Raw genomic sequence first — 60,948 nt, 5'->3', positions numbered from 1 at the left:
ATTTAAGAAACTGCTTTTTTTTTAAAAAAAACCTATTTATTTATTAGGCTGCTCCAGGTCTTAGTTGCAACACGTGGGATCTTTATTGCAGCATGCAGGATCTTTAGTTGTGGCATGTGGGATCTTTAGTTGTGGCATGAGGGATCTTTAGATGCAGCATATGGACTTAGTTGCAGCATGCATGCAGGATCTAGTTCCCTGACCAGGGATCAAACCCGGGTCCCCTGCACTGGGAGCATGGAGTCTTACCCACTGGGCCACCAGGGAAGTCCAAGAAACTGCCATTTACATATATATAGTATCACTGAATCACTGTGCTGTACACCTGAAACTTACACAACATTGTAAATCAACGATACTACAATAAACAAAAAGAAACCACTATTTCAATATCTGCTATTTAAAAAAAAATAGAAAAAATCTGCTATTTTAAAAAAACACTAAATTGGCAACACTGTCTCAATATGGGGCTACAAATTTGTAGGCATTGCACGAAACCCTTATTGACTATGATTTTGCCATTTCTCTTCACATGTGGAGATCCCTACACCTTGGGGGAAGCTGGTGTCCACCCACGTTTGTTCCAGGTTGAAGGGTCTTCTGACCTGGGGACATTGGGGGTGGGATTCTTGAGCTTTCCTCTTATTTCTAGTTCTTTTCTCACTCAGAGCGTGGTGGTGCCTTTTCAAAGCAGAAATCATGACTCTGGAGTCTTTGAAGGGATTTGATATCATTTATTTAGTGCCACTAACATTTATATGAGCCACAGGCAGGGCTGGATATGGGAGGGAGAGAGAGTGAAGGGGCAGTGCCCTCTCGGGCTCTGGGGCGGTCTCTTGGACCAGATGGTTCCTCTCACGGGGGCCTGGAAACTCTCAGGGGAGGACAGAGGTGAACGTCTTTCTGCTCTCACTTCCCCAGACCTGCAGCGCTAAGATGCTCCGGATGAGAGGGTGCTGTGGGTGCCTTGGCCCGCATGCACAAAGGGGTGTGACTTGGGCAAGGGCTGGGCAGAAAGTGTGTGTGTGATGTTGCTGTGTATCTCTGCGATGTCATTACCTTGTCTCTATGTGACATCACCACCACGTCTGTGCGATGTCACTGCATCTGTGATGTCGTCATGGCATCTAGGGGTGAGGGATTTTGTGGTGTGGGTGTGGGTCTGTGAGAGAGCATTAGGGAGTGTGGGTGGGGTGTCGGGGAGGGTGAGCAGAGGATGCAGGCCAAGGGCGCCCACTTTGGTGTGTGTGCGGGAGGTCATCTGACTCCACCCTGGCTGCATCCCTCGCCGTGGGCGTCTCGCTGCACCTAGTCTCCAGACAGGTGAGTCGGGGCCACCCCTCGGTCCTCAGAGCCTAGAGCTTCCTCAGCCACTGGGGCGGGAAGGAGATGGGAATACAACAGTTGGTCAGACGGATGGCAGGACAAACCTCACCTGGGCCTGCCTTTTACCCTGGGCCCCTTCTTGCTCCCAGGAACCCTAGGGCTCCTTCTGGCTCCAACCTCCTGTTAGATTTTCTCTTGTTGAAACGCGGTGGGACAGTGGGACTGAGATGTGTGCCTGTCCGTTATATAGATGAAGATACTGAGGTTCAGAGAGCCCACCTCCTGTGATCCAGGCCTCTGTTGCAGTCTGTCTGACTCTCCCCTTTGCTCCCTAAAGCCCTGGGGATCCTGGGTGTGTTTGCCCAAAGCCCCTGGCCCCCCTGCCCCCCAGGCCAGGGCCTCAGTTTCCCTCTTTTGCTTACACAGAACTGACCTAGAGCTGGGCCCTCACTCATTCCCAGGAGGGTTTTTCTAATGAGCCTGCCCCTACTCACATGCTTCCATGGCCCCCCAGCGCCCCCAGCACAAAGCCAGATCGTCTATCTCTGGCATTCAAGGCTCCACCCAGTCTGCCCCCACCCGGCGCCCCCATCGGGGAATCAAAACCTGCCAAAGTACCCCCCAAACTCTCAGAAGCATCCCTTCACTTCCGCCCCTCCCCCTTGCCTTTGCAGGAGCCATCCCGCTGTCTGGGATGCCCTTCCCCCTCCTTGGCCTGGCAGAGGTTCTCGTGAGGGGTCAGAGGTTGGCGCAGAGGCTGTTTCCTGATGGGGGAGGCGGGGGCCTCCGCCAAGTCCTGCTTCCGCTGGCCCCCTCCCTTCCTTCCCTGGCTCTTCCCTGGGGCCCCCGCAGCCTCACGTTCCTTGGCTGGCTCTGGTCCCTCCTTCCCAGCTCCAGCCTCTGTCCTCTACCAGGAGTCACGGGCTCCGAGCCAGCTCTGACAGACATTCTTTAACCACTCCTGCCTGCCAGTCTGCAAAGGAGGGTCATCCCTGCCCATTTTCAGAGACTGGGGCTCCTACGCTCCATCGGCTCATCTGGACCAGGGCAGTCACTTTCATCCTGGTCCCAGGTTCCCGCCTTCACCCCCCACAACAGGGACCAGAATGAGCCTGTGAACACTTGAGTTGGGTCACATCCTCTGCTGTTCACAGCCCTCCTAGGGCACCCAAAGCCGACCTGTCCGGTCATCACCCTGACGTCACCTCCTCCCACTCTCCCCTTGATCACTTGCTCCGGCCACACCAGCCTCCTCACTCACACTCACCAGTCACAGATGGTCCTGCCTCAGGGCCTTTGCACAGGCTGTGCTCACCACCTGGTGCACCCTTCTGGGAATCCCCTCATGGCTCCTCCCTTACCCTCTTTAGTTCTCTACTCAAATGTCACCTCCTCAGTGAAGCCTGCCCTGGACCCCCTTGTGGAAAATTCCACCCTCCTCAAGCTCCCTCATCCATTTTTCTGTCTCACTCTTCACCAAGGGGCCGTATCACGGCTCACTCATCTGGTCTGTCATCTGTCTCCTTGTCACCCGCACAAGGGTGGGGATTTGGATTTCTGTGCCTTATTCCTCCCTGTGTCCTTAGCACCCGGCAGCTGCTCAAGAAACATGGGTTGAATGAAAAAACAAATGGTCATAGTGATGGCAGTGAACTTGAATCGACGCCCCCTGCATGTCCGGCTCAGAGCCAGGACTGAACTCCCATCTTCAACCTTCAACACTGTAACTTTGGTTATCTCCAGCCAGGTAGCCCCTCAACCAATATTTACTTAATATTTGTCTTCACGTCCATTGTCGGGTTTTTAATTTAGATAAACGGAGTTCCAAAGGATACTCAGTCTTATCAAGTAAAGGAAAGCCAGCCGGTGCCTTTGCCATTAATAGAAAACCACTTAAAAATGTTCAATCAAAAAGCAAGACCTTCTCCTCAAGTCCAGCTGACACCGGAGCCTTGGTTTGCCCTCCTCTGTGAACTCAGGAGAGACGCAAGGGTCTGGGAGGCATTAGGGTAAGTTAGCAACAGCGCAGACTTTCTTAAGGCCCGGAAGGAATAAGAGTGGAAAAGGAATCAACAATCCCCATCATGGGATGGGGGGGGGGTTTGATGCCAGGCCTTGACTCTGTTTAGAGACACCTGTTGGGATGTTACGATTCAGTCATTCACTGGCTGTCTAGTGAGTGACTGGCCGAGCTGAGGCTCCAACCCAGAGCTGAAGACCCCAGCCTGCTCATCCACAGCCCCTCTCTCAGAGGAAGGCAAATTAAGGCGGGAGACCACGGGCCAGAGGCCCTTCCTGTGATCCAGCAGAGAGAGGCAGGAGGGGCCCAGGCTTAAGCACACATTGTTTCCTCCGCGGGGGGTGGGGTACATTATTTGGGGTAAACAACGTCAAGAGCTTCCCCATTCTCAGCTGGGACGGGACCGGGGACAGGCTTGGACTGCGAGCCTGGCTCCAACCCTGGTTTGCTGACGCATGACCCCGGGCTGATCACTTCCCTGGGGCCTCAGTTCCCTCCTCTGAGAAATGGGGATAATAATAGAACCTCCTTCCTTGCCATGATGGCTTCACGCCAAGATGGAGAGAGGAAAAGTCTGTTTGCTCAGAGCAGTGTCTTCTCCCTACCCTCTTGCCTCCCTCTCTATGGGCTGCCCTAGGCGAAGGGATTTCTCCCAGGCAGAGCCATCCAGAGCTGGGGGACCCAGTTCTGCAAGGGGGTGAGCGCTCTGTCAGAGGGAATATGTAAGAAGAGGCATAGTGAAGACGGAGCTGGGTGTGGAGGACCCTGGGGAGTTAGTGACAGACCTTGGGAAGTCTTTTTGGCCCCAAGGGCTTTGTTGAGCCCCCTGGGGCTGAAATAGACTTATTGACAATAGCCTGGTAGCAAAACTGTTGCCGGCACAGGCTTTGGGGCTGGAAGGATCTGAAAAAAATCCCACACACTTCCTTGAACCTCAAGTCCTAAACTGCAAATGGGACGCTGTTCCTAGGTCAGCAGTGTGGTCCTGAAAGGGGGTGGGTGTAGCAGCTCCTAGAGGGAGCACAGGGTGTTCTTGGGGCCGTGTGGCCTGAGTCACTTTCCCCGTGACGCACAGGGTGTCGTCCAACGGATGACTGGACCCTGGGAGGCGGGGAGGCGGGCAAAGGCATGGAGCCGTGACCTGATCGTGTGCCAGGCACCCTTGATACTTCCCACTGAGGCCCCGGGCTCCTTGCTCCAGCCACGTGTGGACAGCACTTTACAGTTGGCAAAGCCTTTCCATACCCTTGATTTCAGAGACCCCCATTTTTGTAGAAGTAGACAGTGCAGCTCAGAAGGGTGGAGTGAGAGGCCCAGGGTCACACTCAGACACTGCTTTCCCTGTTCCCCTTTCTCGGCTCCAGTCACTTCCGCCACCCTAGTCTGGCCACAGGGCCTTTGCCGCCTGGAGCACTGTTCCCCTTGCCTTCCCCGAGGCCAGCTCCTGTCCAGCCCCGAGCTCAAAGCTCTCTTCCTCACCCAGGCCCTCCCTTGCCTGTTTGGAGTCTGATCGCCTGCATTCATGTCCCAGGTCTGGCTGTGTTACCTGGGACACAATGCATACCCTCTCTGTGCCTCATTTGCTTCATCCAGAAAATGGGGATAACAGTAGCTCACCCACGGATTAGGATTCTAAGGATTAAATGAGTTAATTGGGCAGAGCGCTTAGGGCTGCGCCAAGATCACAGTAAGCGCCCAATTATGGTAGGCTGTTGGTCATTCTTCTTACCCTGCCTCCTTCATTGCCTCTCTAGCCCATTACTCAAGGAGTTTCACGAATGGAACTGTGTGTATCTTGGTCATGGCTGTGTCCCCTGGGCCCAGCCTAGGGCCTGGTATACAGCAAGTGCTCAATTAAGGAAACAACAGGTGTGATTTGAGCCTCCCTCCACCCCTAGTCCTGTACCCAGCCTAGTCCAAAACCTGAGACTGAACTGTCTCAGCCTGTCCAGAGCCTCACCTGGAGGCTGAGGCGAAAACACTGCTCGCAGGGGGCCGCTGGGACTCCAGGATCCTCCTCTTGAATTCCTCCAGGCTAGCTGGGTCTGCCAAGAGAGAGGGATAGAGAGAGAGAGGTCAGCCCTGATCCAATGCCTTCGTAACGTCCCCACCCCCCGCCCCCAGACCAGGGAATGAGCTGGCAAACCGGGGTACAAGGTGGAATCCACCCCCCTTTCCTGGCTCTGCCCTCTGTCACTCACCGATGGGCGGGGGGTTCGGGGCAGGGCCTGCAGGTCTTGGCACAGTCATTGGCTGCGACTGTGGGAAGAAGAGTGAAGGGAGGTTGGTGGAGGCCAGGGCCCCCAAACATGAGTCCCAGGGAGTTTCCTGCCTCCCCACGCCCTTGGAGACCTGAGTTCCTTCCAGGGCAGAGAAACAGACAGATACCTATGGAGAAGTCACATCTGATGACAGATATATAATCACCTGCAGCCACCTGCCCTCAAACGACAGGGGGCAGCAGGGACTGGCTTCCCTTGGCAGCCCCCCCACCGCCGAGACTCTGCAGGGGTCCTGCCTCGGTCTCCATTACAGCCTCAGTGCCAACCTGACTCCAATCCAAGACCCCCGTTGAGTCCATCGACCCAACCCAGCTCCGCTCCAGACTGAAGCTGACCCGCTCTATAAACCAACTGGACCTTGATTCTCAACGCCATCCCTCCAACAACCCTGAGCGAATCTCTCCAAACCTGAAATCCAAAACCAGTTCTGAACTCAATCACCTAAAATCGGATTCCTACCTGAAAACAAAACCTCCCTTAGAATCAAACTCGGACCTTAACTCGATCCCAATGACAAACCTGATCTTACCATAACTTGACATCTAACTCTGACCACAACCCATACCCTAGACCTGGCGGCTATGAAAAACCTACAACACCCCCTCCCCCAACACCATTCCCTCAGCTCCAGCCCTGTACTCCACTACAACCGTCCATAAATACCCTCCCAATACCACACTCAACCCCAACTCAACCTTAGACCTCAGCCTCTACCTGAGCTAAAACCCCAACCCAGCCTCAGCCCAAGATCAACATCCACCCAGTTTCTACTGTAGACCCAGTCTTAACGCTCACTCGAACCCTGCTCTCACTCAGGGTCATCTAATCCTTCACTTCAGATATATCCCAATGCCAGCCCAACTCAACCTCAACCAGCCACCCTAAACACAGCCCAGTCTCAACTCCTAACCCATGGTCAATGCCAATTCTTAATGCCCACAAAGTTCTGAATCCGCCCTTGGCCCCAAACTTCTAATCATCTCTAGACCCACCAACGACCTATACCCACCTGAGTCTCAACTCCAGCCTCAACTCAATGAATCCCAAAGCCACTGAAACTCAAGGTTAATTATTCGCCGGAACCTGGACCCAATGGCCACCCCGCATGGGACCCCAGACCCAATTTTTAACCTTTTCTCAAAATCCAAACTCCAATCTCAACCTAATTTTAAGACTAACGAAATCGTACATGGAACCCTAACCTTAACCAAATCAATTCTAGACACAGGAGTCACCAAGAACTCACCTTGACCCAACTCTAAATGCAAGTTTAACATCCACATGGAGCCTTTCTCTAGACCTGCCTTAACCCTCACCCTAACCCCAATATCACACCCAATCGTTTACCCAGCACCCCGATACTTTAACTCAACTTAAATCCACCCCAACCCTGACACCAACGCTGGATGAGTCCCTCATCTTAACCCTAAGGCAATTTTGAGATCCACTCACCTCCTTAAACTCCACCCCAATCCTTAACCCTTTCTTAATGTCATTCCCAATTCCAAACTCCACCCCAATCCTAATGCCAATAAAATCCTATGTAATACACAACCCATAATCCTAAAGCCAGTTCTAGACCCACAGTCACCCATGTTTGATCCCAGCCTCCAGCCTAAATCCACCCTCAATGCCTCAACTCACCCCGATCCCAAAGCAACCACAATTTTAGATTTGCCCCTCACTCAATACTGGACTGGACAGCCACACTACTTCCGCCTCCAGTCATAACCCCTTCTCAATGCTGATCCCCCTTCCAAGCTCTGCCTCAATCCTAACATCAGTGAAACCAGTGAAACTCTCTAGTGAGCCCTAACTAACCCAACCTAGACTAGGAAGCCAACCTCAAAACCAAGTTCAAAAAAACCAAACCCAACCCAAGTTCAACATCTCCATCAACTTGGTCTCCAGACCCACCCCCAACGCAACCTGAATCCAGGGCCCTCTGACCCACCTTCGCCTTGATGCAGGTGTCCAGGGCCGAGTTGCTGACAGCGAGCTGCATCTTGAGCTGCTCAGCCTCCCGCTTCTTCTCCTCCAGCTCCTTGGCCAGGTTGTCTCGCTCCTTCCGCAGCACCGCCTTCTCCTCCAGGGCCAGCTGGGTCTGCCGGGCACATTCAGACTGGAGCTTGGCCTCCCGGGCCTGAGCCTCTTTCTCCATCTTCTCCTTGGCCTCCTGACTGGCGCGCAGGCCCTGTTCGGCCTCCAGCTTCTGGCGCTGGAGGTCCGAGTTCTCACGGGTCACGCGCTCAATGCCAGCCCGCAAGCTCCGGGCCAGCTCCTCCACCTTGGTACTCATGAGGGAGGGCATGTGGTCGCAGGTTCTCCGGATGGAGGCCAGTTCTGAGCCAATGGGATGGTACATGTTGTAGCCCAGGCTGTCTAAAGAGCGTGGGATGATGGAGTCCCTCCAGAGGCTACGCAGCTCCATCTCAAACTTGTCCTTGTCCAGCGGGAGGCAGAGGGTCTGCACCTTCTGCAGCCGGTCCTCGGCCAGCTGTCTCTCCTGCCTCTGCTGCTCCCGGGCTTTGCTGCACTCGACCAGCTGATCCTCCGTCACTCGCTTGCCCAGGCCCAGGCCGTCCTTGTCTTTGGTACATACCACCTTCTCCTTTGCCAGCTCCATCTCCAGGGTCTTGGCTTTCTGGTTCAGTGTGAGGGCCAAAGCTAGGGGTATAGGACCGTAAGAGTCAGGAAGGTTGGGGGTTGCCACGAGACTGGGCGGGGAGCCGGCTACCCTGCTCTCCACTGCCCAAAACCCTAACCCTAACCCACTCACCATCGCAGCTCTTGTTACTTTCCTTGAGTTGTTCTTGGCATTGTTTGTCACTCAAGATGATGGCAGCCATGTATCGCTGGTTGTTCACGTAGATCGTCTGCCCGGATGAGACACAAGACAGAGCTCAGTGTCCGGCTCCTGTGGGACTCCCTGCCCGCAGGGCTGCCCAGACCCTCAGGGCTGGGGCCCCAGATCCAGCCCCCAGGTGGTCTGTGTTGGCGTAGTTCACAAGGACATGGCTTCTTTATAGGGGATGCTGGTCTGATCTTCAAAAGTTGTTATGGTTACAGACGATGGAATACTACCCAGCCCGTAAAAAAGAATGAAATTTTGCCATTTGCAGCAACATGGATGGACTTGGAGGGCATTATGCTAAGTGAGCTAAGTCAGACAGAGAACAACAAATATTGCATGATATCACTTATATGTGGAATCTGAAAAGTACAGCAAATTAGTGAATATAACAAAACAGAAGCAGACACAGATACAGAGAACAAACTAGTGGTTACCAGTGGGGAGAGGGAGAGGGGGAGGGGCAATATAGGGGAGGAGATTGAAAAAAAGGATTATTATGGGATTATATGAAATCGTGAGTGTGAAACTTGAAAATTGTAAAGCACTATAGAATCTAAAGGATCTTTCATTCAGTTAAAAAAAAAAGTTAAAAAACCTCTACCTCTTTCCCTAGGCATTCTAGTCAACTAATAATACCCAGTATTATGATTAATACTATTTGCCAATAAAAAGGAACAAAGCATTGATACATTCTACAACCTGGATGAACCTTGAAAACATTTATGGCCAATCAAAAATGGATTTTAGTCACGCTGTGTGGCTTGGGGGATCTTACTTCTCCAACCAGGGATTGAACCTGTGCCCTTGGCAATGAAAGCTCGGAGTCCCAATCACCAGACCATCAGGGAATTCCCTCAAAAATGGATTTTTGACAAGGATGCTGTTATGGGCTGGATTGTGGCCCCTGCCCCAAATTTCTATGTTGAAAGCTTGAATTCTCAGGACCTCAGAATGTAAATGTAGTTGGAGACACAGTCTTTGAAGGGGTGGTTAAGTTAAGATGAGGTCCTTAGGGTGGTCCCTAATCCAATATGACTGGGGTCCTTATACGAGGAAATCTGGACACCCAGACATGCACAGAAGGAAAAGGATGTGAAGACACAGGGAGAAGACAGCCATCAATGAGCCAAGGAGGAACTTCCATGGTGGCACAGTGGTTAAGAATCTGCCTTCCTGTGAAGGGGACATGGGTTTGATTCCCTGGTCTGGGAAGATCCCACATACTGTGGAGCAACTAAGCCCAAGGGCCACAACTACTGAGCCCATGCACTGCAACCAGTGAAGTCTGCGTGCCTAGAGCCCGTGCTCTGCAACAAGAGAAGCCACTGCACTGAGAAGCCCACACACCACAATGAATAGCCCCCACTCACCACAACTAGAGAAAGTCCGTGTGTGCAGCAATGAAGAACCAATGCAGCCATAAAAATAAATTAAGAAACAACAACAACAAAACCCCCCAAGAAACCAAGGAGAGAGGCATGGAACAGATCCTTCCCTGATGGCCCTGGAAAGGAAACAATTCCACCAACATCTTGACCCTGTGCTTCTGTGAAAATAAATCTCTTGTTATTTAAGCCACCTGACTTGTGGTATTCTGTTAAGACAGCCCTAGCAAACTAATACAGGTGCCAAGATTATTTCATGGAAAAGAAGATTCTTTTCAACAAATGGTGCTGGTACAACTGGACAAACACTTACTAAGGAATGAATTCGACCCCTACCTCACACCATATACAAAAATTAGCTCAAGATGGGTCTAAAACCTAAACGTAAGCGCTTAAACTATTAAACTCCTTAGAAGAAAACATAGGTGCTCACTCTGCATGACTTTGGGTTTGGCAATGGTTTCTTAGCTATGACACCAAAAGCACAAGCAACAATAGAACAAACAGATAAATTGGACTTCATCAAAATTAAAAACTTTTGTACTTTAAAGGACAACATTCAGAAAGGGAAAAAACAACCCAAAGATGGGGAAAATATTAGCAAATCACGTCTCTGATGATGAGACTAGTAACCAGAATATATAAAAGTAAACTCTTAGAAATTTATAATAAAAAGCAACCCGATTGAGAAATAAGCAAAGCAACAGACATTTCTGCAGAGAAGACATACCAAAGGTCGACCAGCACATCAAAAGATGTTCACCATCTGTAGTCACAGGAAATACAAATGAAAACCACAACGAGATATCACCTCACAACCACTAGGATGGCTATAAATAAAACAAAACCCAAGAACAGACAAGCGTGGGTAAGGATGTGGAGAAACAGAATTCTCAGGCAATACTGATGGGGCTGCAAAAATGCTGGGGCTGCAAAAATGGTGGAGCCACAGCGGAAAACAGTCTGGGGGTTTTTCAAAAAGTTAAACATGGACTTACACTGTGACCCAGCAATTCCACTCCTAGGTATAGATCCCCAAGAGCAATGGAAGCATATGTTCACACAAAAACTTGCACACAAATATTCACAGCAGCACTAATCACAGTAGCCGAAAGGTAAAAACAACCTTAGTGTTTCATCAACAGATGAATGGATAAAACGTGATCCATCCATACAGTGGAATATTATTTGACCATGAAAAGAAATGGAGGGACTTCCCTGGTGGCGCAGTGGTTAAGAATCTGCCTACTTGTGCAGGGAACACGGGTTTGATTCCCTGGTCAGGGAAGATCCCACATGCTGTGGAGCAACTAAGCCCATGCGCCACAACTACAGAGTCCATGTGCCACAGCTACTGAGACCTGCACGCCTAGAGCCCATGCCCTGCACCAAGAGAAGCCACAGCAATGAGAAGCCCACGCACTGCAATGAAGAGAAGCCCCAGTGCACCTCAACTAGAGAAAGCCAGCGTGCAGCAACAAAGACCCAACACAGCTATAAATAAATAAATAAATAAATAAATAAAGTCAAGGTGTATTTACCAAAAAAAAAAAAAAAAAAGGAATGAAGCACTGACACACGCTACAATGTGGATGAACCTTGAAAACATCGTGCTGAGTGTGAGAAGCCAGTCACAAAAGGTCATATAGTGCATGCTTCTGTTTAAATGAAATACCTAGGGTAAGCAAATCCATAGAAACAGAAAGCAGATTTGTGGTTGTCAGGGGCTGGGGGAGGGCAAATGGGAAGTGACTGCTGATGGGGTTTATTTTGGGGGTGATAAAAATGTTCTCAACTGAATTGTGCTGATGGTTGCCCAATTGTGAATGGACTAAAAGTCATTGTTATGTACACTTTTTTCCTTTTTTCCTTCATCTACACTTTTTAAGTGTACACTGTTATGTACACTTAATTATTATTATTATTTTGGGGCCACACCACATGGCATGCAGGATCTTAGTTCCCCCACCAGGGATCGAACCTGTGCCCCCTGTAGTGGAAGTGCAAGTCATAACCACTGGACCACCAGGGAAGTCCCTATTATGTACACTTTAAATGGGCCAATTGTATGGCATGTGGATTTATTTTAACTTTATAAAATTTTTTGTATAAGTTTCTTTTCTTTTTTTTTTTACACTTTAAATATATGCAGTTTATTGCATGTCAACTGTATCTCAATAAAAGTTCTCAAAAAAAAAAAGGGGGGGAGAAAATAAGAAATGTGAGTTCGGGGCAAAAATGAAACAGAGACCAGAAAACAATAGGAAAGATCAATGAAACTAAGAGCTGGGTTTTTGAAAAGATTAAAATAATTGTCAAAAAATCTAAGATGAAGAAAAAATAGAGAGGATTCAAATTTGTGTAAGTTTCTATGAACAAATGGTGTGACTTTCAAACTTTGGAACAGAACCCTCTGCAGAAATATAACAAGCAAAGGTATGAAGGGTGAAGAGGGTCTGCCTTTCTGTCATGCTTTGTCCTTACTCCTTGGGAAGCTGGCCCTGTGCAAATGACCTGGGGATGGCAGAGGACAGAAATAGCTCTGGAAGTTCCAGTGACTTCTGCCTTCAGAACCCTTAACTACAGAAAGGGAAGATCTGAGGGTGTGAGTTGGATCAAAGATGCAGTGAGAAAGAGGTTTTCTACAGTTGGAGGAAGTGGCTCCCTCATACACAGAAGTATTTTTCTGTACAGATTTCCAGATGTCCAGGTGATGAGAAGAGTAATATTTACTTAGAACTAATACAATCTGACAATACAAAAAACGTATCTTCTCTGGTTAGGGAGTGTTCAGGTACATCTTTATGAGGTAATTCAGGAGTCTCTCCCTTACTTTCATAAGGGAGTTTCATAAGCCACAGTTGCCCTGGATTCAGAGGAAGAGAACTAACTGATTAGTAAACAAGTATAAACAATCTGAAGGGTTTTCTGGAATATTTGTTAGGACATAAAAGTAAGGCAGCTCTCAAAGACTAATGAGGTTCTGTCAAAAGACACAGGAGCCAGATTGTGGGTGTTCCTACTGGCTTAATTCAGGATAATTTGATCAACAAAAAGATTATTACAAATTCTGAATAAAGAAAAATCCATGAAAAAAAAAAAAAAAACCTCTCCTGCATGCCTCCTGGGTGGGGGTGCTGCCTTAACCCAGGCAAGCAGTGGGGCATACCCTAAAAATACGCCACTGAGTTAATCTTGCCTTTCTCTTCTGGTCTCAGGGCCAGAAATGCCGTTGCCTTTGCAGAGAATTTAAGAAAAATTCTTTCTCATAACACCACCAGGATCGGAGAAAGATCAAGATTCGTACTTGCTACCATTATACACCCGGGGCTGCGGTGGCAGAGGGGAGGCTATTCCCCAACACCAGCGCTCGCTTAGCTTCCTGGGGGTCCTTGGAGAAAACCCTGAGGGGTTCCAGGCCAGAGGAAATCTGTCAACTGGAAGGGGAAAAAAAGCTATGATTTTCACATTTAAAGTTGTAAAGATCCAGATTCTTAGATTTCTAATATTCTATGATGAGGGCGTCCAGGATTTGGAGATGTGTGTGAGTGTCTAAAACTTTATGATAAAAACAAAAAACAAACAAAAACAACAAAAAAAGGGACTTCCCTAGGGGTCCAGTAGTTAAGGCTCTGCGCTTCCACTGCAGGGCGCACGGGTTCAATCCCTTGGGGGGAGACCAAGATCCCGGTGTAGCATGGCCAAAAACAAAGAACAAAAAGATAAAACTTTATAATCCCGCGACTCCGAATGGCTCCTGGACCGGAAGGCCATGCGTGTCCTGAAAGATCCAAATGGGCCCATTACCAGGAACTGAGACGTCTGAGGGGGCCGCCCTGGCCTGGGGTGGGGGGGGGGGATTTGAGGGGGTACATGGTCCTGCCCTGTGGTCTGAGGGGAGACGTGCCTCCTTTGGGGGTCTGAGGGGGGCTCGCCTCATTCTGAGGCTCTAATGGGGACCCTCCCTGCCCTGGGAGGATGAGCGGGGGGAATCCCCGCCCTTGCCTGGGCAGTTCTGAGGGGCTGTACCCATCCTTCCTTGCCCAGGGGCTGCGTGGTCTGAAGCCCCAGAAAAGGCCTTTTCTTCCCACTGTCCCCTGCCCCAAACAGCCCAGACACCTCCTGTGGGAGAGAGCGAGGCTGCCCTCCTCCTCCACCCTTCCCTTCCCCTACCCACCTCTTTCACCCGGTTCCAGCCAAGACGTGAGGAGGCACCCTCTCCTCCGTGTCGCCCAAGAGCAGGACCTCCTCAGAGGAATTGTGTGCGTGTGTGAGCACACAGGGGACCTTGTCGAGTGAGAAACTGGCGGTGCGAGGGGGTGACAGTCTCCACGAGATCCAGGGTTGCCTATTTCTGCTCCCATCCCCACCTCAGCCCCGAAGCCACCACCTCTCCCGTTCCCCCTCTGCAAAAGGGTTTTGAAGCTTCTCCCTACCGCCTGGGATTCAATGAAGAGAGAACAACTCCAAAGCGGACACCCAGCCTCAGGCAGACCTGAACTATGCATGCCAATTACAAAGAAGCCAATGTTCTGAGCGTCTATTAAACCAGCTCTCATATTTGCAGCTAATACGTAGCGGTACATTCTGGGAGCTTTATGTATATTAAGTCGCGGTCTAGGTCTGATAACAGACCACATGCCCACTTCAACTTGAATTTCAGATCGACCACAAATCATTGTTTAGTCTAAGTATGTCCCAAATATTGCATGAGATATAGAAAATACGTCTTGCTTCTCTACATGGGCTCATCGTGCAAAATGTAGGGGCCGTGACTGTCCCCATCTCATGACAGAGGAAAGTGAAGCTCCGAGAGGTGAGGTGACCAGCCCCGGGGTCCCCGGGGTGAGTGTCCAGCTGGTGGCCTTACCCGGTCCGCCTGGCACTGGCGGAAGCTGGCATTGATTCGGTCCAGGTCACGGCGGGCGTTTAGTAGCATCTGCATGATGACATCCTTGGCGCGGGCGGTGAGGTTGAGCTCCTTGGACAGGTTGGCCTGGGAAGCTGTGAGCCCCACCACCTGGCCGTACAGGCCGTCGGCCCGGCGCTCGGTGGCCTGCAGGTTGGATTCGGTACTCACGTGCGTGTTGCCGTAGACCATGAAGAGGACGAGGCCCAGGATGATGAGGAATTGGATGAGCGAGACAAAGAGGAAAAAATAGCGCAGGTAGTACCAGCAGCCCCTCGCGCTGCTCCCTGCCCGTGAATAGGGCCCCCCGTGCTCCATCGCCAAGCCCATCTCCTCCCGGTGTCTGCCCGGTGCACCAGCGCTGTTCCTCTGGCTGGCCTGCTCTGGGTGGTGGCCGCTGCCCCTTCTAGACCTCGCCGTGGCGGGGGGGAGGGGGAGAGTGTTTATATTACTCCTCTTAATACTTCCTTTGCCTGGCTCCTTCCTGGCCAGGAGGAAACAGGGGCTGTGGGTTATCACAACACTCCCACCAGGGCTGTGAAGGGAAGGGGGAGGGCACCAAGGCACGTCTGGGCCTCTCTGATTAACACTGGGTGGTGCATCGGCTAGGTGACCGGGCGTCCTTGGCCTTGCTGGGCCTCAGTTTCCCCACTTGCCCCTGGTCTGTGCCCAGAGCTGATCTCAGCTGCATATGACCTCATGTCAACATCCCCATCGTGCAGAGGAGGATACCGAGACCAAGGGAGGAGAAAAGACCGCCTAGGGGCAGGGGGGTCTCACTCTGGGTGTTCACAGAGCTGGACTTACCTCCCCTCAGGGAGGGCTGGCTACAGATGTGCGCCCATCGCACGGGGCAGTGCTGATTACAGAAGCTAAATTGTGTAGAGCGCTTAGCCCAGGGCACACAGTAGGTGCTCAATAATTGGCACATGAAGGCCTCACGGAGGGCAGATCTGTGGATGGCGGTGGCTCCCCTAGCTGTCATCCCACCCAGTGCCCGGCTCACGTGGGCACTTAGCACAAACAGCAGTGAACTTGGGACCGGTGTGAGGTTGAGCGAGGGGCTTCTCCTGCCTGGGTCTCAGTGTCGGCCCCTGTGAGATGAGGTGCGCGCGGTACCAGGTCCCAGGGCCGGGGAGAGGGCTGGAAGAAAAGATTTGCCGTTGCTCTTATTTCTACTATTTTCTGCTGGAAACCTCATCTTGGGGCTCCGTGACATGGTGAGCGGGAAGCGCCAGAGAGTGGGGGTCTAGCATCACTGTGGGGCACCCCCAGGTGAGCAAGGAAGGGATTTCGGGACCAAGGAGAAAAGAAGGATTCTGGGTGTGCCCCCCTGCATGTCCGCCCAGAACCAGGAGCTCCGGGGAAACCTCCTACGCTGGGTGATGCCAGAGGTCCCCACCAAGAGCCCCAGGTCTGGCGGTGAGGGGTCCTCATTCTTGGGGAGACAGAGTGGGACAGCCTCTAGCCCCATGGGGTCAAGGTGGACAGGAGGGAGGGACAGAGGCCGAGGGGAATGGGGCAAGGAGATGGAAAGGAGGCTGGACCATGGGTAGGGGAGAATAACACAGTTGCTGTCCACTGCCTGTGGCGGGGGGGGGGGGTACAGCAGGGGGAAGGCAGGGGCATGGGGACCCATCCCCCTATTACCCAGGGTAGTGGAGTGGGGGGTAGTTGAGCGGGGAGGGGTCCTCCAGGGTGGTGTTCATCAAGGAGGCGGAAGCTGGGTCGGGAAGGAGGAAGTTCCCAGGGGTGGGCAGGAAACCCCTGTCTGACCTTTGGCCTTTGCAGCTACCCATTGATTCCTGATTCCGGACCCTTCCCAGCCACTACTGGGAGGGAGGAGGGTTGGGGGCTGCAAGTGGTGCCCAACCAGCTATTTCTCTAGGTTGGACAGGCCCACCCAGAGTCCCCTGGAGCGGGGTGGGAGGAGGTCCATCTCCCATCTTCATAAATGGGGGGCCTTGCAGGCAGAGTGAATACATGGTTTCCATGTACGCCTCTGGAGTTAAGTTCTGGCTGTGCCACCTACCACTGTGTGACCCGGGATAAGTGACTTCTCCTTGAGCCTCAGTTTTTTCCTGTCTAAAGTGGAGGCAATAGGGACTTCCCTGGTGGTGCAGTGGTTAAGACTCTGTGTTCCCAAAGCAGGGCGCCCAGGTTTGATCCCTGGTTGGGGAATGAGATCTCACATGCATGCCACAACTAAGGAGCCCCCGAGTTGTAACTAAGGAGCCCCTGAGTCGTAACTAAGGAGCCCACGTGCTGCAACTAAGGAGCCTGCCTGCCACAACGAAGACCCCAGGCAACTAAATAATAAATAAATATTGTAAAAATTAAAAATAGAAGAAGATTTAAAAAAAAAACCAAAGTGGAGGCAACATAGCCAGTGGTGAAACACCCGTCACAGTGCCTGGCACACAGTCAGCCTTAATCAACAGTGGTAGTTTTTTAAGGTGGGGCTGGACCATGCGCAGCCTCTGATGTTAGGCTGAGAAACTGAGACACAGGGGAGGGACACTGCCCCAGATGCTGTTGCCCTGGGCCTGTGGGATCACCAGGGGAAAGGGGACATGACAGGGGTAGAGCCTGGGTGACAAGGGTCCAGTTGAGAGCTCAGGCATGGAGGCAGTGCCTGGGCCAGTGCCAGGAGGTGTGACAGTCTTGGTGTGTACTTAAGATCCTGGCTATTCAGAAAAATCATTGCACAATCGATTGTAACTTGTTCTTACCAGTGCTGACAGTTAATCCTCGACCCAAGATCCAATGTAGAATATTCCAATATTACTTGGTTTCATTAAAGACATTCATCATACACATACCTTTTAATGGACCAACACTCCCAATCAACATTATAAATAATCTGGGCCAACTGCAGAGTAATGTCTGTGAACAATTATCACAGAACTAAAACAGGGATGGCTGTCAGTCGGTGGCAGAGTTCTTGCTTTCATAATAAATATAAAATCAATTTCCTGTTCTAATTCCTATTCCATGTTGAAAGTGATATATCTGACTATGAATTCCAACCAGCTTCATCCTTAGGGTTTAAAAAGAAAAAAACAAAGATCCTGGCTATGTTTCATGATATATTGAAGATGTTGCATTATATGAATGTATGAACATGACATCTGTTGTCAAAGGAAAAGAAAGGCAACCACAAACTCCCAGAAAACAAAAAAGCCCCTCTAGACCTGATAGTGCTGATGTGCTACACTTTTGAGCAATTGTCACAGTGTAAGAACAAGCGTTTTAAATATACACTATAATGTCTTTTGTATCAAGCTCAAAAATAACACATAACGTTCTTTCAGCAATTTGATCTCACAACTTTGATTTGTAATGTTTTTTTCCAATAACTTGTTTTAAAAGCTAGATTTTTTTTTTTAAGTAGAAAAGGTAATGATGAAACTTCCTCTTTTTGTTCAACATTATGACTTTGAGATTGTTGATTCCTTTTTACTGCTGTTTAGGTTTTCAGCACATACATTAGCATAATAATTATCAATGGGCACTTAGACTGTTTCTAAATTTTTTGTTTCAATGAACAAAATAAGACTTTATATCAAATCTCCACAAGTGAAATTGCTGGGTCCTAAAGCAATAACATTTTACACGTTGACAGCTGTCACCAATTTGTCCTTCAGAGAGGTTGTTTCCATTGACACCCCTGCCAGCAGCATCTAAAATTTCTAAAAACAGGGTCCTTGAACACGTTCTGCCTGCATTCCTGGCCAGAAAATTCCAGAGGGAGGAGGTAAGCAACTGGTCCTTGAATTCACACGAGGTCAAATGCATCAAATGATGTGAGCATTTGGTTTTTTCCTGAAAACCATTTGTCATAGTCACAGGAAATTTTGTGCATGAATCTCTCTGAATTCCCTAGGAGAGTCATCATAAAACCCGACTTTGGTTTTAATTTTTTTTTTTTCTAAGTTGAAAACAATTCATTTGGTTTCACTGGATTGTTTGGGCAGAGACGGGAAAACTGTCATGAGGAAGTCAACTCCGTGTCACTCTGAAGACGGACACTGAAGTTCTCAAGGAGACACGAGATTTTTAAAAACTCTCACAGAACTTCACGAAGGTTCTGGAGGAAGTGATATTTCTGGCGAAGAAAAACTTTAGCAAAGTTCAGAAAACCCTCCACTTTTATGCCATTGTGTTTGGGTTTTGGTTAAATGCAAAGGAAATTAAGTTTGGGGCTTTTTGAGTTGACAGAGGAGACAAAGACAGCCCTTTGGTGGGGAAGAACCTGTCCTCTCGGGGCCTCTGTATTCCTTGCTGAATAAAAGGTGACTCGCTTTCTTACCTGGGACTGGGGGCCAACAAGGTCAGGCTGCTGCTGTCCCCAGCGTCCTCCACCCAGTTTGTGCCAGACTGCCCCTTTCCATCCCCCCTACTCCTGCTTCTGCAGCCACAGAGGGAGTCCAGGGTGACCATGAATAGGGGAGGCCAGGCAGGGACTTGGGAGAGTGTGCTGGGGACAAGGTGGAGACGCAGAGATAAAGACTCAGAGACAGAGAGAGACTGTGAGCGGTACCTGGACAGGTGGAGACAGGGAGGCAGAACAGAGCAAGGGCAGGCTGGGGGCGGGCCCTGTGGGGTGGGAAACTGGTGGGGTCTGGGAGGCTGGGCAGTTGGGGGACTCTCAGTTCTGGCCCGGGATTGGGACCTATACTCTCCAAGTTGTCCCCAGTTCTCACCCACTCCCTGTCCTATGGCTTCCCCCAGAGATCCACAACCCCCAGCCTCTGCCCTCCCTCTTTTCTCCCAACCCTCTCTGATACCAGATCTGATGGTTCCCTTTCTGCTCACACACCTTCCATGGCTCCCCACTTCCCCGGAGCTGATTTTCAGGGATCTGGCAGGTATGGCCAAGGTACAGCCAGCAGAATAAGTGAATAATAATGATCATATTTTATGTCCCATTCATAGCCCTGAGCCCAGCCCCTGCCTGGATCAGCCCTGGACCCCACAGTGGGGGGTCTTAAGTCCCTGGGGCCCCAGACAAGGCGAGGCCAGTCTCAAGCCCTAGCTGACTCCAGAAGGAGAAGCTGTTTCCTGCTCACTTCTGGATTTTTGCCAGAGTTGCCGCGCGGGTGGGGGAGGGTGTCTCAGATTCATCTTCCCAGCCTCTCAAGCTCTGGGCCCGCAGTCAGGAGACCCAGGTCTGCACACTGGGGCGACCCCTAGTGGCAGGCAGCGGAACGAAGCAGACTCTCATCCCTCCCCTCAGCCTCACCTCCTTCTTTAGGGGGGCGCCCCTCCAATTCCCCCTTCCCCCGCCCCGCCCCCAACCTCAAGCTGGTCCTCTCCCAGTAAAGGCCCCAATCAGGCACCTCCAAGCCACCTCCAAGGTGGGTGGGGGGATAATGAGCAGGACTGGCTGAGGGAGGATCAGAGCTTCAAGGGCAGCTGTTCCCCTTCTTACATCGGCCTCTTCAGAAATTTTTCAAAACAAATTTTAATTATTTTAAAGGTAATACATGCACATGATTTTTAACATGCAAACTTTACAGAAAGGTATGCCTGCCTCCCCCCGACCCTCCATCCCCAGATCCCTGATTCCTTTTCCAGAGTTCCACAGCTGTGACCAGTGTTTCCTTCAGAGATATTTGGATAAAAGTTTCCCCCAGTCTTGAAATTTAAAAGATGTACACAAATTCTTGCTCTCCTGCTTTTTACATTAATGTGTCTCAGAGAAGGTCAGCTTTGGCCTTTTTAATAGTTATACAGTGGGAATTCCCTGGTGGTCCAGTGCTTAGGACTCTATACTTTCACTGCTGAGGGCGCAGGTTCAGTCCCTGGTCAAGGAACTAAGACCTGCAAACCAGGCAGCTTGACCAAAACAACAACAACAACAACAACAAACAAAAAACCCAACACAAACCAGTTGTATAGCATTCCATGGTGTGGATGGACGGACACTCATTTAAATAGTCCCCGATTGGTGAACACTGAGGTTGTTTCCAATTTTTTGCAATTATCAAGAACGCAATAATAATGTCTTCATTTCTCCTCTCCCCCACCCCCATCTTTTTAAAAGTAAATTTTACTTTGGAGTAAGTTTAGATTTATAGAAAATTTGCAGAGATAATACAGAGAATCTCTGAATAGCCCTCATGCAGCTTCTTCCATCATTAACATGTTGTATACCATAGTTCATTTGTCAAAACTAAGAAAATTAATCAGTACATTACTATTAACTAAACTCTAGACTTTATCTGATTTCCCAAGTGTTTTTCTGTTCCAGGATCCCACCCAGGATTCTCCACTGTGTTTAGTCCATCATTTTGTATGCATTTAAATATGGTTGTAGATTTAAAAAAATTTTTTTTAATTAAAAAATATGGTTGCAGAAAAACTGCCTGAAAAGGAAATGATGGGTCAAACAATATGTGCACTTTTAATTTTGAGAGAGTCTAGAAAACTGCCCTCCCAAGTGGTTGTACCAATGAGCAGTCCCACCAGCACTGTGTGGAAGTGCTTGTTTCCCCACAGCTGTGCCAACACAGCATATTCACAAACTTTTGTTTTTGTTTTTGTCTTTGACAAACTAAAGGGTAGAAAACGGCATCACAGCATTTTTTTTTCCGTTTGAATTTCTTCTCTAGGAACGAGATTGGACACCTTTTTTGTACGTTTCTATGAACCATCTGCCCATGTTTGTTGCCCATTTTCTACCGTTATGTTTTGAAAAATTAATTTAGACGAGATCCTTACATCAAAAGGAAAGTAGTTTATTCCTGGTTATAAAAAATTATCTGAAATGGATCTTTTTTTTTTTTTTTTTTAAAGATTTGCTACCTAGTTGTTTAGATACAGGAAAGTTTCCGTTAATTCTCTTGGGTTTTCTATATATAGTCATACCAACAGCAGATAACATTATTAGGTTGAATGGTTTCTGAGGCATTCCTGCCCAAAATGCCAATCTGAAATTAATTATGAGGAAACATCACAAAACCCATACTCAGACACCACAAAATAAATGGCTTGGGCTTTTTAAAAAACGCCAATGTTATGAAAGGCAAAGACAGATTGAGGAATGTTCCAGATTAATACAATGTGTAAACCAGGATATTCTTTTGTTACAAAGGAAATTATCAGAACAGTTTGCACAATCTGATTAAGGTTTGGAGATTAGAACCTAAGTGTCCATGGATAGATGAATGGATAAAGATGTAATATACACACACACAATGAAATATTACTCATAATATTCTCCTAAAAGAGAAATCTTGCCATTTGCAGCAACACGGATGGATCTAGAGGATATTATGTTAACTGAAATGTCAGACAGAGAAAAACAAATACTGTATAATCTCACTTATATGAAATTGTTGCTGTTTTGATGAACTTTTCATAATTTTCTCATTTGATCTATTAGTGTGGTGAATTTTATTAACAGACTTACCATCTCTGCATCTCAGGCATAAGTAAGTCCCTTCGTTGCAGTGTATCTTAAAAATGTGTTACTTGATTCTCTGCTAAAATTCCACTTGGGAGTTTTGTACCCTCCTCATAGGGAGAGGGGTCTGTAGTTTTCCTATTGTGCCATTTTTGTCAGCTTTTGATGTCAAGGATACACTGGCTCTTGCCATTCCAATCACTCATTTTACAGACAAGATAAACTGAGGACCAGAGAGGAGAAGTAGCTCCTTCAGGCCGCTCCCAGGTCAGGGCTGGACCCTAAGGCCTCACATCTGTAGGATGAGGGCAACAGTGTCCTTGTCCTTAGAGGGAACAAGTCCCAGCTCTGCGCTTTCTCACCTTGTGAAAATGGACCTCGGTTTCCCCGTCTGTAAAATAAGCACTAGATGGTCAGGGAGAGAGGGTCGAGTCTCCTTTCTGCACAGTTTCTGTTCAGGGCGGCTGCTGGGTCAAAAGCTGAGCGTTGAAGGGTGTCCGACTGAGCATCTCATCCAGCGTGGGCACCTCTCTAAGTGTCCCTGCAGGGACCCCCGTGTCTGTCTCCTGGCCTCGGGCCCCCATCCAGCTGGGGGCTGACTCACCCTCGTGCGCGCCGCGCTGGTCGCCTGCAGCCCGCGGAGGTTCCCGGGCGAGAGCGCGAGCGGGGGCTGGGCCGGGGTCGGGACCCGGAGCGGGTCCGGGGGTGTGGCACTCTGCGCTGGGGGCCCGTCTGGGCTTCCAGGGCGTTCCTGCCGGGAAGGGGGGAGTGGCCCGTCAAGCACCTGGACCCCCGGTCCCCAGAGACCCTCCAGCATTCTTCCTTCTTTCCTGGGAACCCTCCTTCCCAGAGATCCCATGCTCCAGGATCCCTCATCCCTTCTCCAGCCTCGGCCATTTCCAGGACCCCTCCCCTTTTTCCGCAGAAGCACTCCCACCCTTTTTCCACAGAAGCACCGCCTCCAGGGACTCCCACCCTTTTTCCTCAGAAGCACCGCCTCCAGGCCCCCCGCCCCTCCCTCGATGCTCGATTTTTCTTGCATCCTCCACTTCCACTCCCCGCCCTCCCCGGAGCCCCCAGGATGCGCCCGACCCCAGGGACCCATGCCTCCGGAGTGCCGGCGCTAACATGGGGATTCGGGTCCCCAAAGAGCCCGCCTCCACCCGCTGTTCTAACTCCAGACTTTCGCTTTGACCCCCCACAAGGCCCCGCCCCCATGGGCAGGGCACGCCCCCCGCCCCCTCCCGCCCACCCCTCACTCACACGCGCTCGCGCAGCGCCACCTCCCGGACTGCGCAGGCTTCACCCTCGGCCTTGGCCGCGCTCGCGCGCCGCTGCACCTCGTCCAGCCGCTGCGCAGACTCCGCGGCCGCCGCCTCCCAGCGCGCCAGGGCTTCTGCGGGCGCAGGGGGCAGGGTCAGGCTGGAGATCCGACTCCTGCCCCTCGCACGCCACCTCCGAATTTATAGTCTGCATACTCTTTGCGTGGCTTGTTTCATTTGAATTGTTTGCGTGCTGTTTGCATGACCTTTACGCATAGCTTTTCATAGGTTTACATTGCTTTTGGGAGTCCCTACACGCCGTGTGCACATATTTTGTTGCATTTGCATTGTTTTGTACCATTCGCCTGACCTTTGCCTATTACGTGCATTTCTTGCATAACTTTTCTTGCTTTACGTTTGCACCTGTACGTGTCATTTGCGTAGCTAGGAACCTTCTAGGCTCCTCCCACCTCTAGCCCTGCCCACCACATTGCACCCAAACACACCTGTCAGCGCCCCGTTCTCAGCCCCCATCTGGGTCCCCTGTGCCTTGGCCTCGTCCATCTCAGTCTTCAGTGTCATCAGTTGGGTCTGAAGCCGATTCTGCGGAGTAGAGGGGAAGTGAAGGGGAGACCCGGGCGGCGGGGTGGTGGTGGGGAGAATGAGTGAATTGTCCCCGCCCTTTCTAGGAGCGACTGAGACTACACCAGTGTTCCTTGAGCCTTATTTGGAATGTCCTTTGGGGTCCTGTAGTTGTAAAACACAGAAGTGGCCTCTGAGGTCTGGGGTACTTACTGAGTGATGACAGGTGCCTGCCTGGAAGGAGGGCTCTGCCCAGGTCAACCGGCCCCTACGCCAGGCCAACTAGATGTAGAAAAGGTTTGGCTCTGCCAACAGGTTCCGATTCCAATCCTAGCTACATCTAGATTCAAGGACTGGGGTTTCAGACCAGCACAAGCCAGTTTGGTGGTTGATGATTGGGTTTCTAGGGTATACATATGCACCTCTATGAGACTTACAGCAGAAATGGAAAATGGGCTTTTTCTTTCCTACTAAGAGGCAGGGAAAACAAAGGAACGAGTGAAAGGCTATAGATACAGCAAAAACAGGCCTATGAAAGTTAAGCAATCCTAGTTTCACTTTAACTGCTGCTAGTCTGTAGTACCTGCAGCTAGACTTGTCCTTCACAGAGGTAATTCCTCAATCACTCTCTGACTCTGTGTGAATTATATCCTGCACCTGGCATTATTTTTCCCCACACTCCCTTGTAGCATTCTTCATTTCAGAGAGAAGGTCACGGGCCCATAATCTCAGAGATGACCAGACACAGTTACCCAGCTGCCTGACATCAACTGTGGCCATTTTGAAATTTTGCAGATGAAAGAAGAATGCAATTCCACCACTGCCTTGACCCTTGTTACCTACCCCAGACTATGAGCCCTGACTATAAGACCCCTCCCTATTCCCCCAGAGAGGGGGGCACAGTTTTTGAGGTGCTAGCCTGCTGTGTTCCCTCTTTGCCTGGCAAAGAAATAAAGCTACTCTTCCTTTTTCCTCCAAACTCGGTCTCCGCATTTCCATTTGGTACAGGTGTACAAAGGCTGAGATTTCAGCAACGAGACATTCTGCAAAGCAACGGGCCTTGCTTCCTCAGAGAATCCTCCTTCGAGGGGCAGAGATGGAATTTGAACCCAGTGCGGGCTGCTCTTAGCCTTGGTGGCCCCAGGCATTTCCCTTAGGCAGGCAGGAAAGGTATAGGGATGAGTTTTCAAAAGGCATGAATTTTCAAAAATTCATACGCTGCCCAACCTCTGCTGGGCCTGGTACACAGCGGTGCACAGTCGTTACTCCATAAATGTGAATGGTTGGGACTTTGAGGATGTTTTTTTTGTGAGGCCCAGGGATGGGAAGGGTTAAGGAAGAGTTTGAAGGGGGCGGCAGGAGAAAAAGGGAGGACCTGGCTAGTACCTCCCCGAAGAGGCCAACTTTAGCCTCCTAATTACAGGTGACATGAATGTCCCTCTCTCGAAATAGGGCTGCTGGACACTGGCTGGGAGGGGGGGCCCTGGGTGGGTACTTAGAGGGAGGGTTAGCACAGGGCCTCCGCAGGTGGGCTCAGGGGTCTGGGGCTTCCCTAGCTTCCACCCGTGATCTAGCAAATAGCAGAGGACAGGGGAGCCTTCTCGGTCAGAAGGTAGACTCAAGGATGAACTGGCATCCTAGGGGCTGGGAGGAATGGTGTGTGCTATTCTTACATGCCTCCCTCTGTTGAAGAATGGGGGAAAGCAAGGCACAGGGGGGGAGCCCCGGGATGTGTGTGCACCCTCTCCCACCCATATTCTGGATTCTCCAGTCGCCCCCCTCCCACCTACCTGGCGGCCCTCACAGGCCCTTAGGGCCTCCTCCAGCTTCCGACGGACACCCTCGGCCTGGTCCAGCTGCCTGGTCAGGGCCTCCTCGCGCTGGGTGGCCTCTGCCAGCCGGCGCCGAAGTTCCTCGACCTCGGGCGCCGGGTCTCCAGGCGGCGCCGTGGTGTTGGCCCCCGGCTCTGGGCAGCGAGGCCTCGGGGAGGCCGAGGCGGCCAGATTCCAGGCCAGCAGGGCTGCTCCGGCCGCCACCGCTGCCAGGAACACGGCGGCCCCGCACAGGGCGAACACTCGCCAGGCGCGCCCCGGCTCCGGCTCCGGCCCTGGCTCGGCCATGCCACCGTCCACAGCTCTGGCCCCAGACGGCCACGAGCATTTAATTGGCACCTTGGGGCGCCAGGGACACCCACGGTTCCGCCCCGCCTGGCGGTGGCTTCGAGTTTGTTGGGAGGGGCTGGACCCACGCCAGGGGCCAGCCCAGGCTACCCAAGCCCAGGACAGGGCTGGGGATCCTGGGTTCCAGTCTTGCCTCTGTATCCCAAGTGCTGTCCTCTGAGCCTCAGTTTCCGCCTCTGTGAAGTGGAGATGACTAGCTTCTGCCCCAGAGGGAGTTTTTTTTTTTTTAATTAAATTTAATTAATTAATTTATTTTGGCTGTGATGAGTCTGTTGCTGGGCATAGGCTTTCTCTAGGTGTGGCGAGTGGGGGCTGCTTTTCCTTTTAGTGCGCGGGTTTCTCTTGTTGTGGAGCATGGGCTCTAGGTGCGTGGGCTTCAGTAGTTGCAATATGTGGTCTCAGTAGTTGTGGCCCTCCGGGCTTAGCTGTTCTGTGGCAAGTGGGATCTTCCAGGACCAGGGATTGAACCAGTTTCCCCTCCGTTGGCAGGCAGATTCTTAACCACTGCACCACCGGGGAAGTGTGGGTACGGTTCCCCCTGCCCCGCCCCTCCCCAAGAGGGCTTTGTAGGAATCACCTGAGCACATCTGCATAAAGCACCCATTTGCACAGGGGGCTCTTGGCCAGGGCTTGGGGTATATTGTCCGCATTCTGTTCATGGAGAAACCAAGCCTAGAAGATGGGAGGCTACTTGAGCAACGGAGGTCGGCCTGGCTCAGGCTGCTACACTTTTTGGGACTGGCTGTGAGGGCCAGAGGGTAGATGCCCGGGTCCATCAGTCGCAGCTCCCGCCCCATTCTTCACTAGGCCACCAGGGGGCGATCTTACAACGTGAAGCAGAGCCAGGCGCGTTTACACGGTTCTCCAGACTTCCCTCTGAGTCAAATCCTCCTCCTCCCGCTCCGTCCTCTTTCCCCTTACCTCCTCTTGGCCCTCCTCCATTTCCGTCTCCCCTTCCTCCTCCTCTTCTTCCATCCTCCTCCCCCCCTTTTTCTCCTCCCCCTCTATCTTCCCCTCTACCCTTCCCCTTCCTCTTATCTCCTTCCCTTGCAAGGCCCCTAGCAGGTCTTTGATGTCATTTCCTGCAGTTAGCGCTCCCAGCCCTCCTCAGCGCTCTTCAGGCCAGCGTGTTCCTACCCCAGGGCGGCCTGAGAACCCTCTCCTCCGTCTTTGCCCGGTTAACTGTTCCTTAATCGCTTTCCTCTGTCCACCAGTGTGTCTCCTCTTCCAGAACCCTCCCCTTCCCCCACTAACTCAGGCCCCAGCTCTCTCAGTTCTGCTGTCATTTTCCATGTGTTTGATTCCTGGCTGCCTCCTCCATCAGACTGGGTGAGCTTCTGTAAAGCAAAGCCTGCACCTGCCTTGTCCCCACTGCCACCACGTGGGCCTGGTACATAGTAGTTGTGCAGTAAATGTGAGCTGAGTGAACACTACAAACTAGAACCTGTGTCCGTCCTTGATCTGCCGGGCCCGCCCCCCGCCCCTCCCCCCCCCCCGTCCCCCATTCCACATGAAGAAACCAGAGCCCAGAGAGACCAAGTCTCAGGCCAGGGACACACAGCAGCCATAGGTCACTGCCAGATTCCTGCTGGAGCTGGACCCCCCCCATCCCACCTCCCCAAGCCAGCCAGGGAAGAGGGGCATTTTTAGGAAGATGAGACCCTGGCCATTGGGTGGGAGGTTGCGGGGAGACAATGAGCAGCTCAAATCCATAATATTGGGGCAAACCTGCCCCCTCCACCAGCGAAACACAGCCCAGGTGTGGTGGGGGTGGAAGGCAGTGCTGTTTTGGGACTTTCCAGTAGCCCAGACTGGGAGTGGGGGTGGAGGATGTTGAGTGGGGGTGGGACAGAACTGAGGTCATGTGAGAAAGGTTTGCTTCCTGGCAACCAAGAGAACCGGCTGGAAGCAGAGGGTGCCATTGCCTGAGCAGCGAAGAAAACCTGAATGAGTCCAGTCATTTCTCTGGACCTCAGTTTTCTCATCTCTCAGATGGGGCCGCTGTTGGGGAGTGAAATGACTGAAAAGGACTCCATGGGAGCACCTACTGAGCCCTCCCGTGAGCTGGGGACACAGAAGTGGCGGAGACCCAAGCCCTGCCTTCTAGAGCCGAGGTTCCCACATTGGAATTGATTCTGCCCCCCAGGGGAAACTTGGGAACATCTAGGGGTGGTTTTTTGTTGTCACAACCTGGGGCTAAGGTGCTACTGGCATTTAGTGGGTGGAAGCCAGGGATGCTTCTCAACACCCTACAGTGCACAGGGCAGCCTCCACCGCAGAGAGTGGTCCAAATGTCAAGAGTCCGGAGGCCGAGAAACCTGTTCTAGAACTTCACAGCGGGGAGCAAGCGCTCCGAGCAGCTGGTAGAGACCGGCAGAGGCCGTTAGGCAGGAAGGAACTTCACAAGTCAAAATACAGAGAAATGGTCAGGGAGGGTGAAGCAAGAAGAAGTTCGGGGCCAGGGGGCTCAGGGGGAGTCTGCAGCAGGGATTGGGGTGCCCCTGGCAGGACAGCAGTAGCCATGGAGGGAGAGTCCATCAACCATCTGGGCTGGGGACCACGGGACCTGAGGGCAGTGCAGAATTCTGGGATTTCTTGGCAGATGAAAGGGTCCTGCCCCTAGTGCCACACACAGGAAGTTGCCCAGACAATAGTCGGGATTCCAGGAGAACTCGGAGGAAGGAAGATAACAGAGGAGGAAGGATTTATAGGCTATGGGAGGATCCAAGAAAGTGGGTTAAAGGGTTTATCAGACTTCAGCCTTCAATTTGAACCCCTTCCAATTTTTTTTGTTTGTTTTGGTCATACCCCTTAGCTTGCGGGATCTCAGTTCCCTGACCAGGGATTGAACCCCAGCCACAGCAGTGAAAGCCCGAAATCCTAACCACTAGGCAACCCAGTAGCCTTCAATTTTGAGAAGCAGAGAGGTGCTCTGGAGGATGAATAAGGTACTCCAGGATGAATAAGAGTTCGGGGAATGGAGGAGGAGGGGGCATTGTGAGACAGGCCTGGCCTGTGTGTGTCTATAGATCCAGGTTTGATCCCAGCCCCGCACTTTCTGAGGGAAGGCATTGGGAACCAGGACAAAGTGGTCCCATGGTTTCCTCAGTTTCTCATGGAACCACTGTCATCAGAAGATCCAGTGAGGTGGTGGGCGTAGAACACTGCAGGCAGGCAGCGCTGATGAGGGTGTAGATCCCTTTAAGATGATCCCGGCAGAGAACAGGGCTGGGGAGGCAATGGGGTGGTGACTGCTGGCACCTGCAGGGATTCCTGGGAATATTCTAGAGCAGGGAAGCCTGGGTGTGGATGTCAGTGGGTATCCACTCTTGCGCGAGATGCTTGGGGATGACACAATAACATTCCAAAAACTTGAGAATAAGGTTTTTCCGCACAAAAAGGGTGTTTACTCTCTGGAGCCCAGAGACCCCAGAAGAAAGTGACTTTCTAGAAACCGTGTCAGCAAAACGCAGGTGCCCACCCCCACCCCCCACCCTCATGGCCTCCCCAGCTCTAGGGCAGCCTTGGGCCAACTCCGCTACTTCTCTATGCCCAAGGCATCCCTCCAGAGCTGCCCCATGGACCCCTTAGGCTACCCCATCCCCCCTCTCCTCCCCACAGCTGTGTTGCCATGTGGTCCCCTTAGAACTGGCCAGATCAGGAAGCCTCAAAGCGGAAAGCAGAGAGGGACCCGGACCAGTCCAGGTTGTGGCCTAAAAGACATCAAAATAGGGACTCAGAGGCAGACAGAACACTGGCTCCGCCCCCCAAGTCCCGCCCCGCTCTAGGACCCCCTTCCCCGCAACTCACTGAGCTCTCCCTCCCTCTCCAAGATTCTTCTCCTCGATGCCCAGCCTTCTGTCCCGGAGACAGGCCACCTTCCCCAGACCGTGACCCATCCCCGCCCGACTCCCATCCCTTTTCCCGGCTTTCTTCTTCTTCCCCGAGCTGCCCCTTCCTTACCGACCGGCTTTCTGGGACCTCAGGTCACCCTGCAGACCGCGATCACGATCAAGATCAGAGCGAACAGGATGTTCCAGGAGCTAAAGGAGTCGTTCGCGGCTGAGGCCTCACTCTCTCTTCTGGAGTAAAAATTGGGACAACTCTGGCGGCTGCCGGGCGGGCTCCAGCAGCTCGAGGCTGCCCCCCTAAGAATCTCCACTCCTCCCCCACCAAGTCACGGGGGAGGAGAGTGGGCAGTAGCCATCCCATGGCTGTGTGACACAAGGGACAAGGCTGGGACCTAAACTTTGCCGCCGAGCAACGTGGTTTTTCTGAGCCTGGGGGGTCGCGAGTCTTGCGGGTGGGGTGAAAGGGGCGTGGCCGGGGGGGTCGTTTCGGACCTTAGTTTCTCCACCTCCTGCAAAGCGTTCCGCAGCTTCTGCTCCAGTATCCTGCGCTCTTCTGGAGGGGGGTGGGGGGTGGGTACAGAATCAGGGGGTGCGTCCACACAGTGACCACGCGGACTCGGGCCCACCCCGGGACGTGACCCCGCCTCTAGCCCCGCCCCCATCCAGCCCCTGCTGGGAAACCTGGAAGGCTCCCCCACTCCCCCATTCCAACTGGAATCCCCCATCCCTCTCTCCCGACCCCAACCCTGGGACCCTCCCTCCTTACTGCTTTTCGATATCTGGCCAACCCCTCTGAGCCCTCTCTGTGGAACTCTGGCCCTGTGCTTTTCTCACCTTGAAGCTCCGTCACACGTGTCTGTTCCATCTTCAGAGAATCCCTCAGGGACACCTGGGACGCGGGTGTGGGGGGAAGGGTGTCAGAAACTAGACTTCGGTCCCTGGGCCATGGACCCCTCCCTAGGCCCTGGGATCAGAGGAGCTCAGGTCCAAACCCCCTTCAGTTTCCCCTCCAACCCTCCTCTGCACCTCAATCTCCCACCTTGAAGAATGGCTACAACCTCCCACCCTCCCAGGGCCACTGATAAGGGTGTGATCCTCGAAATGGGATTTTTGAGGCTCCCCCCCACACACAAGAGAATTTAGAGGCTCCCCATGCCCAAACTCTAGGAGAAGTTTCCAGATCCCCTGGGCTATTGCCCAAGAAGACTGAGAGGTCCTCCCGAAACCAGAACACAGGGGATTTCGGAGCCCAAGGTAGATGTCCAGTGGGAGTTTCAAGTTACCCCCATATCAGGACACAAATGAAAATTTCAAAGTCTCTCAGGATGCAGTGGAAGCATCAAGAGCCCTTTCCTTCTTTGGGACCTGGTAAGGTCCCCATCCCAACCCCTAGAGGGGATCTCTGCTCCCCTAAGACGGGGCCGAGGGGAGTTTCTAGCTCCCCCACACCAGTGCCCTGGAGTTTGAAGATTCCCGTATAACCTACCAGGGATACTGAGGCCCCCGATTTGGGTGCTCTGGGAGTTTTAACGCCCTACCCCACACCACACCAGCACCCTGGAGAGAGTTTAGAGATCCTCAAACCCTGGTGGGGACATCCAGGGGGCCGTTTCAAGGTGTATCTCCAACTCCACATAGACCCTGTAAGAGCCCCTCCCCCTGCCCCCCCAGTACCGGGCCCCGTCTAGGGGGTGCAAAGGCTTACCACAGTCTGTTTGCAGGCGGCGGCACGGACCTCCGACTTGTTTAAGATTTCCTGGGTCTGGGTTAGCTGGTGCTGCAGATGTTGGGTGAGGTTCTGACACTCCCACTGTGCTTGGAGGCCATCCCTGCAGCCCTTGCTGTTGGCCCGGACAGCAAAGAAGATCAAGGGCACAAGCAGACCCACCACCACCACCAGGAACAGCAAGAACTGCAGCCACGGCTGGCAGCCACCCCGCAAGCACACACTCAACTGGGCAACCATGGGCAGAGGGCTGTAGTGACAACAGGTAGATGCTATCCAGATCTGCCCATAGGGAGTCTGCACAGGAATTAGGGGAGGGCGCTGGAACCTTCTGTGGGCTGGGACCGCCCCCTCATTAGCCTAGGAGTTGCGCTGACCAATGACAAGTTCCAGGCAGATCTTCTGAAGGGGGCATCTGCAGGCAGAGGAAGAGTCCAAAGCATTCGGTTTCGGTTTCCTTTTTCGTTTTCCCCGAAAAGAAAAGGTGGTTGTTTCTGCCAAAATATGGCCTTGGGACTTTCCGGGTTGGATGCTATCCAGTGAGATCCTGTGGCCACGACACCCCATCTCAAGTCCCTGCCCTTCTCCTGAGTGTCTGAGGGTGACAATTGCAATTACTGAGCGCCCAGTGCATGCCACCCAGCATGTGTTCACCTGTACCACGACCTAAAGAGGCTGAGGGCATTTTTGTTCCCCAAGTCCCCAGCTGGGGAAAATGAGGCTGACAGGTTAGTGATGGACTGGGGCAGAGTCTGGGTCTGACCAAAGAGGTTTTTGTTTTTTTTTTTAAGTATTTAAAATATTAATTTATTTTTATTTTTGGCTGTGTCAGGTCTTCCTTGCAGGATGTGGGCTCTTTTGTTGCGGTGCGTGGGCGCTTCGCTGTGGCGCATGGGCTTCTCTCTAGCTGCGGCACACCAGCTTCAGAGCGCGTGGGCTCTGTAGTTTGCAGCACACGGGGTCTCTAGTTGAGGCGTGCGAGTAGTTATGGCACACGGCCTTAGTTGCCCTGCCGCATGTGGGATCTTAGTTCTCCGACCAGGGATTGAACCCGCGTCCCCTGCATTGCAGGACAGATTCTTTGTCACTGGACCACCAGGGAAGTCCCGAGGCTAGGTTTTGAATTCAGGAGTCTCTGTGGTGACATGGCAGAGGTTCACTTATCATCCCTGCTCCCTCACTGAGGGGACCATAGGGAGCCATGGAGGGTGTCAGAGGGGGGACCATAGCCTGTGGGGAGCAGGGAGAAGATGTGGATGGACCCACGAGACTAAGACTGCAGTTCCTCGGATTGGCCACCAGAGGCCGCCCCAGCCAACAAATAAGGTTGTCCAGCCTACTGCTCTAGCTCCATCCAGCCAGGAGCCCGGCTCCTACTCCCACAGTCAGCTCCTACCAACCCAGAACTTCATGTAAATCCTCTGAACTGTAACCGAGCAGGACCCTATGGGGCCTTTCTAGGGTAGGCTCTTCCCCCATATCTTCTGCTTTAGCCTTCTCTGAAGCACCCAGATAACAGCATCTAATGCACATTCCTGAGTTGTTTTTTTTTTAATTTTTAATGAATTAATTTTTATTCATTTATTTATTTATTTTGGCTGCGTTGGGTCCTCATTGCTGTGCATGGGCTTTCTCTAGTTGCAGCAAGCAGGGGCTACTCTCCGTTGTAGTGTGTGGGTTTCTCAGTGCGGTGGCTTCTGTTGTTGTGGTGGCTTCTGTTGTTGCGGAGCATGGGCTCTAGACACGCGGGCTTCAGTAGTTGCAGCATGTGGGCTCTGTAGTTGTGGCACATGGGCTTAGTTGCATGTGGGGTCTTCCCAGACCAGGGCTCGAACCCGTGTCCCCTGCATTGGCAGGCGGATTCTCAACCACTGCACCACCGGGGAAATCCTCTGAGTTGTTTTTACAGATGTGGAAACCCCTCCACCAAATGGAAGATGTTAACTACTTGATGACCATGAGCCTGTAGCCCCCAGACCCATTGGGGTCTAAGGATTGATCATGTTAACCTCTGTGACACCACCCTGTTACCTCATCATCAGCCAATCACAGAATTGTGCATGAGCGGATCACATACTCTGTGACCCCTGCCCCGCCCCCCAACCTGGCCTTTAAAAATGCTTTGCTGAAACCCTTTGGGGAGTTCAGAAATTTTTGGGGGGCCATAAGCCACCCTTGCATGGCCCTGCAATAAACTTTCCTCTGCTCCAAACTCTGACGTTTTGGTTTGTTTGGCCTCACTGTGTGTCGAGCACACGGACTTGTGCTAACAGAACCTCAGTTTCTTCATCTGTAATGTGGGGCCATAACAGGAGCAGCCTCATCAGGAGGGGCCAATGAGGAGTTTCGAGTAAAGTACTTCAGCATCCACCAGGAGCTCAATGGCTGTGCAGTGGGGCGTGTGGCTCAGGACAGAAGAGGTGGGTAATGCAGAAACAATGGCTACGGAGTGAGCAGCGCATTTTGAGGAAAGATGATCATGTCCTTTTGGGACACTGAACCCAAAGGGCCTGGGGTGTCGGCTGGGGAGATGCCTCCAAAGGGGGTTGGACCCTGGAGTGAGGTTCAAGGAAACTCAGGCCACACTGATCTCCCCTCCATGAGGCCAAGGGAGCCAGAACTTCCTGCTGGGAATGGACCTAATTATAGGCTTCCGGTTGCTGGCTGTGACCTCCGGAAGGCAGCTGTGTGCTTTTCCTATGGCTTCTTCAGCGACAGTTTGACCACAACCCAGATTCTGTTGGGTCAGCCATTTGCAGTGTCTGTGGTCAGCTGGGTCAGATGGCCTGTGGGGCCAAGGGCAGGGGCATGCCTCTGCTTAGAAGCCCCACATTAAAGCCACTTGGCAGGGCTTCCCTGGTGGTGCAGAGGTAAAGAATCTGCCTGCCAATGCAGAGCACCCGGGTTTGAGCCCTGGTCCGGGAAGATCCCACATGCCACGGAGCAACTAAGCCTGTGCACCACAACTACTGAGCCCTTATGCCGCAACTACTGAAGCCCGTGCACCTAGAGCCCATGCTCCACAACAAGAGAAGCCACGGTCCTGAGAAGCCTGCTCACCGCAACAAAGAGTAGACCCCACTCGCCACAACTAGGGAAAGCCTGTGCGCAGCAACGAAGACCCAATGCAGCCAAAAATAAATTAAAAAAAAAAAGCCACTTGGCAGCCAAATGACAAGGAATCAGGGATGATCTCGCTGGGGAGGCCCAGGGGGAGCTCATGTGTCCCATGAGGAGGGACCTCCCTTCCAGGCCAGGACTCCAGGTGCAAAGACACAACCCTTGGCAAAGCTGGCCTATTGGAGACCCACTGTGCTGGCCTTCAAACTTTAGGGTCAGCTCGGGACCATGATTTCAGGTAGAGGCCAAGATTGTGTGTAAGCAGCCCTGCCTCCCTGTGGAACCCTGGGCAAGTGATTTCCTCTTAGCCTCAGTTTCCATGGCTGTAAAATGGGTACGATCATAATAGAACTTTTGGGTGCCCCCCTACATTTTGCAACCAAAGCAAGTGCCTTATTCATCCCACTCTAGTCCCAGTCCCACAAACAGAAAGTCTGTGGGTTTTCCCTCTAAAATTCCCAATGGAAATAGTTATGCCACCGTTCTGCTGATTTTAGCTTTGCTCTTTTTTTTTTTTTTTTTTGAAAATATGGAACGCTTCACGAATTTGCGTGTCATCCTTGCGCAGGGGCCATGCTAATCTTCTCTGTATCATTCCAATTTTAGTATATGTGCTGCCGAAGCGAGCACTAGCTTTGCTCTTTTTTAAAGAATCATTTTATTTTGGTTTGCAGAAATATAGCAAAGACATACAAAAGCATTCCATAGACCCCACACCCCATTTCCCCTACTTTGACCATCTTACATCTGTAGGGTACCTTTGTTACAATTAGTGAACTGATACTGATTGATAATGTTATTACTAACTGATGTCCATGCATCATTCAGATCTCCTCAGTTTTCCCCTGATGTGCTTTTTCTGCCCTAGGATCCTCACGTGATTCTTATTTTATTTTTTAATATATTTTAAAAATTAATTAATTTATGTATTGGCTGCATTGGGTCTTTGTTGCTGCTTATGGGTTTTCTCTAGTTGCAGCAAGTGGGGGCTACTCTTTGTTGCAGTGTGCAGGCTTCTCAGTACTGTGGCTTTTCTTGTTGTGGAGCATGGGCTCTAGGCATGTGGGCTTCAGTAGTTGTGGCGTGTGGGCTCAGTTGCTCCGTGGCATGTGGAATCTTCCCGGACTGGGACTCGAACCTGGGTCCCCTGCATTGGCAGGTGGATTCTTAACCATTGCGCCACCAGGGAAGTCCCTCCTGTGACATTTAGTCATCACGTCTCTTTAGGCTCCTCTGGGCTGAGACAGTTTCTCAAGGCTTTCTTGGCTTTGATGACCTTGACAGTTTGGAGTCAGGTGTTCTGTAGGAGGGCCCTCAGTTGGGATTTGACTGGGTTGGACTGGGCTTTGGAGAAGAGGACCAAAGAGGGGAAGTGTCTTTCTCATCACACATGTGTCCAGGGCACGTGCCGTCAGTGTGATTTATCACTGTGACGTTGACCTTGATCATCTGGCTGAGGTGACCCTTTCTGCTCTGTGCCCTTTGGAGGGAAGTCACTATTTACAGCCTGCACATAATGGATGGGGAGTCACACTCCACCTCTTTGAGGAACGTTTGTGTAAATGGTTTGGGATTCTTCTGCCTGGGAGATTTGTCTCTTCTCCCTCATTTATTTATTTATTCAATCATTTATTTACATCCATTTGGACTCGTGAATATTTATTTTACACTTGACATTATTTATTTTGTCACTCAGATGGTTCCAGCTTTGGCTCTTTGTTTTTTTTTGACAAAACTTAGTTCCACAAAAACATTCTGGAACATTCCTTGCAGGCAGGTAGAAACCATGTGCTTATAAGGGGCTCAATTAAGCAAAGGTCACCATCAAACTCGGGGGCAGGCAGGGCAGAGACACTATTTTAGGAGCAGGGAGCACACACATGGAGGTCTTTCTTTTTTTCTTTCTTCCTCCTTTTCTTTTGTTTTGTTTTGTTCTTTTCTTTCTTTTTTCTATTTTTGGTGTGCCTCACTGCTTGTGGGATATTAGTTCCCAGACCATGGATTGAAACCAGGCCCTCAGCAGTGAAAGCGCGGCGTCCTAACCACTGGACCACTAGGGAATTCCCATAGGAGATTTTTCTTTTTGTGGTTAATATTAAGAAGATAATGTGGGGGCTTCCTAGGTGGCGCAGTGGTTAAGAGTCTGCCTGCCAATGCAGGGGACACGAGTTCAATCCCTGCTCCAGGAAGATCCCACATGCCGCAGAGCAACTAAGCCCGTGTGCCACAACTATTGAGCCCATGTGCTGCAACTACTGAAGCCCACGCACCTAGAGCCCATGCTCTGCAACAAGAGAAGCCACGGCAATGAGGAGTCCGCGCACCACAACGAGGAGTAGCCCCCACTCACTGCAACTAAAAGAAAGCCCACGCACAGCAAAAAAGACCCAACACAGCCAATAAAATAAATAAATAAATTTATTAAAAAAAAAAAAAAGAAGATAATGTGGGCTTCCCTGGCGGTACAGTAGTAAGAATCCGCCTGCCAATGCAGGGGACACGGGTTCGATCCCTGGTCTGGGAAGATCCCACATGCCGCTAAGCAAAAATCCTGTGCGCCACAACAACTGAGACAGCACTCTAGAGCCCGTGAACCACAACTATGGAGCCCACGTGCCACAACTACTGAAGTCCATGAGCCAAGAGCCTGTACTCTGCAACAAGAGAAACCACTGCAATGAGAAGCCCGCGCACCGCAACGAAGAGTAGCCCCCGCTCACTGCAACTAGAGAAAGCCCGCACACAGCAACGAAGACCCAACACAGCCAATAATTAATTAATTAATTAATTAATTTTAAAAAAGAAGATAATGTAAGACATTAAAGAAACACATTTCGTAAAGGACAAAAAGTTCGTCCATAATCCTTCTTCCTTCACTTAACAGCTTTATTTCTGTTCATGAAACTACGCATGTATTTCATTGCACTGACAGAACACCTTGCTTTGGGACATTGAGGTATTTTCAGTTATGAATGGCCACTTGTGAGAGACTGAGGACATCGTCATGCTTGCAGGAAGGTGCTGGCACAGGGACGATTCTGCTCCCAGGGGACATTTGGCAATGGCTGGAGACAGTTTTGATTGTCACAGCTGGCGGAGGAAATGCCCTGGCATCTAGCGAATGGAAGCCAGGGCTGATGCTTGACATCCTATACAATACATAGGATGATGGCACCACCGCTACAGAGAATGCTGGGTCTCAACAGTGTTGAGGGTGAGAAGCACCGCCCTGGAGGGTCTTAGGTGTAGCTTAGGAATCAGACTTGACCTCAAATTCCATCTTGGCTCTGGACCAACTAATTCATCTTGCTGAGGTTGTGCTTTCTTATGGAATGGGTGTGATATCAGCTCCTAAATCAATATATCAAAAGTGTTTATCTCAATACCTGATGCTTCTCACTACCCTGTGAGAGTTCATCCTTGTCATTGTTTGGTAAGCTCTAGATTCAGTTGAATTCTTGCCTTAGATTGAGTTCCCAGAAATGGAGTTACTGGGTCTCAGGGGATGCATATCTCCCTGGCTCTTGCTTTCCCTAAAGAGGAATTCAGAATTTAATCTATTGCCTGCCGCTAAGTGGATTCTTGTCTCTCTGAGCATGTCACAATCATTCTTGTTTTCCTTCCAGCTCCTTCCCTGGTCCCCATTCCAGCAACTCCTCCCTCTCCTGTAAGACACACCTGCTCCAGAGTGTCCTCCACCCACACTGGACAGTTCCCTGGGTCCACAGTTCAATCAGTGCCCCTTTCTCAGTCCCAGGGCTGAGTGTGGGTACTCAAACCATGTTCCTTGTTGCAAGAGATCACTGAAAGGATGTGACCACTGGCTGACCTGAGAGCTGGACCAGGGCAATTGGAGGCTCCATGTTCCTTCCTTTATCCTTGGAGTGTATATTCCTCCCATTTTCCTCACTTCAAGACATGACCTGGGAAGAAGTGGGGTAAGAGGGAGCAGGATGTCCGCGGAAGTGCCCGAGGCAGCCTCCGTGGAGGAGCAGAAGGAAATGCAAGACAAAGTGACTAGCCCAGAGAAATCTGAAGAAGCCAAATTAAAAGCAAGGTATCCTCATCTGGGACAAAAGCCTAGAGGTTCAGATGTTTTAAGGAAACGATTACAGAAAGGGCAAAAATATTTTGATTCTGGGGATTACAACATGGCTAAAGCAAAAATGAAGAACAAGCAACATCCTACTGCAGCCCCGGATAAGACAGAGGTCACTGGTGACCACATTCCCACTCCACAGAACCTCCCTCAACGGAAACCACCTCTTGTTGCTAGCAAGCTGGCTGGCTGATTAAAAGAGCTGAACTGCATGAATCTTCTAATTTCCATTATTTCTCATTAACATCTTACTTCTCCACTTTTTATTTCCTTTCACTCACTAAGTCATTTGAGAGTGGTGGCTTTGCAGGTAGTGGGTAGTGTGTGCTGCTATTGTAAGGGAATATACATGTGTAGAGTTTTGATTAGTTTAACAGTGCACTGATGAAAAGAACATGTTAGAGCAATGTAAAGTAATCTACTTGAAAATAATTGTATATATTACCTAACTCCTAGTGTAGGGCTGGTTCCAACAAGTAACAAGCAAGTTTTACAGTTTTAATGTTTTGGCTTTCTTTAATTCATCTTAATTATAGCTTTGTATGTTACTCTTATTTAATATAACCTCTGTTGTATTGATTTCTTCTGTATTTTCCTTTTGGATTTTGTAAAAATGGAAGTTTAAGACCACAAGTTAGAAGAAAGTTCACATATTTCAAACACAAATAGATGGGGCTTCAAAAGATTTGTATCCTGTGCTTGAACTTGAATGGCCTTAAATCTGTTTCAGCTTTAACAGTAGAATTTTACTTGGGCAATATTTGCCCACTCTGGTGTAACTTATGTGACTCTAGTGCTTAACCACTGCTGTTAAAGGTAGTATTCTTATTCAGTTCTGTAGTGTTAGAATCTCTTTTGTTGTTGAAGATGTGAATGAAGTGTGCATGTGCATCGACTGTTGAATTCACTTTTGTGCCATTTTGTAAATACAATAGTTTTGCACAACCTCTCAAAAAAAAAAAAAAAAAAAAGACATGACCTGGAGAAAGTAATGCATCTCTGAGACCACCTGGATGATATATCTGAGTGTACCCCATTAAGGCCTCTGTATAAACTCATAAGATTCTGGTTGGTGGGTGCAGAGATCTACTCTGTCTTGCAGCTGCCTAAGACAAGCCTCTTAAGTATCCTTGCTTATTAAACCTACCATCCTCTGTCTACAGGGGTTAGTTTCAGATTTCGCTTGAGGAATTCTGGACGTTGGGAATGAACAATTGGCAAGCCAGCCAGGAGACTGAAGGCCTTGGGGAAGAGGCATCTGTGGGGGAAATTCCAGGTTGGCCATCGACCTCTTTATGGGGAAGAGTGGCCCATACGTTAGATGCTTATGGACCTCTGCGTGAGTACACGGATGTTCCCCAAACACCAGCTGGCCTGGTGTGCTGTTTGAGGAACTGTGCAGAGTGTGCTTCAGCAAAGTAGGAAGATGAGTGGCTGCCACAGGGGGCTGGCCACTGATGCCCAACTAGAGGCTGAAGCTTGAGTGAGAAGTTGGAGGAAGAGCTGAGGTTAGAGAAGGACATAAGGTTGCTCACTACTTTCCTAACTTTGCAGCTAATGGACAAGGTGGGAGAGCAGAATGTTAAATTGGAGAACTGCGTGTGCTGTTTTACAAAGCTTGGAGGGTTCAAACTGCCTCAGATTAAGGTCAAGACACTTGTGACAAAGCCACCAAGAGGTGGGACCCCTGGGAAAGTGAGCAGAGTCAAGGGGAAGATGTTGTGGTGATTGACAGTGAAAGAGACTGAAGTACCCTGTACTGTTGGACCCCTAAGACCAAGGAAAGCAGCAAGAAACCCAGCCAGCAGGGCAGCCCCAATTCAGGAAACATTCATGATGAGAGAATATATGCCTGCTGAGCTTATTGATAAAGCAGTTGGGAAAATTAATAAACACAACCTCATTTAAAATGGGATGGGAGGCCAGAAAGATGAGCTCTCATACTTTTCCGCTCAATGTCAATTCTGCAACAGAAAGTGATGGTACCTTTGTATCTCAAACAGGAAGAAGATGACTACTTTGCTACCCAGCAGGAGGAAGGAAGGATTTCTCCTTGCCTGGCAACAGCCCAGCCAATAAGAGACTGTCACAACTCAGCTAATGAAAAGCCATTACACTTCAAACTCCCAGTTTCCTCCAATGGATTCTTTGTTTATAACAGCCCTTCCCAACTCCCTCTTCTCCTCTATGAAAGAATGTTTCTCTGCTATGTTCTCCAGACTTGCCTGTGGTTCTCCATAGATTGCATGTTCCAAATTGTAATTCTTTGCTATTCCAGAATAAACCCAATTTATTGGTAAAATAACTTGCTGTTTTATTGTTTTAGGTCAATATTACTTGGTGTCTGAGAAGTGTGCCTCAGAGAAAACCCCCAATAACTCTAAGGCTGGTGAGCAAACAGGTGCTGGTACCCACAGAATGCATTGAGCTCCCTGCTTCCTTGCCAACCCTGGAGTTTGAGGGTTAAGTTTTCTCCTGGATTCAAGCTCTGCTCTTTTTGCATTTTTAAATTAATTAATTAATTAATTTGCTGGATTGGGTCTTCGTTGCTGCATGCGGGCATTCTCTAGCTATGGAGGGGGGGCTACTCTTTGCGGTGTGCAGGCTTCTCATTGCAGTGGCTTCTCTTGTTGTGGAGCACAGGCTTCAGTAGTTGTGGCACATGGGCTCAATAGTTGTGGCTTGTGGGCTCTAGAGTGCAGGCTCAGTAGTTGTGGCACTTGGGCTTAGTTTGTTCTGTGGCATGTGGGATCTTCTCAGACCAGGGCTCAAACCCATGTCCTCTGCATTCGTAGGCTGTTTCTTAACAACTGCACCACTTGGGGAGCCCCTCGTTCTGCATTTTTAAAAAATTTATTTATTTTATTTATTTGGGTGCATTGGGTCTTAGTTGAAGAAGGTGGGATCTTTGTTGTGACATGCGGGCTCTGTTTTTGGGGCATGTGAGCTTCTCTCCATTCACAGCACATGGGCTCCAGAACACATGGGCTTCGTAGTTGTGGCCCGTGGGCTCTCTAGTTATGGTGTGTGGGTTCAGTAGTCGCAGTGAGCAGGCTTAGTTGCCCCGTGGCATGTAGGATCTTACTTCCCTGACCAGGGATCGAACCAGCATTCCCTGCATTGGAAGGCAGATTCTTAACCACTGGACCACCAGGAAAGCCCCTGTTCTTTTTGCATTCTGAAAGTTTCCAGGCTTTATCTGGAAATCTGCTTTTTTTTGAAGGCTTCATACTTTCTGTTAAGGGCTTTGTTCTTTCATTTGGCACTTTGGTCTGACTTTTGAATCAGGCTATTTATTTCTCCTGGAACTGTGCTAGTTTTCAGTCTAATTCCCTTTGGAACCTGGCTACTCCTATTGGGACTGTTCTGTTTAAGATTTTTTTTCCTTTGCTCTAGAGAAAAATCCCAGTCATCTAAACTTTTTTTTGTTTTGTTTTGTTTTGTTTGTTTGCTTTTTGATTGAGTTGGGTCTTCACGGGTGCTTGTGGGCTTTCTCTGGTTGTGGTGAGCAGGGGTGGGTGGTGCTGGTGGCGGGGGGCCCTCTTCCTTGCAGTGCATGGGCCTCTCATCGAGGTGGCTTCTCTTGTTGCAGAGCATGGTCTCCATGTGCGTGGGCTTCCATAGTACACGGGCTCTAGAGAGGCTCAGCAATTGTGGCACATGAGCGTAGTTGCTCTGCAACATGTGGGATCTTCCTGGACCAGGATCAAACCTGTGTCCCCTGCATTGGTGGGCAAATTCCTAACCACTGCTCCACTAGGGAAGTCCCCACCTAAATGTTTTGAGGGTGTCCCCAGCACCCTTCAGGGTCCCAGCCAGCTTTATGTTTAAAAAAATCACAGTCTCTCTTCATGCACATTTGTAACTAAATGGCCTGACTTAACCAAAAGTAATTTAGAACACTGATGGCTATTATGGGAAACTTTTGAATTCCCCAAATTTATTTTCTTAAAATTGAATTGGACAGCCATGGCTCTAAATTGTCCAAACTGAATTGGATGCCTATCTTGATTGGTATTTTTGAGGCTTCCAAACATTATCAGGAGCCTAAAATGGCCTCTCTGCAAAATACAATTTTTAAATTGACTGAGGCAAATAAATAATTAAAGACAGAAGCTTCTGAGGCTGCTCTTTCCCCCTCCCCCATCTTCTTTGTCTACAGATGCATGCTTGCCATTTTGTGCTCAGGCCCCACCTCTGGTGCTGTCTTCCTCTTTCCCTTCCAATGGTCTCCACCTCTTTTATACCATTTGCTTCCCCATCCTAATTCTCTCACCAAACTTCCCTTTTCCGCTAAATTTCCCCCTCCCACTCCTTCCCTATCAGAATTCACGCTTTTAAAGTGAAATCTCCTAAGGATATAAACAACCCACAAGTTTCTTCTGTTCCCTGGACTAAGGCTGAATTGCAAGCCGTAGTTCCCTGTGAATTGCAAGAGTTCTGTAGAACAACTGAGGTTGCTCAGGTCCCTTAGGTTTGCTGAAGAATTTAACATAATCAAACTGAAACCGTGCACCTCAGATTGGGACTTGAACCCATATGCCGGGACTCAAACCCAGCCTAAATCCAGATTGGGACTCCAACCCACGTGGCTGGGACTCGAACCAGGCCAAAACCTAAGATCTTCCAAGTGAGATCACACACTTGGTTTCAGGACTTAATGATGCTCAGGTTCTTGACGTCTCACCACAGAAAGAATTCAGTGAGAGACAAAGTGATAGGTAAGGAGTTTATTTAGAGATTTATTTAGAGAGAAACACACTCTGCAGACAGAGTGTGGGCCATCTCAGAAGGTGAGAAGGGTATGGGGGTTGTCAGTTTTTGTAAAGGTGGGTAATTTCATAGGCTGATGAGTGGGCAGAGCATTCCAGAATTGGGCCACCACCCACTTTTTGACCCTCACGGTTGGCCTTGCAACTGTCACGGTGCCTGGAAGTTGACTTGTCCGCCATCTTGGACCCATTTGGGTCTAACCAGTTTATGTCATGTCCTTGGGCTATGTCATTCTTTCAAAGGTTGTGCCCTGCCCCCTTCCCTCCTGCTTCAAACTGTTACAGACCCAGATCCTTAGACCCTTTAATCAATGGGAAATGATAAAAGCCCAGATGAGAAATTTAGGCATAGCTTTATCGTAACTGCTGCAGCACGAGGGAACAGGAGCAAAAACAAGAAACAGGTGCCCTTGCTCATTCCCCAATAGGGAGTCAAGCTGGTTCTTTAAATGTGGTGAGGGTGAGGGCAGATTGGTGGGTTGGGCAGAAGGCGTACTTATGTGGCCATTGTACCCCCTTGGTGGTGCTGTGTGCAGGGATCATGTGCAGACGCTGCTTTCACTGGCACCTCAAGAATGACAGTTGGTTTGTGGCCTTCTTGTATCTTATTGTTCATAATTGCCCTTACTGAGCATACATGTAGTTATTTTTAGCCCCTTATATTATAGTTTGTTTGTATTCTGCTGCTAGAGGAGACAGTTATCCAGGTGCAAGCACTCCAGTAAAGGGTCCCAGGTCTCAGCTTATCTCAAAACTAACCAACCTGGTTTTCCAGATCTATACCAGTTAATCCACATGCTTGTTGGTGAAGATCAAGACCAATATTGGATGAAACAAGCCCAATGGGAACATCCTCTGAAAGGGATTTAGAAAAATAAACCCCTAAATTTGGTGAGAGGCTGGAACCCTTGCTGGAGACATCCACTGGTCAATTACAGGAGCTTTTCCTACACCTATTGACTGGAACAAATTTAGGCTCGCACACAAAAATCTGATGAACCCGCTCATGACATTATAGACAACTTCAGATTGTTTTCAAAGAAAATCCTTCAGATGCTGAATCCACTTGGGATTGAACATATTAGCATATTGAACTGGGATCTTCCTCTTTTAGTTAAAAGGACCAGGGTGAAGGGGGAAACTATATCCTCTCCAGATTTAGTTAATTTGGCAAATCAGCTTGCTCACGCCCTAGATGAGCCATCTAAAAGAAAGACCATCAAAATTCTAATTTTCTATTCTGAAAAATGAAGTTCTCTAAATAAAACCAGAACCTTCTAGTTTCTGCTATCATTACAAAAAGCCAGGACACTGGAAATGAGATTGTTACAAAGTTAGGCTTTCAGACATCTTCAGTTTTCTAACCAGCCTTTCCAACATCATTTTAAGTTCCAATGATGGGTCTCCAAGGAATTACATCGGCTCTTCCCAATACTACGTCTTAATCTGCTCAGAGAAACAACTCTCCAGATTAGGAATGAACCTCTCTCTGTCCTTATTGACACTGGAACCACATTCTGGGTGTCCAACCCCACTGATTTAAAGCAACCCCTGCCTCAGAGATCTAAAACAGTTCACATATTGCGGATCTCTGATGAACCTCAAGAGATTCCTGTCTCTGAACCTATTCCCTTTTGTTTAAGTCCCTTGAGGGATAACCACCCTTTTCTCCTTAGTTCCTCTGCCCTTATTTATTCACCTGAAACTTCTTAGAAGTGTATCAAGCCAGAATTTCTTTCTCCCAAAAGGGGGAAATAATACTTGAGTTTGATTGTAGCAATCAAAATAGCCAATTGGGTGAATTAAATAACGCTTCAGCATCTTTTATTTGCCCTATCTCTGATAATACTGGAGCTGATTCTGGAGACACTGATCATTTGTCCCTATTGATTCAGCTACCACGCTCCTTATGGGCAAAATCTCCAACTGATGTTGGCAAAATCCACAGCGCACCTCCCATTGAGATTCAAGTAGGTCTCTCAAAACCTCTCCCCCAAATTAATCAATGCTCTGTAAGTAAAGAAGCACTTCAAGTTATAAAGCTCATAATAGAAGATTACAAGGATCAGCACCTCATTATCCCTTACACTAGTCCCTGTAACACTCTTATTTTACCTGCGAGAAAATCCAAGGGCTGAGGATGGAGATTTGTCGAGGACCTCTGAGCAATAAACAACATTATCCCTTGTCACCCTGTTTTTCCTAACCTATCCACACTGCTAACATTCATTCCCACTGAAAGCAAAATTTCACCCTAATTGATCTATGTAGTGCATTCTTCAATATTCCGGTTGATAAGGCTAGCCAATATCTTTTGGCCTTCACCTGGGAAGGAGAACAATACACCTCAGCAGTGGTGGCCCAGGGTTTCACAGAGCATCCCTCTTAACTTTTCACAAATCTTTATTATTTATTTATTTATCTGCTGCACCACATGGCATGTGGGATCTTAGTTCCCTGAGCAGGGATCGAATCTGTGCCCCCTACAGTGGAAGCCTGGAGTCCTAACCACTGGACCATAAGGGAAGTCCCTTAACTTTTCACAAATCTTGAAAGCTGATTTGGATAATGTAAAGTTTTCTTCAGACCCTACTTTGTTGCAATATATAGATGATTTGCTCCTATGCTTCTCTTCTCAATTCTCTTCATTAGACGATATCACCCTGTTAAAACTTTTGGTCTTGGGATTTCCCTGGTGGTCCAGTCTTTAGGACTCGGTCGTGGCCCAGGTTCAATCCCTGGCTGGAGAGATAAGATCTCATGGCAAAAAAAAAGAAAAGATAAAAGAAAAAGAGGGACTTCCCTGGTGGCGCAGTGGTTAAGAATCTGCCTGACAATGCAAGGGACACAGGTTTGATCCCTGGTCCAGGAAGATCCCACATGCCATGGAGCAACTAAGCTTGTGCACCACAGCTACTGAGCCTCTGCTCTAGAGCCCAGAAGCCACAACTACTCAAGCCCATGCTCCTAGAGCCCGTGCTCAACAATAACAGAAACCACCGCACTGAGAAGCCCGTGCGCTGTAAGGAAGAGTAGCTCCCACTTGCCGCAACTAGAGAAAGCCAGTCCACAGCCACAAAGACCCAACGCAGCCAATAAATTAATTAATTAACTTAAGAAAAAGAAAAAACAAAGAAAACCAAAAACAAAACAACACAACAACTCTTGGTCTTATAAATTCTCCAAAGAAAAATTGCAATTTGGTCAAATTTCAGGTTTGATATTTAGGGCACCTGCACAAGGACTACATTTGGATCCAGGTAGGCTTCATGGCATCCTGAACTTCCCAAAACCTAAAACTAAGCAGCAACTATGAGGTTTACTTGGGCTAGCTTGGCTACTGTTGAAACTGCATTCCAAATTTCTTTCTTATGGCCCAGCCCTTATATGCTTTATTAAAAAACAGCAAACTTGACCCCATTATTTGGGGAAGTCAAGATGACATAGATTTTGGAGCCTTAAAGAAAAGCTTAATGAGACCACCTGCCCTTCGACATCCTAATTATCAGCTTCCCTTTTTCCTTTTTATTTGAGAAGGAAGGGAATGCCCTTGGAGGACTCATCCAAAAACATGGGGGACATCATTGATCCATAGGGTACTATAGCCAACACCTGGACCCTGTGTACCACAGAATACCCACCACCCTTGCCTCAGAACCATCCCTGCTACTGGCCTTCTGGTTAAGGCCACCAAAGTAATAATTATGGAATCCCCCTCAACCATCTTTGCACGCCATGCATTAGAAGCCCTCCTGAATCCCCATCACACTCAACACTTTTCAGTCGCTTCACCTCCTATGAAATCCTTTTGCTAACTGCTGTTCACATAACTCACACTGTAGTGACCTCAACCCTGCTATTTCTCTTCTGTCCTTCACTGACGCATCCCCTCATGACTATCTAACACCGACAGGTCAACTTTGGACTCTCTGTAATAATTTCCAGGAGACTCCTCTAACCAATGTAGATATTTCTTGGTTCAGTGATGGTTCCTAATTAAAGGATAACAATGGTAAACATCGTGCAGGCTATGTTATTACACCTCTGAAAGTTGTTGAGGTAGCACCTTTATCTCTGGCTACTTTGACCCAATAGACCAAATTATACACTCTCACTGAGGCTTGTACTTAGGCGAAGGCAAAACTGTAAACATTTACACCAATATCCAATATGCCTTTGGGGTAACCCCTGACTTTGGGATATTGTGGCAACAGCAAGGTGTCCTTACCTCTAAAGGGGAAAATATTAAAAAGGGCTCTTATACCCCAAATCAATTAGGTGCCATTCTCTTACCAGCTATTTTAGCTACTATTAAGATCCCTGGTGGGACGGGGAGGGTGGGGGGGAGTCGAGGGAGGGAGGGAATACGGGGATATGTGTATAAAAACAGATGATTGAACTTGGTGTACCCCCCAAAAATAATAAATAAATAAATAAAATTTAAAAAAAAAAAAAGAGAGATCCCTGGGCATTTCAAGCTTGACTCCCTAGAGTAGCGGTCCCCAGCCTTTTTTGGCACCAGGGACTGGTTTTGTGGAAGATAATTTTTCCACTGATGGGGTCGGGATGATGGTTCAGACAGTAATGCGACTGATGGGGAGTGATGGGGAGCAGCAGGTGAAGCTTCGCTCACTAGCCCACTGCTCACCTCCTGCTGTGTGGCCTGGTTCCTAACAGGTTGCAGACTGGTACCAGTCCATGGCCTGGGGGTTGGAGACCCCTGCCCTAGAGGCTAAAGGAAATCAGCTCACTGATATTTCTGCCAAAAACTGCTCTCAAAGGAACTAATGGCCAAACTTCCATCATGGTCCGAAAGGATGCTCCCTAAGATGACAATCTAGAAAAATTGACAAGAAATGCCCAACAATTGGCCCCAGAAAAGGAAAAGCAATATTGAAAATCTAGTAACTGTTCGTTTGATAAAAAGAGAGAACTCTCATTTGGGTTAAATAACAAACAGGTCCTACCAGAAAATCTAGGATTCTCACTTCTTACATTAAACTGTTACATAACAGTTTAATATTATATATGTATGTGTATATATGTATATATAATTCCTATTTCTTTTTTTTAAGCTCTTTTTTGGAATATAATTGCTTTATGCTGTTGTGCCAGTTTTTGCTGTACAACAAAGTGAATCAGCTGTATTTTTACATATATTTCCATATCCCCTCCCTCCCGCGACTCCTTCCCACCTTCCTCATCCCAGCGCTCTAAGTAATCACCCATCATCGAGTTAATCTCCCTGTATTATGCAGCAGCTTCCCACTAGTTATCTATTTTTACATTTGGTAGTGTATATATGTCAATGCTACTCTCTCACTTCATCTCAACTTTCTCTTGGCCCCCACCCCCTCCCCCCACCCTGTGTCCTCAAGTCCGTTCTCTAAATCTGCATCTTTATTCTTGTCCTGTCACTGGGTTCATCTGTACCATTTTTTTAGATTCCATATATATGAGCTAGCATACGGTATTTGTTTTTCTCTTTCTGGCTTACTTCACTCTGTATGACAGACTCTAGGTCCATCCATCTCACTACAAATAACTCAATTTCATTCCTTTTTATGGCTGAGTAATATTCCATTGTATATATGTGCCACATCTTCTGTATCCATTCATCTGTTAACGAACATTTAGGTTGCTTCCATGTCCAGGCTATCGTAAATAGTGCTGCAATGAACATTGTGGTACATGTTTCTTTTCAGATTATGGTTTTCTCAGGTTATATGCCCAGGAGTGGGATTGCTGGGTCATGTGGTAGTTCTATTTTTAGTTTTTTAAGGAACCTCCATACTGTTTTCCATAGTGGCTGTACCAATTTACATTCCCACCAACACTGCAGGAAGGTTCCCTTTTCTCCATAGCCTCTCCAGCATTTACTGTTTCTAGATGTTTTGATGATGGCCACTCTGACCAGTGTGAGGTGATACCTCATTGTGGCTTTGACTTGCATTTCTCTAATGATTAGTGATGTTGAGCATCTTTTCATGTGTTTGTTAGCCATCTACATGTCTTCTTTGGAGAAATGCCTATTTAGGTCTTCCACCCATTTGTGAATTCAGTTATTTGCTTTTTTGGTATTAAGCTGAATAAGCTGCTTGTATATTTTGGAGATTAATCCTTTGTCTGTTGCTTCATTGGCAAGTATTTTCTCCCATCCTGAGGGTTGCCTTCTAGTCTTGTTTATGGTTTCTTTCGCTGTGCAAAAGCTTTTAAGATTCATGAGGTCCCATTTGTTTATTCTTGATTTTATTTCCATGATTCTAGGAGGTGGGTCAAAAAGGATCTTGCTTTGATGTATGTCACAGAGTGTTCTGCCTATGTTTTCCTCTAGGAGTTTTATAGTGTCGGGCCTTACATTTAGGTCTTTAATCCATTTTGAGTTTATTTTTGTGTATGGTGTTAGGAAGGGTTCTAATTTCATTCTTTTACATGATGCTGTCCAATTTTCCCAGCACCACTTATTGAAGAGGTTATCTTTTTTCCATTGTATATTCGTGCCTCCTTTGTCAAAGATAAGGTGCCCATATGTGTGCAGGTTTATGTCTGGGCACTCTATTCTGTTCCACTGACCTTCCTTTCTGTTTTTGCACCAGTACCATACTGTCTTGATCACTGTAGCCCTGTAGTATAGTTTGAAGTCAGGGAGCCTAATTCCACCAACTCCGTCTTTCCTTCTCAAGATTGCTTTGGCTATTCGGGGTCTTTTGTGTTTCCATACAAATAGTAAAATTTCTTGTTCTAGTTCTGTGAAAAATGCCATTGGTAATCTGATAGGGATTGCACTGAATCTGTAAATTGCTTTGGGTAGTATAGTCATTTTCACAATGTTGATTCTTCCAATCCAAGAACATGGTATGTCCCTCCATCTTTTGTATCGTCTTTGATTTCTTTCATCAGTCTTATAGTTTTCTGCATACAGGTCTTTTGCCTCCTTAGGCAGGTTTATTCCTAGGTATTTTATTCTTTTTGTTGCAATGGTAAATGGGAGTGTTTCCTTAATTTCTCTTCCTGCTCTTTCGTTGTTAGTGTATAGGAATGCAAGAGATTTTTCTGCATTAATTTTGTATCCTGCTACTTTACTAAATTCATCGATTAGTGCTAGCAGTTTTCTAGTAGGGTCTTTAGGGTTTTCTATGTATAATATCATGTCATCTGCAAAGAGTGACAGTTTTACTTCTTTTTCCAATGTGGATTCCTTTTGTTTCTTTTTCTTCTCTGATTACTGTGGCTAAAACTTCCAAAGCTATGCTGAATAATAGTGGTGAGAGTGGGCACCCTTGTCTTGTTCCTGTTCTTAGGGGGAATGTTTTCAGTTTTTCACCATTTAGAATGATGTCGGCTGTTGGTTTGTCATATATGGCTTTTATTATGCTGAGGTAATTTCCTTCTATGCCCATTTTCTGGAGAGTTTTTTTTTTTATCATAAATGGATGTTGAATTTTGTCAAAAGCTTTTTCTGCATCTATTGAGATTATCATATGGTTTTTGTCCTTCAATTTGTAATATGATGTATCACAGTGATTGATTTGCATATATTGAAGAATCCTTGCATTCCAGGGATAAATCCCACTTGATCATGGTGTGTGATCTTTTTAATGTGCTGTTAGATTCTGTTTGGTAATATTTTGTTGAGGATTTTTGCATCTATATTCATCAGTGATATTGGCCTGTAATGTTCTTTTTTTGTGACATCTTTGCCTGATTTTGGTATCAGGGTGTTGGTGGCCTCATAGAATGAGTTTGGGAGTGTTTCTCCTTCTGCTATATTTTGGAAGAGTTTGAGAAGGATAAGTTTTAGCTCCTCTGTAAGTGTTTGATAGAATTCACCTGTGAATGCATCTGGTCCTGGGCCTTTATTTGTTAGGAGATGTTTCATCACAGTCTCAATTTCATTGCTTGTGATTGGTCTGTTCGTATTTTCTATTTCTTCCTGGTTCACTCTTGGAAGATTGTACTTTTCTAAGAATTTATCCATTTCTTCCAGGTTATCCAATTTATTGGCATACAGTTGCTCGTAGTAGTCTCTCATGATCTTTTATAGTTCTGCGGTGTCAGTTGTTACTTCTCCTTTTTCATTTCTAATTTTGTTCATTTGCATCTTCTTCCTTTTTTTTCCTGATGAGTCTGGCTAATGGTTTATCAATTTTGTTAATCTTCTCAAAGAACCAGCTTTTAGTTTCATTGATCTTTGCTATTGTTTCCTTCATTTCTTTTCCATTTACTTCTGATCTGATCTTCATGATTTCTTACCTTCTGCTCACTTTGGGGTTTTTTGTTCTTCTTTCTCTAATTGTTTTAGGTGTAAGGTTAAATTGTTTATTCGAGATTTTTCTTGTTTCCTGAGGTAGGACTGTATTGCTATAAACTTCCCTCTTAGAACTGCTTTTGCTGCGTCCCATAGATTTTGGGTTGTTGTGTTTTCATTGTCATTTGTTTCTAGGTATTTTTTATTTCCTTTTTGATTTCTTCAGTGATTTCTTGGTTGTTTAATAATGTACTGTTTAGCCTCCATGTGGTTGTATTTTTTACAGTTTTTTTCCTGTAATTGATATCTAGGCTCATGGCATTATGGTTGGAGAAGATGCTTGACTCAATTTCAATTTTCTTGAATTTACCAAGGCTTGATTTGTGACCCAAGATGTGATCTATCCTGGAAAATGTTCTCTGTGCACTTGAGAAGAAAGTGTATTCTGTAGTTTTTGGATGGAATGTCCTATAAATATCAATTAAGTTGAGATGGTCTGTGTCATTTAAAGCTTGTATGTCCTTATTTATTTTCTGTTTGGATGATTTATCCATTGGTGTAAGTGGGGTGTTAAAGTCTCCTACTACTATTGTGTTACTGTCAATTTCCCCTTTTAGGGCTGTTAGCATTTGCCTTATGTATTGAGGTGCTGCTATGTTGGATGCATAGATATTTACCATTGTGATATGTTCTTCTTGAATGGATCCCTTGATCATTATGTAGTGTCCTTCCTTGTCTCTTGTAATAGTCTTTGCTTTAAAGTATAATTTGTCTGATATGAGTGTTGCTACTCCAGCTTTCTTTTGTCTTCCATTTGCATAGAATATCTTTTTCATCCCCTCACTTTCAGTCTGTATGTATCCCTAGGTCTGAAGTGGGTTTCTTGTAGACAGCATATATAAGGGTCTTGTTTTTGTATCCATTCAGCCAGTCTGTGTCTTTTGGTTGGAGCATTTAATCTATTTACATTTTTGGTAAGTTTTAAAAAATTGATTAATTAATTAATTTATTGGCTGCATTGGGTCTTCATTGCTGCACAAGGACTCTCTCCAGTTGAGGAGAGTGGGGGCTACTCTTCGTTGCACAAGCTTCTCATTGCAGTGGCTTCTCCTGTCGCAAAGCACAGGCTCTAGGTGCATGGGCTTAATAGTTGTGGCATACAGGCTCAACAGTTGCAGCTCACAGGCTCCAGAGCACAGACTCAGCAGCTGTGGCACATGGGTCCAGCTGTTCCACGGCATGTGGGATCCTCCCAGCCCAGGGATCAAACCCATGTCCCCTGCATTGGTAGGCAGATTCCTAACCACTGAGCCACCAGGGAAGTCCTTTTACATTTAAGGTAATTATTGACATGTATGTTCCTATTACCATTTTGTTAATTGTTTTGGGTTTGTTTTTGTGGGTCTTTTCCTCCTCTTGTGTTTCCTGCTTAGAGAAGTTCCTTTAGCAATTGTTGTAAAGCTGGTTTGGTGGTACTGAATTCTCATAACTTTTGCTTCTCTGTAAAGCTTTTGATCTCTCTGTCGAATCTGAATGAGATTTTTGCTGAGTAGAGTATCATTGGCTGTAGGTTTTTCTCTTTCAAGACTTTAAGTATGTCCTGACACTCCCTTCTGGCTTGCAGAGTTTCTGCAGCAAGATCAGCTGTTATCCTGATGGGTTTTCCCTTATATGTTATTTGTTGCTTTTCTCTTGCTGCTTTTAATATTTTTTCTTTGTGTTTAATTTTTGTTAGTTTGATTAATATGTGCCTGGGTGTGTTTCTCCTTGGATTTATTCTGTATGGGACTCTGCACTTCTTGGAGCTAATTAACTATTTCCTTTCCCATGTTGGGGAGTTTTCCACTATAACCTCTTCAACTATTTTGTCAGACCCTTTCTTTTTTTATTCCTCTTCTGGGACACCTATGATTCGAATGTTGGTGTGTTTAATGTTGTCCCCGAGGTCTCTGAGACTGTCTTGCATTCTTTTAATTCTTTTTTCTTTTTCCTGCTCTGTGGCAGTTATTTCTACCATTCTACCTTCCAGCTCACTTACTTATTCTTCTGCCTCAGTTATTCTGCTCTTTATACCATCTAGAGTATTTTTAATTTCAGTTATTGTGTTGTTCATTACTGTTTGTTTACTCTTTAGTTCTTCTAGGTCCTTATTAAGTGTTTCTTGTATTTTTTCTATTTTGTTATTGAGATTTTGGATCATCTTTACTATCATTACTCTGAATTCTTTTTCAGGCAATTTTCCTATTTCCTCTTCATTTATTTGGCCTTGTGGGTTTTTATCTTGCTCCTTTACCTGCAAGGTGTTTCTATGTTTTCTCATTTTGTCTAATTTATAGGATTTGCTGTCTCCTTTCCCTATGCTGCCTAGGAGTAATTCCTCCTTTTTCTGTTCTCTGCCCCCTGTGGTGGGGTTGGTCCAGTATCTCGTGTAGGCTTACTGGTGGGAGGATCTGGTGTCTGCTTTCTGGTGTGTGGATCTGAGTCTTTTCTCTCTGATAAGCAGGGCCATGTCAGGTGGTGTGTTTTAGAGTATCTACGACTTTAACATGGCTTTAGGTAGTCTGTGTGCTGATGGGTGGGTTTGTGTTCCTGTCTTGTTTGTAGTTTGGTGTGAGGTATCCAGAACTGGCAGTTGCAGGCAGTCGGGCGAAGTCGGGTTTTAGCCTCTGATAGAGGCCTCCATGAGAATTCTCTGTGCTTAATCTTCCCTGTGGCTGAGGACTCTGTAGCGGTCCGGTGTCCTAGACTCAGTATTCCCTCCCCAGAGCCTCTGACTTGACTTCTGGTTGAGGAATCCAGACTCCATAGGTCACTTGTCTTGGCAATAAAAAGGATTAAAAAAGACTATCCAAGTCCCAGACTAGTGGCAAAAGGTTAAGTCAAACAAATACTGAATCAAGGAAACACATACATGCACAAGAAACACAAAAACAGAAACCAATAGAACATAAAGTACTAGAATATCATGACAGAAGAACCCCAGAATGCAATCAGACAATTAAAGAGAAAACCAACAAAAATTCAAAACAAAAACAAACAAAAAACCAGGGAAGCTGTGAAAACAGGGACCAAATATAACAGGGATCAAATAGAAACAGGGAGCAAATATAACAAAGAGCAGGAGAACAACCAGATAGACTGACGATCTCCAAAACAAAATCAAACAATTATAATTAGAACTAAGATAAAGACAAAACCTAATAACAAAAACCAAAGCAGTGTGTCATTCGAAGAATAAAGCAAGGAAACAGAGCAGACCGATAATATTGGTTAAAAGTATAAGATAAAGTAAAATAAAAAGGGATAGAACACAGGGCAACAAAAGAGCACAGTATGACTGGAAATATAAAAAGAAAAAGAAAAAATAAATTAGATACAAATGTATTAAAGATAAAGAAGAAAAGAAGATAGGGGAGATAAACTCAGCACTACAGAAAAGCTAGCTAGAAATAGAAATATATAAAAAGGCAAAAAATAAAAATAAAAGTAAAAAATAGAATAAAAACTATGTTATAAAACATGAAGATCCCTTAGAACTAAGATTGTAAAAAAAACAAAAACAACAACAACAAAAAAAAAACTAGAATTGACCACAGAATGGATCAGGTCAATAGAATTAATAATAATTCTGTTTCCTTGGGGGTCTCAGCTATAAGTGTCCTCGTACACGCCTTGATCCTCTAGCCACCTTCACCTCCCCAGTAGGCCCTGTTCTGCCTCTGGGTTGGACTCTGGACCTGCCGTGGGTCCCATGGGGTCCACTTAGGTTCTGACCTGGCACAATTCCTGTGTGCACTTGCTCCCTCAGTCCACAGCTGCCAGAGCTAGAGCTTTTTCATTTATGGGAACATTCGTTGTCTACTCTGATATTCCAAAGACATAGGGTCTACCTAGCTGATCACAGGGATTTAGGCTGCAGCGTGTATATCTGATGGAAAGATTTTAGAACCTTTTTCTTAGTCCCCCCTGTCCCTGGTGTTCAGCTTTTGTTTTGTTCCTGCTTCTGCATGTGGTCTAACCACCAGAGTCTGGTCCTGAAGCTGCCGTGGAGCTCTTTGGGTCTGCCTCAGGGAGGGTTTCCTTTATTGTTCATCTGCAGACACAGGTGTGTGGGGAGAGAGAGGCTTTGATACTGGCTCCTCTCCCTGCATGGGGCTCAACAGTAATACCCTGCTTGGACTGTGGGAGCCCCAGAGATGACACCAAATGTGCAGGGATGCAGGCAGCCACGGGTATAGGAAATCTGGCCTTAGTGTGGTTCTGTACTAGTGCCTGGTGCAAGGCACCTGATGGGCAGCCCTTGGGGGCTTTTTGTATCATTCTATGACCAGCAGAGCTTCCTTTATTGTTCATCTGTAGGTACCAGTGTGTGTGGGGAGACAGAGGGTACAATAATGGCTCCTTCCCCTGCATGTGAGCCAGCGGTAGTGCCCTGTGTGGGTTGTGGGAGCCCTGGAGGCAGCGGCGGTGCCAACTGCAGAGGGAAGCTGGTGGGCTCGGGTGTAATAGGAAGGTCTCCAGAGATGTCCTTCTCTGCGGCCTTCTTCTGGCTCTCGGCAACAGGCAAACCAGGCCAGCACCTGCCAGGGGCTTTTTCTATCCCTTGTTGACTGTGAGAGCCAGGTCCAGATGGGGCCTGCCATTGTTTGTTGCAGGCACCAAAAGAAAGGCTGTAACCGTGGCTCCTCCCCCCTGCTTATGAGTCAGCAGTAGCGAGCGGCCACCCTGGCCATCCAGCTTTCTGCGGTAGGCATTCTCTGCTGTGGATTTCTTCCCTCCTATCCCCTCAGTCCGTCTCCCCACAGCCAACGATGTTTCTCACCCTGAACCAGTTCTCTGGTTCCCACGTTCCAACTCCCAGACCCCTTGTACAGCTGCGAACCCACGTCTCAGGCTGAGACCCCACGTCTCAGGCTGAGACACCACGTCTCAGGCTGAGACATGCAGAGCTGTGGTACGAAGCCTCTGTGCATTTCCCACTTTCCTGTCTGCCACAGCTTGGCCACTGAACCCTCTTTGGACAGTCCCAAGTGCCTCCCTTCTGACCCAATCGAATTCCCCATTGGAGAGGGATTTTCCCCGTCAGACAAGGGGGGTTTCCCAGAATTTGTCAATATCTCCTCTGTTTCAGCTCCCCCAACCCCAGGGCGTAGGACCAGTCCCTTTCCTTTGTTCTTTTCCACTTCCTCCTTTTTTTTTTTTTTCCTCTGTCCTACCCTGTTATGTTGGGATCTTAGCAGTCCCTTCTGGTGTCCAAGGTCTTCTGCTAGTGTTCGTTCAGTTTCCTGTGGGAATTAGTGCATCTTTTGATGTGTTCCTGATGCATCTGTGGAGAGAGATGCTCTCCACATCCTTCTACTTCACCGCCATCTTTTACCTCTCTATATTTCCTGTTTCTTACAACAAACCAGTGCATTAAACTACTGGTCCATTGATAAAATGATAGCACTCATGAACCAATATTGGTGGAGAAATATTAATAATGCTGTGAAAAGTACTCACCTTACTTGTCCCATTTGTCTAAACTACAATCCAGGGAAACCCATTGGCATGGTTCCTGGACATTTTGAATTGCCTAGAGGCCCAGTAGAGATTTGAGAAATGGATGTCGTACAGCTGCCCCCACCTCATGTATATAAATATATTTCAGTCATGGTCTGTATGTTTTCTCACTGAACTGAAGCTTTCCCTTGTAGACAGGCCCTTGCTTCTGTGGCTACAATTTTGTTAGAAAAGATTATCCCTGCCTGGGGAGGCCCTCTTGAACTCTATAGTCATAGAGGAACCCATCTTACTGGTCAGGTTCTTTGACAAGTCTGCGCTAGTTGGCCAGTTTACAATAGTTTATTGTGCTTAACCTCCTCAATCCTCAGGGTTAGTCAAATGCACTAATAGCACTAAGACTCAATTGACAAAATTCGTAGAGACCCTCCAAATACCTTGGCCGAAAGCATTGCTGCTGGTCTTTCTAGATCTCAGATCAACTCACTTTGGAACTCATACGCTCTATTCACTGAGACAGTCATAGGGTACACAATGCACCTGGCCCCCACCTCTTGATCTATGGCTGATAAACATTGATATACTTCAATATTATAACGGCCTAATGGCTTCTATTAAAAATAATCATGTTCTGGTAGAGTAATCTTTTCACAGCATGCTCCAGGGAGAGGAGAATCTGAAGCATCACACCTTGTAACCTGGAGATTTCATCTATTGAAAAAGACACCTCCAGAAGGACTCATTCCTCAGCCTCACTGGAAAGGCCCCTATCACGTGCTATGAACCAACCCTTGTGCCATCACACTCCAGGGAATAGACTCTTGGGTTCATGTGACACATCTAAATAAAGCATCAAACCCTGAGTTGACCTGCACACCATCTGGTGACCTGAAGGTAAAGATATTCCAGAATTGAGGCAGACAACATCTGGTGAGACAGCTTTCCCAAGATATTCAGACTCAAAGGTTTAGAATTCACAAATGTCTGTCTCTCATCTGGACTATTAACTGACTCTGGATTCTTATCCAAATCCATGGTCTCTGAATTTGCAAATTACAGCCTGTATTACTGATAAAACATTTAGTTCCAAATAGTTCTTTCAAGATAACAATAGTGTTTTCCTAGAAAAAGTCTTTGAAGTTTTGGGTTTTTTTAATGAAAAGTCTATCAATTACAGTTTCATGTTTAATCCTGCACTGTCTTCCCAAGGCACTTGTTTAATTCTTTCAGTTTTGAGTGTCCTCTTGCTGTACTCGCTATTCAAAGATACAGACTTTAGATGGGAAATGCCTGAGAAATCTCCCTGCTACTCCTCCACTCAAATGTGACTTCAATAGGTTTCCAATCTGTGCACTTTCCCCTCCAACATGGGCCATGACACCAAGGAAAGTTTCTTCCTGGCATCAAGGGGCAAAAGATCACTGAATCTGGAAAAAAAAAACCAAAAAAAAAAAACCCTGACTCTTGATCAACAATGCTTTCAGAGAAAGATTTTGATCAAAAGAGGGAAATGTGAAAATTAACAAACAAAAACCTCACTTAAAATGGAGTCAAGGGGCCAGAATGGGGAGCTCTCATGCCCTACCACTCCATCCCAATTGCTGACCTAACAGGAAGAGACTATATATCTTTGCATTTCCAACAGGAAGGAGGTTAACTACTTTGCCACCCAGCAAGAGGAAGAAAGAGTTTCTTCTTGCCCAGCAACACTCCAGCCAATGAGAGACTGTCACAACTCAGCCAATGAAAAGCCATGACACTTCGAACTCCCAGTTTCCTCCAATGGACTCTTTGTTTATAACAGCCCTTTCCAACGCCCTCTTCTATAAAAGAATATTCTTCTCCTTTGTTTTCCAGACTTACCTGTGGTTCACCATAGATTGCATGTCTTGAGCTGCAATTCTTTGCTGTTGCCAAATAAGCATATTTTGTTGGTAACATAATTGGCTGTTTTACTGTTTTAGGTCAACATAGTCAAGTTCCAGCAAAAGGCCAAGAATAGTATCCAGATGTGGTTAGTGCAGCTATGGGATACCAGGGGTCATGACATTTTCCTGACCTGGCAGGAGGCAGAGAAAATAAGCAATATTACCACACACCCCGCCCTGTGGCAGAACCTGCATGTACTTGGGGGTTCAAATTACTCACTCGCTTGGGACTTCCCTGGTGGTGCAGTGGTTAAGAATCCGCCTGCCAGAAATAGAGACACAGATATAGAGAACAAACGTGTGGACACCAGGTGGGAAATTGGGGGGTTGGAGGGGAATGAATTGGGAGATTAGGATTGCCATATATATATATTACTAATGAGAAAAAAAATCAAATTGTACACATTAAATATATGCAGTTTATTGTATGTCAATTTTATCTCAATAAAAGTTTTTAAAGAAAAAAACCAAAACCCAAACAATAGTACCAGCATCATAGGAGCATGAAGATTAAGTGAGATAATAACTATTAAGCTCTTGACATGATTGAAAATGCGGCACATGGTAGGAATTCAATAAATGTTAATTATTATTAAAAAAAAAAAAAAAGAATCCACTTGTCAATGCAGGGGACACGGGTTTGAGCCCTGGTCTGGGAAGATCCCACATGCCATGGAGCAACTAAGCCCGTGTGCCACAATTACTGAGCTTGCGCTCTGCAGCAAGAGAAGCCACCACACTGAGAAGCCCGCGCACTGCAATGAAGAGCAGCCCCTGCTTGCCACAACTAGAGAAAGCCCGCACGCAGCAATGAAGACCCAAAGCAGCCAATAAATAAATAAATAAATAAATAAATAAATAAATAAATAGGTAAACTTACAAATTACTCACTCCCTTATAGACTGGATTATTCCAGCCTGCAGGGAGGCTTGGCCACATGAGGGGGATATCCGTCCCTGGGCATGTGGGACCCTGGAAATCTACAGAGGAGGTACAACAAATTCTTAGGAAGCTCGGAATAAGGGAGGCTGTCTATGCTCTTGTCTTTGAGGGCCCTAATTGGGCCACATTCACTGCAGGAATGAAAGCCAAGATACTCGAGTCCGCCCCCAGCACTTGGTAGGGACTGGTATGGGATGCTAATATCCATGCTGAGCTAAGTCATGGGAATGGGTACCGGCCCCCGACACAGAGGCAGAACTAGAGAAGACAAAAGTCTATCTCAGTTGGCTGTAAAGGGTCCCGTAATAACCCAGAAGCAAATGTGATTTAACCTCATTGCTGCCAGGACCTCATCTGAAAAGACAGACCAGAACCCAATGCAGTGTTAGCCTGTGGAAAGCATTGACGCCAGAACAGTTCAGACCTGCGCCTTCTACCCTTAGTGCCCTGCTAGCTCCAACAGAAGCCTCAGGGATACAGTCCTATTTGGGATGGGTGCCTCCCATGCCTCAGGTTTAAGATGCAGGGCAAGATCACCTCCAGGTGAAG

The 60,948-nt window shown here is 48.0% G+C and overlaps 4 protein-coding genes and 1 non-coding gene across 5 annotated transcripts; 1 reads left to right on the top strand and 4 right to left on the bottom strand.

The window, feature by feature from the left end:
- Window positions 1-724: 724 nt before the first annotated feature.
- On the bottom strand, window positions 725-15,193 carry PLVAP (plasmalemma vesicle associated protein). Its single transcript, XM_057710528.1, has 6 exons — window positions 14,738-15,193; window positions 8,408-8,504; window positions 7,583-8,295; window positions 5,548-5,605; window positions 5,307-5,391; window positions 725-1,373 (listed from the first exon to the last, which is right to left on the bottom strand). Exons 1-6 carry the CDS (start codon window positions 15,104-15,106, stop codon window positions 1,367-1,369), a joined length of 1,329 nt encoding a protein of 442 aa, XP_057566511.1. The 5' UTR covers window positions 15,107-15,193; the 3' UTR covers window positions 725-1,366.
- A 7,594-nt stretch (window positions 15,194-22,787) lies between these two features.
- CCDC194 (coiled-coil domain containing 194) lies at window positions 22,788-26,151 on the bottom strand. The gene is made up of 4 exons (XM_057709530.1): window positions 25,822-26,151; window positions 23,956-24,052; window positions 23,451-23,583; window positions 22,788-22,938 (listed from the first exon to the last, which is right to left on the bottom strand). The coding sequence occupies exons 1-4, from the start codon at window positions 26,149-26,151 to the stop codon at window positions 22,788-22,790; spliced, it is 711 nt and encodes a 236-aa protein (XP_057565513.1).
- A 3,455-nt stretch (window positions 26,152-29,606) lies between these two features.
- Window positions 29,607-32,100, bottom strand: BST2 (bone marrow stromal cell antigen 2). Its single transcript, XM_057709531.1, has 5 exons — window positions 31,768-32,100; window positions 30,897-30,951; window positions 30,555-30,615; window positions 30,175-30,293; window positions 29,607-29,924 (listed from the first exon to the last, which is right to left on the bottom strand). Exons 1-4 carry the CDS (start codon window positions 32,026-32,028, stop codon window positions 30,194-30,196), a joined length of 477 nt encoding a protein of 158 aa, XP_057565514.1. The 5' UTR covers window positions 32,029-32,100; the 3' UTR covers window positions 29,607-29,924; window positions 30,175-30,193.
- Window positions 32,101-35,431: 3,331 nt separating this feature from the next.
- Window positions 35,432-35,538, bottom strand: LOC130837584 (U6 spliceosomal RNA). Its single transcript, XR_009049358.1, has one exon. It is a non-coding gene; the product is annotated as a U6 spliceosomal RNA (small nuclear RNA).
- A 3,323-nt stretch (window positions 35,539-38,861) lies between these two features.
- On the top strand, window positions 38,862-39,200 carry LOC130837060 (cAMP-regulated phosphoprotein 19-like). The gene has a single exon (XM_057709832.1). It carries the CDS (start codon window positions 38,862-38,864, stop codon window positions 39,198-39,200), a length of 339 nt encoding a protein of 112 aa, XP_057565815.1.
- The last annotated feature ends 21,748 nt before the right edge of the window (window positions 39,201-60,948 follow it).

This window comes from Hippopotamus amphibius, chromosome 15, assembly GCF_030028045.1.
Source record: "Hippopotamus amphibius kiboko isolate mHipAmp2 chromosome 15, mHipAmp2.hap2, whole genome shotgun sequence".
In the NCBI taxonomy this organism is placed as follows: domain Eukaryota; kingdom Metazoa; phylum Chordata; class Mammalia; order Artiodactyla; family Hippopotamidae; genus Hippopotamus; species Hippopotamus amphibius.
The sequence above is the reverse complement of the archived record's forward strand: the minus strand, read 5'-3'. Positions and strand labels throughout refer to the sequence as shown.

Coding starts and splice junctions, on each gene's coding strand:
- PLVAP (XM_057710528.1), bottom strand. CDS start 15,106: ATGGGCTTGGCGATGGAGCACGGGGGGCCCTATTCACGGGCAGGGAGC. Junction 8,296..8,407: donor AAGTAACAAGAGCTGCGATG/GTGAGTGGGTTA, acceptor CTATACCCCTAG/CTTTGGCCCTCACACTGAAC. Junction 5,606..7,582: donor ACACCTGCATCAAGGCGAAG/GTGGGTCAGAGG, acceptor TTCTTCCCACAG/TCGCAGCCAATGACTGTGCC.
- CCDC194 (XM_057709530.1), bottom strand. CDS start 26,151: ATGGCCGAGCCAGGGCCGGAGCCGGAGCCGGGGCGCGCCTGGCGAGTG. Junction 23,584..23,955: donor TGAGAACGGGGCGCTGACAG/GTGTGTTTGGGT, acceptor CTGCGCCCGCAG/AAGCCCTGGCGCGCTGGGAG. Junction 22,939..23,450: donor GTGGCGCTGCGCGAGCGCGT/GTGAGTGAGGGG, acceptor CCTTCCCGGCAG/GAACGCCCTGGAAGCCCAGA.
- BST2 (XM_057709531.1), bottom strand. CDS start 32,028: ATGGTTGCCCAGTTGAGTGTGTGCTTGCGGGGTGGCTGCCAGCCGTGG. Junction 30,952..31,767: donor CCGCCTGCAAACAGACTGTG/GTAAGCCTTTGC, acceptor CCCGCGTCCCAG/GTGTCCCTGAGGGATTCTCT. Junction 30,294..30,554: donor CAGGAGGTGGAGAAACTAAG/GTCCGAAACGAC, acceptor TTTTTACTCCAG/AAGAGAGAGTGAGGCCTCAG.
- LOC130837060 (XM_057709832.1), top strand. CDS start 38,862: ATGTCCGCGGAAGTGCCCGAGGCAGCCTCCGTGGAGGAGCAGAAGGAA.